General features: G+C 35.8%; 2 protein-coding genes across 2 annotated transcripts; one reads left to right on the top strand and one right to left on the bottom strand.

Annotated features, from left to right (window-relative positions):
* Window positions 1–25,499: 25,499 nt before the first annotated feature.
* On the bottom strand, window positions 25,500–26,788 carry LOC120587456 (WAS/WASL-interacting protein family member 1-like). The gene is made up of 2 exons (XM_039844225.1): window positions 26,232–26,788; window positions 25,500–26,080 (listed from the first exon to the last, which is right to left on the bottom strand). Exons 1-2 carry the CDS (start codon window positions 26,773–26,775, stop codon window positions 25,671–25,673), a joined length of 954 nt encoding a protein of 317 aa, XP_039700159.1. The 5' UTR covers window positions 26,776–26,788; the 3' UTR covers window positions 25,500–25,670.
* Window positions 26,706–46,509, top strand: SLC40A1 (solute carrier family 40 member 1). The gene is made up of 8 exons (XM_039844224.1): window positions 26,706–27,057; window positions 27,522–27,589; window positions 32,406–32,565; window positions 34,799–34,914; window positions 35,912–36,038; window positions 42,379–42,624; window positions 43,482–44,138; window positions 45,917–46,509. Exons 1-8 carry the CDS (start codon window positions 27,015–27,017, stop codon window positions 46,228–46,230), a joined length of 1,731 nt encoding a protein of 576 aa, XP_039700158.1. The 5' UTR covers window positions 26,706–27,014; the 3' UTR covers window positions 46,231–46,509.
* The last annotated feature ends 5,519 nt before the right edge of the window (window positions 46,510–52,028 follow it).

Raw genomic sequence — 52,028 nt, 5'->3', positions numbered from 1 at the left:
AAAAAAAGGTCAGGTTGTCTTTTCTTTTTGTTTAGGCATGTGGATAATATTTTCCCCAAAACTGATACCATATGAAGGTTTGAAGTTATAAAGAAGAACTTGAAATAAAACCTGCCATCTACATAAAATTCTTGGGAGTGGTACCTTATGGATGCAAACAAATTGTAGGTCTTCAACCTAGAAGGCAGAAATCGATTGGGAGTTTTAAAAAAGCAAGTTTGAGAGTTTTTAAAATAATCTTAACATCCAGACACCTTGGGCACATGATCACAGTGAATTACTTCAGTCTTAAATTAATCACATCCTCAGAGTGGGATCCCAACCCCAGCCCCAGCTTCAGCACTGTCGCCATAACAACAGTGCTCGATGCCCTTCTGAGGGAGCTGAGACATTTTAATTTGATGAGGATATGCTATCCTGATATTTTAGAGTATTATGAATATATTAGAGTATTATGAGTGTAATGAATGAACCGTGATTTGTAAGTGATGCTCTGGAAGAGTATCTATCTCACATCTGTCTCACATTTTCAGTTACCAGTATGTGAATACATAGGCAAAATGAACAGGAAGATGAAGGCTGTTATCTACTCACCTAATACTGATTAGAACATGCCTCTTTCCCACATCACTTCTTACTGCTGACACACATGTCTTTTCAACCTGGTCAGTTTATATTTACTCCCTCCTCCCATATGCATCCCCTTCTTTTTCTTTCTCTCTTGTCTTAATTACCCAGAAAACTGTTATATTTTAATTTTTCTTACTTTTTTTTTTTCAGGCTTCATATGTTCATGTTTTATTTACCCATTAGCATGAGAATGGCAGCTTCCAGTGAGAAGTGTGGTCTTCCCGTTTTCAGTATCAACCCTAACTGGATAGTCTGCACACATTTTTAAACCTAACAAACTAAGGACAAAGGCAGAGGCAGTCATTGGAATGAATCAGCAACTCCAATGGCACAGTCATGAAATATTTGGAGATTGTGAAATACATTAGTTGCCTTTTTGTTCATTAGTTTAGAACTATTTTCCAGGTTGTTTTTTTTTTAAAGCAAGTTTATTTTGTTTTTCCAATGCACTGTTTTTGAATTGCCAACCAGATTTTCGTCAGTCTTTCTGTCAGTTTCTCCTGTGTGTTTTTATAATGTCTATTATTTATGTCAAACCACAATGCTATCTTTAAGGAGAAAGCCACATTTGATAGTTTTATCTTTGAGGAACCTACCCTAGGTTGTTTTATAACTGTTCTAACCTCAAGTGAATTAAGCATAAGCAAATTGAAGGTTAATTTCTTTAGCAGAGCATCTCTTTTATTCACTTGGATACTGAGCAACCCATTAAAAAATCAGAAATTATCGATTTCCTATTAAGTAATTTTAATTAGCTTTCTATTATTACTTTAATTAGAATATCATGCAATGTTTTAATATGGACGACATGAGCTTAAATAGTACAACTTTAGGAAAAACAAAAATAACATGGCATGTGGAATCACTTTGAAGTGCTATGTATACAGGTGATATATTATTACAAGAAAATTAGAAGATTCCTGAAGCCTTCTAGAAAGCCATGTCTACATCATCCAAGAAGTTCTTTGGCCCCCAAATTGGTATATCTGTTCTCTGTCTTAACAAATTATTTCTGTGGATTAAATAAAAGAAAGTTTTCCTCTATACTGCCAGAACTCCAAACCAGGTAGCTATAGTGTAATATAAGGAGCTTTTAGACTATGATATGGATAACTGAAACAACTACTGTTCCTTTGGCTCAGTTGTGTATTGTTCAGGTGATAACATGATTAGGCTGAAAGACAAATGTCAGCACTATAATAGTCAGGACTGTTAATGGAAAGATAGTGTGACTATTTCAGAGTAATGAGATGAAATTTCTTTGCTGTTACTATTATCATTGTTGGTCATTTCTCTTCTTTTCTATAGATGTGATTAGTTGGGCAAACTTTTGCTCAATAACTCAATTCAGCAGTCCCTTTTTATAGAATTTTATAGATTGGCAGAACTCATAGATTTCAAAAAATTTTAGTATTGGAGAGGACTTTGGAAGTCATTTAGTTGAACTTTGTCCTTTTCCAGATGAGGAAAAAATGAGGCCCAGGGCAAATAAATGATGCTCTATATTGCTTTATTAGTAGAATCAGATCTGTAATTTAAGTCTCTTGTTTCCTGGATCAGTGTTTATTTTTTAACCGTATTATGCTCTCTCCCTTGCATATCAATTGCTTACTAAAGATGGAAATGACTGATTTTAGGAGTATTTAATAAAGAAGAAGTGTTTCCTCCTAATTTCTAGATCATTGTCTCTGTACATCTTGATCTAAAGCATATGAGTTTTTTTTCAGTCCATTACTCAAAATATCTGTGCTGCAAGCACTCACCAGATGTTTAGACTCAGAGCAGGGGCTCCTTCCAGAGAAACACTTGCTTATCAAGTTGATCAAATAAGGTAGTGGTCTCCAAAAAGATGGGCATGAATAGTGGCAATTATTAATAAAGCTATCATTGGTCCATGGCAAATTGCAAGATTTAAGGATGATATAGTAAAATTATCATATAGAAAGAAAAAGGAAGGAAGAAAGGAAGGAAGGAAAGAAGGAAGAGAAAGAAAGAAAGAAAGAAAGAAAGAAAAGAAAAAGAAAGAAAGAAAAAGAAAGAAAGAGAAAGGAGGAAAGAAAAAAAGAAAGGGAAAGAAGGATAGGAAAGGAAGAAGGAAGGAAGGAAAAAAGAAACTACATGAAAACAATGCAACGTCAAATGCCAGTGACCCTTGGTGCTCATGACTAAAAACAGAGCTTGAACGGCCCTGGGGTACAGATGTTTTTCATTAGCTGCATAGCTGCTGTCAAGCCTGGTGGATACATCTTACACTGCTTTCTATGTTCGTTGTGAGGAAAGAGAGACAGGAACTGGAGTTTTGTGTAATGCCGCTTTTGTCTAATTTGCTTTCTTTATGCAGTTCATGAAATATTGAAAGGATTTAGCAAACAACCTCATCATATCAGGAAACTTTAATACTTTCTTGGCAGTCATCCTCCTAATTCTTACATATTTTCCTGCCCTTTGTCTCATGTCATTTTCCTTGCTTAGCCTAGTATAAAGTTACTACAGTCATGTGCTGCTTAATAATGGGAATACATTCTGAGAAATGCGTCATTAGGCACTTTTGTCTTTGTGAAAACATTATAGAGAACACTTACACAAACCTCAGTGCTACTACACACCTAGGCTATACGGTACAGCCTATTGCTCCTAGGCTGCAAACCTGTACAACATGTTATTGTGTAAAACAACATGACACTAAATCAAGCTCAAGAGAAAATGATTCAATCAACAGATGCACTCAACACGAGATGTATGAGGCTGCTGTCAGCGTAACACAACACTTTCACAGCAAACTTTTTTTATAAATAGAAAGAGTACACTTTAAAATAAGGATAAAAAGTATGGTATGGTAAATATGTATACCAGTAACATAATTGTTTATTATAATTATCAAGTATTATGTACTGTACATAATTGTATGTGCTATACATTTATATAACTGGTGGTACAGTAGGTTTGTTTATACCAGCATCACCACAAACACGTAACACATGTGCTAAGACGTTATGGCAGCTGCGATGTGTCTAGAAAATAGGAATTTTTCAGCTCCATTATAGTATTATGGGACTGCTGTTGCATATGTGGTCTGTTGTTGACCAAAACGTTGTTATGCAGCACATGACTATATTTTCATTCTATTAATAGTAGGATGAAAAAACAGAATTCTTCTCTGTTGTGTATGAGCCAAGGCATAGTCTGCATCAGGGCCGATAGGGTGAAATACTCAGCAGATCAACATCCCTGTGCAGTGGACAACCAAATATTTTTCTATAGATCACAGTAATTTGGGAGTGACTCAAGATGAAGTGAGGTTTGTAAATAATTATGTTTTAATTTATAGAGCTGTAGGTTGGTCTCCTATTCAGCTACTTGATATAAGCAACTACTAGTAGTTACATTTTATGTGGAAATGTTTCAGCTGACCTAAGTACATATGAATTGTATTTATAGCATTTCTGAGAACAGTTCAAGTTTACTAAGCTTTCCCAATCCTTTTTGCTGGAAGATCGCTCCCCCTCCTGCCATCCTGCAAAAATACTTTCTTCACTTGCCAAGACCCTGAAATTAGAAAATTAAATATTTTATTCTTTGCTTATTTGTTGTTTAACTAAAATTCAAACAATTCAGGAATGATAATTTTGCTGTCAACTTAAAACTGCTCTAATAACTAAAGTCTATTAAAAAAAAAAAAAGAAAATAAAGAAAAGAAGCCTGAACTTAAATGTGGATTTTTCACAAAGGAGGCAGTGATGATGGAAATGCTCTCCACCCCCAAAGAAAAGATAGTGTATGAATGAAGCTTCATCAGCTGTTTGTACATGAAAGTGAGTCTGTCCCGTAGTTCCTGAAGTATGTTTTGCTGAGGGGCGGGAGGCTGGTGGGTTGTGGAGGAAGTTATATGAGGGTACCTGGAGGGCATATGTTGTGTTGGGGATATACCTAGAGAAGGTCAGTCTAAGGTAAATGAAGCTCTGAAGACCAACCCAACCCACTGGACGATCTGCCTGGCCAGGCAGCAGCCTGCCATAGTCTTAGCCTGGTTTCTCTCCTGATCCTTATGAGAGCTGGTTGATGTTGGAACAAGTTCAAAAACCTAAAAAGAATTATGATTGTCAAGAGTTATACCTTGTTACACATTGTTTAATAAAGTATTATTCTGTATAGTCCATGTATTCAAAGCATTTAATAGTACACTCTGTTTCCAGGTTACTTAATAATGTCCCGTGGTACCACCTTGTTGTCTTATGAGGGTATATTACTGGTGATATGCATATTTTGCTATATGTAGGAAATGCATAAATGCACCTTACATTTTCTGAATTTCCATATGCCTGGGAAAATTTAATTTTCAGTTTGGGCACTTTATACTGTATTTGATAACACCACCATTATCGAAAAGGTCAATTAGTGCAAACAAATGATTAATTTAGTAAAATATTTCAATTCATGTGTTTCTATTGCTTCTTAAAAACAAAAATAAACAAAATTAACCAATACAGAAAAAAAAAATTGCCAAATACTAAGCCTGCCAGTTAACTCTTGTCAAAAAAGTTGAGATATTAGAGAACAGATTATTGGCAACACAAATATGAACTTTTGTGAATCTACCAAGAGTTGAAGGAACTTGATTATGATTAGCTTGACTTTAAGAATTAGTTCTTAAAAAATATATATTTTAAAAATTTCCCTCTAATGGAGAATAACTTGTACAGTTATCAGAGTTAAATTGTCATTATACATTTGTCCAAACCCATAGAATGTGCGAAACCAAGAGTGAACCTAATATAAACTATAGACTTTAGGTGATAATGACGTGCTAATGTAGGTCCATCCATTGTAACAAATGTACAGTGCTGGCAGGAGATGTTGATAATGAGGGACATTATACAGATAGAAAAATATAGTATATGGAAAATCTCTGTACCTTCTGCTTGATTGTGCTGTGAACCTAAAACTGCTCTGAAAAGTAAAATCTATTTAAAAAAGAAAAAGAAAAGAAGAAAAGAAGCCCGGACTTAAAAGTGTGGACTTTTTACAAAGGAGGCAGTGATGATGGAAATGCCCCCAACTAACTAACTAACTAACTAACTAACTAACTAACTAACTAACTAAATATGCGAGTGTATAAAAGATTAGCATCTGATTGAGTTGAAATAAAACAGAAAAGTAATGGTTGCAATTGACTAGGAAAGACTAAGACTTAGATATATTTGGCTAAACTTTGTAGGTATCAAAGTGGAATTAATTAATTTAGTAGGTTCTCCTTCATTTATACTGAAATATGTTTCACTTTATGGACCAACTTACTAAAGCCAGGAGAGAGAGAGAGAGAGAGAGAGAGATTGAGAGAGAGAGAGAGAGAGCGCGCGCGAAGGAAGAATGCATTGGTTCTATTGGTCCTTCAGAGCTTTAGGAGCTGCTCTATTTATGGCTAAAACACGTTAGTCTTGGGATCTGCAGGGATTCATGACTCTCAATAGTATCCTAGGGTCAAAACTAATTTATTTTACTTTTAAAACATTTTATTTTTTGAAGATTATCTGTATTTGCCTGTGTCTGTTATATGCTCAATCTTATTTAGGAAACACTGCACAACCTGAGAGCAACAGTCTGTTCCACACAAACATACACATTATTCTCAAACCTCCCTGACTCCCAAACCTAACTACCATACACACGCTATTTTTAACAAAACAAGGAATCACAGCTTGTTTCTTTCAAAATTTCTCCTCAAACAAAACAAATGGTTCATGTTCTGAAGTGAAGCTGGCAAACCTCTCGACAGAACAGCCAGTGGCAAGGAGAGTCTTCTGCCATCGTGATAGGAGCAGAGGCTCTTCTGTCTATCACTGGCTGACAGGTATCGGGAGGCCAGGCAGAACCAGTCAAGAGTGGGGTCTCAAATATGTGTGTGTGTGTGTGCATGCATCTCTCTCCCTCCACCACATCTCTCTCTTTATCTTTCCCTCCCTCCCTCCCTCCTCCCTCCTCCTCCTTTCACCCACACGCTTGGGGTTAAGTATTTAAAATAAATACTAATTAAAATGATGAAATGCATTGCTATTTTCTTGTTTAATTTGTTTTAGATTCCTGTTATCACAGTGAAATTGGTCATCTTTCCAGCAAGTATCCATTTAGAAACATAATTTTATAATTTGAAAATAATTTCACATGTTATTTTGGAGCTGTACTCTGCACAAGGAATTTATGGTTACATGTTTAATCTGTTACCTCTGTTTTGAGTTATTCAGAATATTAAAACTACATAGCTATGTTAGAGGGCATTATGTATCAGCTTATTTTTCTTATGTAACTTATCTTAGTATTTAACCCACACGAAAATAATTTATTAAGACTATTTAATTTGCTTGGGAAAACTGAGACATATAACAGATTTTTTAGTCTTGATTCTCTGGCACAAAGTATCCACAGTTACTACTTTTGCATAGTTAAGCATAATTCTAGAACTCTGATATTGTACAAATTGGGGAAATTCAAAATTATCTATTGAGAAATTGTTTCAGAGAATAAAAATCAGTCTTCTCCTATAACATCAGTTAGCCAGTGTTCTTACACTAAATTGATCATCCTCACCCTTGAATTAAATTTTGAGAACTCTGAGTTTTACAAGAAAATCTGGCTTTCGTTAGCGTCTTTTAATGAATTTGCCCAGCTGAGCAAAGATATTTGAATCTAATAAACAGTTGGTCTAAATGCCTTCTCCTGCACTGGATAGGATTTTTGTTATTGTTATTTAGTTTTGTTTTTTTAATAGAGGCTTCGTCTTGGTCTGATTAGGATCAGAGTTCTGACCGATTGTTTTGACCTTAAGATTTATAATCCTATAATTATTATGCCCATACTTATGCAGAAGCAAGGAGTTCATTATTGTATTTATTTTTAGGATATATGTAATAATCAGGTTTGTGAAGGGCACAGTGAATCATTGGCTACTGATAGTTTTATTTTTTAATAAATAATAATTTATCATTATGAGGTAGGATTAGGATGTTTTTATTTTCATAGTTAAAAAACAAGAAAGAAAAACAACAAACATAAAATAAACTTTAATAAATATAAGTTACTCAAGCAGCATTTAAAATATAATTGTGTGTGGAGTTAAAAATTGCAAAATGCTTCATTATTTATCCTTTTGGGGGACGCTCCCTCCAAAAATGCAAAAAAAAAATCAGTTGTTTTTTATGACAATATGTATTATTAAGAATGTATGAATATTTGGTAGAATTAGACATAGAAATCAAATCATGACCTTAAATAGAACTGTAAAAAAGTGTGGTATCCATAGAGGATTTTGAGAAAGTACAGGATATTTTTTACATTTGATCTTGGTAAGTTTCATCCTTTATGTTTTCCTTCTTCGGAAAGCCAGGAAGAAACAAGCAGTCATTAAAAGGGATGAAGCATCTATCTCTTTTTTTTCCCTAAATGTGTAACGAAATAAAAATATTTGAATTCAACAAAGTGCATGTTAAGGAATGATGTGCAAGATAACAAAATATGTATTTTATTTGTAAATAAAAATTTACAAATGGTCTGTATTTTGGAATAATTTACACTTTGGGGAGATTTATTTTGATGTATAAGTAAAAGAGAAAGAAAAGAGAGTTTGATTTTTAATTTTGTCAATTATACAATTTTCTATTTTTTTTACAACTTATTAAAGATCTATATTTAGTTCTTTTAAAATTTCAACAAAAATCCTTTCTGATATTTCCTTTTCCAACTAAAATTCTCATGTTATATGCTTTAAATATGTTTCAATTTCCAAATGATCATTGTTTTATGTTAAATATAGACCTGGGAAAACAATACTAAGACATTTCCATGTAAAGGGCCTTGTTAGACATAAGCATTTCTTGAATCTATTATTGGCTCCTGGTTTCTCTGGTTTTCTCTTAGCCTATTTCTACTTTTCAGCAGTGAAGACAGGTCAGTTTGCACTGATTGTGAAACTGGTCCTGTGTGCCGTAGTAGCACATGGTCCTCAGAAGGATGTTTGGAAATGGCCAAAGTACCAGTAGCCAAGACTGGCCTGGGTTTAAGCAGCAAAGGTTGAAGGGATCCTTGAGTGTGGCCTCTGGGTGCCCCACCCTACCCTGGTTTGTCAGGTGCTAGAAGAACTGCGATTCGGAAGAGTCAAGTTTCTTTCCTTGAGTGAAGTTCCCTGGTGATTCCCCCGCCACCTAAATCCCAGAAATGACTTATGTCCTTAGGGCTAGTGGTGGTCCAGAGATTTCACGTCTCTGGAGAATGACAAAAAATTTATTCAGGTTTATCTGAGTCTGGCTACAATAAACAGAGTTAAAGCCCTATTGACCTTCAACTTAATAGTGAGTCTAATGGCCTACTACATTATTTTATTTTACCCAGTAGCCCTTTTAATGAAAATATTTCATTCATTTTGAAAAAGGTAAGAGACCAGAGAAAGACTTTAAATTTTTTTTATTTCAGCAAAACCATCTGGGATTAGGTAAAAATGAATATTACAAATGAAAGCTATAAATATATTTTTAGTCTTTAAAATATGTTAAGGTTTTAGAAAGTATGAGGAGTTTGCTATGATTGGAAGTGCTTTTAAATATTTAGATGAAAGGCACTTTGGTAAATATAAAGAATGAGTTATTTAGTTAAAAATAATAGTAATTTGGCACTTTAATATGAGGACTTCAGCGCACATTATGTACATTAAACATCCCAATAGGCAGCCTCTTTCTCAGATGACCAAATGGACAGGAACTGAATCATAAAAGTTCACAGAACAAGTTACCAACATAATTTGAATTTCAATCTGTGACTTATTCCCAATCCAGGTAGCTACCTATAGTTATACACCTATAAAGTGCACATTTATTAATTAATCAACATTTATCAAGCAGTGACTATGTACCAAGCATTGTAATAGGTGCTGGGTTTCCAGAGATGAATAATACCTTGTTCTGCCTACCGAAGCCCATACCATTTTATGTTCACCTAATCATCCTGCAGCTGCCCGCATGGGTTTTCCAGAAAGGTCAGTAGCCTCTTGGGTTTTACCCTGGTTCTAGCCTGAGGATTCGTCATGAAATATACTTAAGTATGTTTTAGAACTAGACCTGCTTAAGCTGTTTGTGTATCATGCACTAAAAATACTAGTGTGCGTGGATATTTGGGTGGGGCCATGACTTTTTTGATGTGCACGTGTAGAAGTGCCCTTTTGGAAGTTTTCAAAGGTTAAATTCTTAACAAACCAAATACATTATCACCTCTCTTTAATTTTTTTTTCTTATTTTCATTGAAATAATAAATATTCCTCTGCTCTCGAGCCAGTTGGTTCTAAGCCAGTTGATTCTTGCTACCTGGTATGCTCCCCAGGTTCACTTCCTCTCATAAATTTATTTTAGGTTTATTTCTGACTTTGAAGATCAAAGGTTCTTAGAAAACTCCTTTTTCCTTTTCTGTGTGATAGGTAATCCAGTGATTGCATGTTAAGTTCCTTGTCTTCCAGACACAGATTCCTAAATGTTGAAGAGACCTTAGAAATGGATACTTTTCAACTTTCATATTCCTTCAGATCCTAATTTATTCCTAGGGATAAATTATATCTCTTTAGTTTCCATCCACACTGGGCATAAACTTCTTGATAGAATGGGAGAAATAGCTACCAACAATGGTCCCAAGGTAGTAATTCTTATTGCTCATCAACTTTTCATATTATATATTGACACTATACTATATCCATAGCCCAATTAAAATGGTTTTAAAAAAGATATTTGAAACAGACTGTTGGATGCCAGAGGCATGAGGTGCAGGGTGGGTGAAATGGGTGAAAGGGGTCAAAAGGTACAAACATCTAATTATAAAGTAAGTCATGGGGATGACATATACAGCATGGTGTCTATAGTTAATAATACTGTATTGCATATTTGAAAGTTGCTAAAAGAGTAGATCTTAATAGTTCTCATGACAAGAACCAAAAATGCTGTAACTATGTATAATGATGGATGGTTACTAGACTTATTGCGGTAATCATTTCACAATATATATCAATATGAAATTATTCTGTTTTATACCTGAAACTAATATAATGTTGTATGTTAATTATATCTCAATAAAAATACATTAAATTCAAAGCAAAGTGGTGTCTAAAAAATCAAAGATATTTGGGTTATCTTTACCACTGTTTCCTATTAGCAGAGATAATTAAGAGATGATTGTATGGTTAACATGTCTCTGGAATGTGTTTTGGACTTATATTTGAATGTGGGTGTGTCATGTTGAAAATTTAGAATGATTGAAATAAAATAGTGAAAGCTGTACCAGGAAGCACAGCCTCATGATATACAAGCTGCCTCTCTTCCATCTCCTGGGCTTTTGCTTATCTCTTCCTTGCTCCCTACCTCATTTTGGGGATGAACAGCATCTTCACTTTGTCTAAAGAAACATCTATCTTAGCAGAGATGATTTCCTTCACTCCCATTCAGATGAATCACTATTGATTTCTCCTTCTATGTTTGTTAGGAAGGTTAATTAAAATTTTTACTCTATGTAATGGTAATGAAAATCTTTTCTCCTCAGTTTGTGCTAGGCTGTAAGTAGATGATTGAGGAAGCAATTAGGCAGGAAGATAATATTAAGAGGATGTGGAAAGAAAAAAATTTGTGCTACTACCAATGATAGGAATAGTTGACATTTATTTATATTCTATAACCAAAAATTTAAAGTATATTTGAGTACTTTTCATGTTTGACAGAAAATTATGCAACTACAATTTCTTTTTCTCAATATCAAATTTCTTCTAATGAAATTATCCGATTAACAAATTTTGTCTGTACTGTGCCTATCTATACATGGCTCACTTATTCTAGTTAGAAGTAAAATCCACTGGACAATTTCTTTTGTTTTCACTAAGCAAACTAAATTCCTCCTCTTTACCTTTGCTCCTCAGAGAGTGTGTCCTTTGAGCTCAGAAAGGAGAACAATCCCCATTGTTTATTTCTTCAGTTCTCAACATTATTCATTTTGAAGATAAGGGTCAGCCAGCTACCACTGGAGTCTATGCTGTGATAAGATAGATCGTTCTCCTCAGGTGAAGGAACTCTTGTGGCTTCATGTTTTTGTTTGTTTATAAAGAATCCGCATGGATGTAAGAAACTGGAGTGCTTGCCTGAAATAGCCCCTCATTCTACCTTAAATTCTCTAAGCGTTTTCTTTATTTAGGCAATATCCAGGTATTGCTTTTTTTTAAGAGGAAAAGACAAATGCCTTTTACAGTGTCACATAACTTTATGTCATACAATAAATATTAAATGATGAAGCTGATTTTTAACAGTTTTAAAAATTATTATTAGCTATACATTCATTTTAAAAATATTTATTGAAAATCTTCCATGTGCCCAGACTGTTGCAATTTGAAGATTCTAAGTATTTTTATAATTGTTATTTTTATAGATTACTGATTATGGTCCATATTGTAGTCTTACCTACTGAGTATCCAAAGCAGGGAGAAAATCAGGATATTTCAGTAGCTCTCAATGTCTTTCTTGTCTGTTACATCCAGTTAGGTGCAAGAGAGTCTCAGAGAAAGTCCACTCCTCTAAATCTTTTCTTCTCCAGTAATGTAAGGGATTAATACCCCAACCATGAGTGTGTCACAGTAAATGTAAGCCTCATGGAGTAGGGATCTTATCTGTTCTGTTCACCTCTGTATTTCTGCACCTTGGAGGGTGCCTGCCACCTAGAAGGAGCTGCATAAATGAGAGTTGGCGGGCAGCAAAGATGTACCTGACCATGACTCTGCTCAGAACCCCTGGAAGGTAACTTTCCACTTCCTCCTCACCTCGAGGTGAGCCCCACGTGCTCTTCTCTCTTCTCCCAACCTTTTAGTAGTCTTGGGGTTTATGGGATAAAAGCTACTCTTTATACAGAAATTGGTAAGTCATGCCTCATATTTTCCCTCAGTTTACCTCTTATTTCATTGCTCTCTATTTTGATTATGTTTGTTTCTTTAACATTGATAATATAACAGTACTTGAGGCCAAATTCCATAGTCTTAGCTCTTAAAAGATCTTATTTTGACCAGAGTAACAAAATTTAAATGAGTCTTGTTGGTCAAAGATAAAAATTGATTGTAGGAAATTATTCTGCACCTATATTTTGTTACTGTTTATTTTTAATTTATCTATTAAAGATCTGGAGAATTATAAAAGAAAAGCAGACACCTCAAATTTAACTTTTAGTCGTACATTTTGAGAAATTACAGTGGTTCCAAGGAATGCATCAAGTCTCTTATAGAGCTGTGGTGTAAGGTTTAATTACTTGCAACCCGAATATGCAGTACTTCCTTGCAAAAGAAATTCACCCTTACAAAACTGACATCCTGGTATACAGAACTACAATTGACCCTTGGAAAATGTAGAGGTTAGAGGTGTCAAACCCTGGCACAGTTGAAAATCCATGTATAACTTTTGACTTCCCAAAGACTTAACTACCAATAGCCTGTTATTGACCAGAAGCTTAACTGATAACATAGTCACTTAACATATATTTTGTACGTTATATGTATTATGTACCATATTCTTACAAGTAAAGTAGGCTAGAGAAAAGAAATGTTAAGAAAATCATAAGGAAGAGAAAATACATTTATAGTATTTATTGAAAAAAATCCACATATAAGTGGACCCACGCAGTTCAAACCTGCATTGTCCAAGGGTCAACTGTACTTCTAAACCAGTATTGTGATGGTGTAAGCACAAAATTACACATAATATGCACATGCTACATATCAAAGCTATTTCATACTATCTATCTTCTATGGATGCTAGGTAGATGAAAACTTAGAAAATCACTCACCCATAGTTGATCGGAGAGGATAGATTTTTTTTTTTTTTTTGCAATTCTTTACTGCTATCTTCATTCTCAAGAGAAAACTGAGCTGTTTATAGAGTCACTGAGGTAGTGCAGCTATTACCTTGTATGGTAATATGATTGGTGAGGCTATTTCAAGCCAGGTATAAGAAGGTAGAGTACATTAGGGAATCATTACTGGTCAAGGGTTTAGTTTTTCAGCTCTCAGGTCTAGAAACCCAGAGATCTAAACCTCAATTTCCTTGTCTATAAAATAAGTGTAATAATCATGCTTACTTCATGGGGTTTATGCGAGAATTAAATAAATTAGTCTATGTAAAGTACACAGGAGTGTCAGGCACATAACGCTCTGTAAGTGTTAGCTATTATTTTAAAAATTATTTTAACTAGATTGTATTTGCTAAACTCAAGGGGTATTGGTTTATACCACTGTTTCAATTTGCAGAGAGGCATATTGCTTTCTAGAGAAAAGAATATTCTGTAATACTCCTTCTATCCAACAGCATGTGATCTGTGATACTATATTAATAAATATCAGATTACTTGGTGAGAATTAAATGGAAAAAAAAAAGAATTGGATGGCTTTAAAGATTTTTCAAGTAAGTGTGGCAAAGCCAAATAATTCTTACATCTACTATTGTAGTTCTCTTTTCCTCAGATGGCGCTGACATCTACTCTGGCTCTGGCTCTTGCTCTCTTGCTCTCTGTCTTGCTATCTCTCATTCACTCTCCCTGATAGGGACTACTCCTTTCCAGGGAGGGTTAATTTCCCTAGAGAGCCTTCCATTTTCTTGAGATAGCCTCAGATATTACTTGACTTTGGCTCCAGATTTTAAAATATCACTACTTTGGGACCTCTAGTCCCTGCCAAATAACCACACGTTTGTTCTACATCATATCCAAATCTCTAACCCAGAGAGCAGAGAGATAACTGTGAAATTTGCCCTTATTGACTTTATAAAGAGAGAAAGAAAAATCCTTAGAATAATTACTCTTCAATCACTTCTATTTTAAAAAATTATTTAAGATAAATCATGCCTTCTTCATCTCAGATGTAAGGGATTCAATGTAGTTTTTGCATATGAAAAGTTTAGCTCTCCAGTTAAAATGCTAAATTTATTTCAATTATTGGAGTTTTTTCTTAATTTTTTTCTTAATTACTTTTGTATACTTTATTTCAATGTGACATAATGCTGTTTCTGCCATATGTGGCATTAGTATTAAGCATACGTAACTAATAACCAATATTTAATCAGTTTCCAAAGAATTTTTATTATAAAGTATTTCCTGTAAGGAGAGTGGTAGAAATGAGATGAGTGGTTTGCTTCGCAGTCACAATCACTTTGTTTGTTCCTGAAACATATCAATTCTTGGGAGAATTTGTATGGTATGTTTTTCTGATGAAAGAAACTTAATTTCCTATTAGTTTGCTAGGCTTACTGTAACAAAGTACCACAAACTGGGTGGCTTAGAACAACAGAAATTTATTGTCTCAATTCTGGAGGCTAGAAGTCCAAAATCGAAGCGGCAGCAGGGTTGGTTCCTTCTGAGGGCTATGAGGGAGAATCTGTTCCATGCATCTCTTCTAGCTTCCAGTGGTTTGTTAGCAATCTTTGGCATTCCGTGGCTTGTCGATTTCTGCCTTCATCTCCATGTGGTGTTCTTGTGTTTGTGTCTGCGTCCAAATTTACCTTTTTATATAAGAATATTAGTCATATCGAATTAGGGGCCCACCCTACTCCAGTATGACCTTATCTTAACTAATTATATCAGCAATGACCCTATTCCAACTCAGGTAACATTCTGAAGTACTGGAGTTTCAACATATGAATTTTGGGGGAACACGATTCAACCTATAACAATTACAATCCTTAAATTCTATTTTTAAATGCTTATGAGCAATGGGACTTGTCCCTTGGGTTTGTGTCTTACTTAAAAAATATATAAAGAAAAAATCAGCAACCAAAAATAAATAAATCAACCCACTGGCCAACTAAACGACCCATTTCCAGCCAGGGATTTTAATGCTCGGTTGACCAGTTGATAGAAATAAGCAGAGATTCTGAAATGATGTTTTCTTACATCCTTACAAGGATCTAACACTCAATAAACTGTAGTGTGGAAAATAAGTTCTAAAAAAAAAGAAAGAGTAAACAGATAAAAGGGGAAAAAATCAAATTTAAAAATCTTCAGATTTTGTATAACCTACTTAACTAGGAAACTGTAAGGGTGCCACCCATCCTGCATTCTATGGAATTGTTCCAACTTACCAGGAAAATCCTACATCCTGTAAACTTCACTTTTATAGCTGAATAAAGGCTTTAATATTTACTAGAGTGGTAAACAAGTTATTAATTGATGATGACTTATTATATTACCACCTCTTTTTGCCTGGCACATACTCTAAAAAGTATGGAAAACCTACTTATAAATAACTGACGGTATTTTTAGTGGTTGCCTTTTATAGTACATAACATCTCAAAGTAAATGACCTTTAATTTTAATGTTCTGTCTATTTTTTAAAAGGTAGAGATAAGATGAGTGTTTTGGTTTGATGGCTGAGTTTACTCTGATATATGTCTGTCTCTAATGAAATGTAAATATAGATACACCTGGAGGCTCAATTATAGTGGGGAATGAACAAATTATGATATTTTTTATCTTAATTATATTTAATATGCATTAAAAATTAATGGAAACAAGTGCTTTCTTTTTTGGAGGAGACATCTTAGCCTGAGACAATTTTTAGTATTTTTGATGTTTAATGTCTGTCATCTAAAACAGTATGTTGGAAAACTATGCAATATCACTTGTACTAATAATAACAGTATGGAGAATGTCACAAAGCAATAAAACTCCATTAAATCATAGCTACTGCATGGATTATTACTTCCTAAAACCATATACTTCTTGGTTTAAAGTGAAACCAGTATTTTGAGACCAACCTTGTGTTATTATAAACAAGTAGTTTAAGTAAATTAATTCCAAAAGGTTGGATTCCACTTTTAGGGCTTCTGTGATACCATATACTAGATATAGTATATATAGTTTCTATGACACTACAAAGATGTTTGAATTTTTCATTTTTTGATTCATGATTTTGTTCTTATAGACATTGATTAGTAGGAAAAACACAAACTTGAGATATTCTTATGCTTACAATAAAAGTGTTTCCAAAATCAGTCCATATCTTAATTTATTTCTGTTTGTTGCAATAGATTTTATTCCCTTTATGAACGCAAAAAACCAATCAAATACGCTTCTTCAGAACTGCTGACAAAATCACAGGTACTGATGCAAGAAATTCAGAAAGATTGTTAGTTCTCTTCCTTGAATTATACATCTCATTTTAATTTAACAACATTCCTTCGTTCTACATTTAACTCCAGCAGTGGTAACTAAAAGTACCAATTCTATGTCTAATCATAGCCAAGAAATATCAACAAAATACTGAGTTTGAACAAGCCCTCCAGGTGATTCTGTTGTCACAATAAGGTAACAGAGGGTAGCAAAAGCCATTTTCATCCTATTCTTTCTTCCTTACTAAGAGAATCCCTATTTAAATGTTAGTTGGAGATCCTATGATCTCAGGGCATGAGCTTCTAGTTTTTGACCTAGGAGCAAGAGTGACTCAGTTTTGCCTAATGAAGTGTAATAGGAAATTCCCTAGAAGTCTCCTGCGGAGTATTTTCCTCCCTAGCGAGAGAAGGTACAAGGAGAAGCCCTCTCCCCTGTACCACTAGCTACTTCTGTCTTTGAATATGGTTATGGAAGGACACAATGCTTGGGACTCCTGCAACAATCTTGCAACTCAGAAAAGTCCAAGAGACTCTCAGAGACTTTAAACCTGGCATCATAGGCCACTCAGCCAACACAGCTGCAGTGGCCATTTTCCAAACTGTTGAGGGAAATACACCTCATTTGTTTAAGCCACTATTGAGTAAGTATTCTGACTTTCAACTGAAAGCATTCCTAACTGATATAACTAGGCATCTGTAACATATTGTACGTTACCAAAGAGTACACATGGGTTGATTCTTAGTGGCACCCATTTGTTTGTTCATGTAGTCGTTCAACAAACATTTCTTAAGCAACTACTGTATGTTAAGCACTCTGGTAGGCACCAGAAACACAATGTTAAACAAGAGAGACTTATCTTTCCATAGTTTGGGTAGACTAGCCGGAGTTATTCAGATCAGTGGCTAATGTTTAACTGCTTCCTTTTTACATCTGCATTTAGGGTATGTGGTCTGTATGTATTTTCCACCTCACTTCCTGTTTGTGAAATTATCCAGAAGATTTAGCCAGTCAGTACTACCCACCTCCTTCAAATATCAGAAGGAAGACTGGCCCATAATTGTTCAAAGATTACTCACCCCTAAATTAGGACTTTAATTTATAAACATGAAGATTTAAAGGCGCGATGGTTGAAGATAATGAAATTACAATGGATGGAGATCAAGTGAGCATTAACTTAACAATTTCTGGGCGCTTTAAGTAGGGTTCTTTCCTGAAAGTTTGAAAAAAAGAATCTTTAAACCAAATAAAATACAGAATGTAAATAAATGCAATATCTTTTTCAGACAGAATGATAATGGATTTGTATTACGAAATCTAAACACAATTCAGGAAATAAGATCAGTGAAGAGATAGCTCTCTAATTGGTTTCTAAGGTGTCTGCCCTAAATTTTGATGTAATAACTAACATTAGAGATTCACCATGTACCAAGTACTATGTCTATGGCCCTACACTGACTATGTAGAGACATTACTATCTCCATTTTATCTAAAAGGAAGCTGAGATTCAGAGTTAAGTTACCTCATCACATAGTTAATAAGGAGAGTCTTGACTGAACTCAGGTTTGCCTAGTGTTGAGTAGCACATCCCTTATACCACTTCCTTAAAGACAAAGAGGCAAAACATTTCATCTTTTATAAATTATCCTTTTGTCCCCAAGTCAGAGTCTGAATCTTGGATTTATGGACTGTTGAGTTAATTCTACCTGGCATTTAGTTTTTAAAAATAGTGTATAACTTCTTAACAGCAAAGCCAGCAAATAAAATTTAAGTTCAAAGAATCCAGACTAAATATCTGAAGGATCGTCTTCCCCCTTTTAATTTCAAAACAAATGAATTCCAGTAGAGAGGCTTCCTTTCCTTGAGGGGGTGGTAGTTATTTAAAGATAATTTCAACAATATTTACACTCAGAGTCAACCTGGATGTATATAAAGGGAAATTTATCAGAGAGATATTTTGAGCAGTAATCCTTATAAACACCCCAGAAATGGTTACCCACTCCTCTGTTGATTGAGCTAACATTTTATGTATAGGGCTGGACTTTTAGATTTAGTTGGTAAGCTGAATTGTCTTTCTACAGACATATTTGGCAGATAACCGAAAGTATTTTAAACTGGAAGTACTGAAACAATTGGAAGTCATTTTGATCTTTTTCCATATGAAGACAGTTGCTAGTTAATTTGACCAAAAGTCAGGATTTGAGCACTTCTGGGACATTTATACCATGGGGCTTTTATACACTACTATGGTTTGCAAAGCAATCTGGAACAAATGGCATTGATGAGCCAGTCTCTGAACTATGTGAACAGAAGAAATCAGAAGAGTTGTCACATACTTTTACTCTAAAACATGTCAACAGTTTGGAAGAGGGACTATGACAGATTTTCCCTGGGGCCAGATAGCACAATCAAATAAAGATAAATACCAATTTAACATAATTCATGAGATTTAATAAGGAATTAGTTCCTAAATATTTAATCACCAGCTCAGTTTAAGCTCACAATAGGCAGATGAATACGCATAATTTGTTGAGATTACAGTCTATTTGAGCTGGTCAACTGCTTAAAAAGACTTTTTGTTTTTTTAGTAGACGAAAGAGACACCTATGACACAATAGTGAACTTTTCCTAAACCATTTTATCCTTAGTGTTTGACTTTAGCTTAGATGGTCCATTCTATAAAGAGCTGACACACAGTCATCATTCTACATAAGTCCACATTTACCTTAAAGGGCAATAGATTATACATGCAAAGGAAAAACAAATTAGGCATGTGCAAAGTAATTGGTACTAAGAAGAAACAACTAAACTCATTTAATGATACCCTTTTTCTTCATAAACTGATAATTGTAGTCTAGGTGTTTTTCATTTGCAGTTTTAAATTAGTCAAAACATTAATGTTTTCTAATGTGACTTCCTAGGGATGCATTATTGTTTTTTCAAAGAATGGGTCATCTTAATGCTGAGGAGAACACAAAGTAGATTATACAAAAAGTACACACCTCCTGACCACAAAAAATGGGGTGTTGAGCTTGCCACAGCACAGTAATTGACCATTACTGTCTATCAGTAGGAAAGAGTGGGGATGGGAAAGGGGACACCCACAAGCAGTGTTGATGGAGGGTCAGGTAAACCTAAGAAAACAATCCTTGAGATGAAGCCAGCCTAAGGTCGACTTCACATATCAAATGAAACCTAAAAGTTCAAGGACACACTCTTTTGTGATTGATAGCCTTGAAAATATTTTTGCCTGTCAGTTCTAGCAGCATATTTTATATATTTTTGGCATCTCTATAGGTATATATTGAAAATCAACCTTCAAATTTTCTTCAGAAGGCAAAACTTCAAATATCCGTTATTACATTTTAGATAATAGATGGACTAAACAATTCAAAAAGTAATTTAAATCCAGAAGCACCAAAACAGTTGTAAAACCAAGGTCTCTTACTTGATATTATTTTCCAGTTTATGAATATTTAGATCCAGTAGATAAATAAAGCAGTCTGAAAATAAACAAGGATATGTTACTTTAATGAATACCTCAAAATTCTCCAGAGGTATAATAATGGAATCAATTCAAGTGCAAAAGCAAAGATAGAAAATGATTACCCATTTTTCTCTTAAATAAAATAATACTCATACACATGGTAGAAAGGTTTATTGATATTTCTTTCAAAACTACTATTGCAACTCAGATTTTTAAAAATGTAATCACTTTAATTAGTATTTTATGGATCAGTTCAAAGGTTGAAGTGGAATGAACTGATAGAAGAAAGCCTTGTGGTTGAAGGAATTAAAACTACAGAAAGTTTAATTTTTTTTTGTTTGTTTCTGGATATGTAATACATGCTCATTATAAAAGTATGTTAGTAATTCATGCTTATCATGTAGAAAATTATTGATTGGAAAATAAAAACCATTAAAGCTTATTACTGTTATTGAATCACAGATAATTTTGATAAATTTGATCTCGGAGATCAACTCAAGCCTTCATTTACAAATGAGGAAATAGACCTTAGCTAGAGGTAAAGGAAGTTGCCTAAGGACACAAAGCTGCCTATTAGCAAAGATGAAACTGTGTCTTCTGATTTCTAATCCGAGCTTGTTTCCAGTATAGCATGCTGCTCACTCTCTACCTGATCTTTCATTCACCTCTGTCTTTAGCTCCATAAGTTCTCCTTAACCAAGTCCCCTTTCCAAGCCCATAATATTCTTCATCACCAAACTCTATTACTCAAAAGTGAGAATAAGCAGTGGACCTCTGGGATTTATTTAATGTATGATGTTCATGATCAAAAACCTTGCATAATTATTAGAGCGGTAAATAAGAAAACATCAAAGCACATTTTAGACTAAAGAGACCTATGCAAATATTAATTATTACTTTACTAGATAGAACATTTTCTAAATATGAAAAGTTATTTTCAAAAATACATTTCTTCTGGCACCATATCCCCAGTCTTCTATACCTAATAACAAATCTGTATCAATATTACTTTATAAATAGCTTAAAATAAACTTAATCACATAAAATCTACACTGATTGTGCCTCATTTTAAAATGATCTTATTTCCCTTTACAGTGCCAAGAAATTCTTTTAGAATATTTTTAAGATAACAAAAAGTTTTATAAAGCCCCAACTTTTAATACTAATTATAAAATTCAGTAGTCTAAAATAAAAAACGGAAAAACCTCAAATATTTTATTTTGACCTAGTCTCCTCTTTTCATACCCAAACATTTTAAATTGAGCTCTTACCAACCTATTTGATGTTATTTTATCCATATTGTAGCCATACAGTGCTCTGACAGTGTGCTGTACTATCAGTTGGATTTGGGCCAATAACATACACAACATGTAAGTTGCTCCAACTGTTCCCGGTGTTAGATGGTTCCCACCCCTCCCACCCCCAAAGTGATAATAGTTGCTCCCATTTCACACCCACCTCCCCAGCTTTACATTGGCCTCCACCATCAACACTTAGTTCTAAGCCCCACACTGGTACCCAAGTCATCTCTAAGGGAGCCAACAGGGAAAAAAAAAACTTATTTATGCTTATTTGTAGCACCTGCGTTGCCCCAAGCTTATTAGGTGGTGAGAGGCAGATAACAAAGCAGAAAGAGCAAGGGCTTTGCAGTCAGACAAGTCTAGGCTTGAATTCTAGCTCTACTGCTCTCCAGCTGAGTGAGATTGGGTGAGTTATTTAACCTCTCCAGGTCTCAGTTTCTTTTTGTGTACAATGGGAATAATAACAGCATTACTTCATAGAGGTGTTGCGAAGATGAAATAATACCTAATAAGTACCTTACTTAAAATCTGCCACTTGTCCAGAGCTCCAAATATATGGTGCCTTTGTTATATATGTGGCTCAATACAGATAACAATACAGTAAGGCATTTCTGACAGACATCCTTGGGAGGGGCCACCTTATTATTTTTTTAACTTTTCTTAAATGTTGAAATAATCACTCTAGTTAATATTTTCTAATTGCATTAGAGAGAGGGCTGTGTCCAGGTTACATGTTAAGAGTCTTCTTTATTGTATTAAAGTCTTCCTTATTGCACTTCTGGTCTGTGTGACCAAAAATTTAAGGATCGAAGATGAAGGATGTCATTTAATCATAATTTTGTGGCTGTGTGACACCATTATCTTTTACTATGCCGCACTCCTAATTGACATGCTATTATAATTAGGTATTTTATGAGATTTGAAAGGAACACATCAGCAGTATGGAAGTAGTATTTACTGAAAGAAAAAAATGAACAAACGAAATAGAAGAGTAGGTAAAATGATCACACCACTAAGAGCCTGGGGTCGGGAGGGAGCTGGAAAACAGGAACTCTTGCATGGACTATGTCCCAAAGAGAATATTAAGGGACTCTGAAATATTTGCCAAGAGCCCAGAATGCAAATTTCATTCATAAATGTATGGCCAGCCTAATGGGCATCAGCTTCAAGGTGCTATTTAGAAACAGGTGTGTAGTGTGGAATGGCTGAGGCAGAAGACCGAGGATATAAGAGCATATAACTCAGGATCCCTTTGTTTAGGTGGGTGGGGCCCTCTGTGCTGTCTTCTGTGAGGGGTTGCAAGCAAACTGTGCAGTTGAAAAGGGTTCCAAGAAGACCAATTAAAATGACTGAATGCCTGAGAAATCTATCCCTGTTTACATAACCTGGGCAAGGCCAAGCAAGGTCTTGAGAATGTGAAGGGAATGTTGTGGTGATGCTATGCATCTGTCTTGTGTGTTACTGAAGACAATATATAAGAGAATGGACTTTATGTGGTAACATGAGAGAGATTAAGGCAGCGAAAGAAACTATGGCAAAAGCTGAGATGCTGAAACATTTATTAAATGGAACTTATATGTATTTCTGGATATGCATGGAGAAAACTAAACAGTTAACTTAGGTTCATGCCTTTTTAGTTTCCAGTGAGTTGGGCAAGATGTCTTTCCTTCTTTCTAAATCCTTTCTTTTTGATTAAGAGCTCTAAAACCACATTTGGCCTACATTTATCCCAGTGAACACTATTACCAAAAATGGCAAACTTTCCAGGTAGGAATATATTTTAAAGTTGAGGTAAACGTCACATAATATTAAATTTACTACTTTAACCATATTAAAGTGTACATTTAATTTACTTTTAGTATAGTCACAGTGTTGCACAACTACTGACACTATCTAGTTCCAGAATATTTTCATCATCCCCAAAAGGAGACCCCGTACCCCCTATACCCAGTAAGCAGTCACTACTCATTCTTCCATTCTTCCCTCCACTCCCTAAAAACTACTAGCATGCTTTCTGTCTCTATGGGTTTGCCTTAGGAATATATTTCTTTCGAAATCTTCTGGATTCTGCATTTAATTTTCCAACTAGAAACTGTAGACTACTGAGTGTATCTCTGAGTTTGTGTATGTGTGTGTATGAGAGAAAGAGACAGAGACAGAGATAGAGACAGACAGAAATCAGAGTCAGCATTCAGGAGAAATCTACTTGATCTGCATAGTCAAATCTATTTGAAATATTCAAACAAAATAAAAACTGGGGAGGATACTTATTTTTCAATTAGATGTCTGTAATTTAAATTAGGTATCTGAACTTAAATTTCTCAAGAGTTCTATCATAGGTTATAGAAGTGTCAAACAGTTCTTGAAATATGTCTGTAACATCGAGAAAGGCTTTTGAATGGCAACATGGCTTTATAGCTCCTATGTTAGGCCAAAAAGTTTCACACCCAACAGAAGCTCTGTCCTGGATCGGACCTCTTCCTGTAACAGTTAATGATAACCTCATTACTTTTATTTAGAGCAGTGTAGTGGTGAGCATTTTTTATTCTGTTTGTCCTGGTGAGCACATCAGCTAAAGCAGAGGAATCTTAGGATGCCTGACCGGTAAGTGAAAAAGAAACTTAAAAATAAAATAATAAAACCTCTTTAATTTGCCAAGCATAAATACTCATCAATTTTAAATTAGAATATACATTTTATTCTGGCCGGGACTTAAAAAAAATTTAGATAACTTATTCATAAACTTTAAAAATTTGAAGATGAACTGGAAAATGGTTTTTAGGGCATCTACATTTAAAACTTGCATGGCTTTCTTAAATATGATTACATTGACAGGGAAGTTGTATTTTTTACTTGTGGAAAAAATACATAAGACTGTGAAAGAAATCTTAATTTTCAGTCAAAATTATTCCTGGAAGGAGGAATAGCCAGTTGGGTCTTGTAATTTAAGTGGTGCATTGTAGTTGTGAATGTCAAGGCCGGGAGATTAATATCATTTTGCATTTTCACGTATTTTGATTTTTATTCCATTTTCATTTTCAATTCCTTTCTATTTCATGAGTCCCAACGAATAAATCTTGACTGTTCCCATTAATAAGGATTTAGGAATCCCCTGCTAAAGCTCAAACACCTCACTGATTTTGATGTTACAGATCTTGTTTTCTTTCCAAAGTATTTTTTCTACATGCTTCACTGTAGTCTACTATCTGTTCATTTCACCATTCTCTCAGTATGGGCTTCTGGGGACTCCTTGATGATAGTGGAAAACAGCCTCTCTGCAATACATTTTCAGGTATACATTGACTTAGCTACTATTCCCACAAACACTTCTCAGGCAGTGTGAACCAGAAGTAAAAATTTTTTAAACCACTGAACCTCCTTTAAGGCACCTGGAAGTTGGGGACAGCACAACAGTCCTCTTGCGGCATATAAAACTTAATGTAAAGCACTTGGAGGTCCTTGTTTCTGAGAGACACTGTGGCAAAAGTGCAAATATCATTATGCTTTGTGCTCTGCTTGAGGACCATCTCCAGTAAGAGAGCCCCACAACGTGGAGGGGTTTAATTCCTCAGTTCCCTCCTTGTGCGGCTCCCTCATATAAATGTGCCTTGGTTTACTTCTCAAGGACACGTGAATACATGACTCTATTCTCCAACTTCATATGACAAACCAAAACCTCTCTAGGAATGCAGAGAAAAGACTTCAAGTGTTGTGGAAAGGAAAAAAGACTTGAAAAGGAAAAAAAAAAAAAAACCCAGTTAACAGCAGTAGCTAAACTGTAAATTCCCTATCTCTGCCCTCCAGACCACATCCCAACCGAATCCAGCTGCACCCCGCCCGTTGACCTGTGGGGCTCCTGATTGAGAGTTCAGATACAGGGCGTATATTTCATGCCTGTCTCCCTTCACTGCTATGTATCAGTCTGGCCTGTGCTCAGGGTGTGGAATCTGGTTGGAGTTTCAATGTGTAGGATCCACTCCCGGGGTTTTTGTGAGATTGAGAAGGGTAAGGCAATAGGGGCTAGCCCCGGGGGTTTGGCACACTGCAGGGGATGGGGAGTGGGTGGAAAAGTCAAGAAGGCTTAAGTCTAGTGTTGTTTAAAGTCATTCACCTGCCCCTTCAGGAGGCCCCTGAATGACTTTATCTGGACAGGGACAGATCCAGGGACTCAACTGGGATAACCGGTATTCCTGGTAACTGCCTTCAGATACTGGGGCAGTTGGAGGAGAGGTGGGGAAAGGACGCTCAGGTGGGGGCGGAGGCGGGGGCGAGAGGGTGCTGAAGGAGAAGGAAGGACGGTGAAGGGAAATGCTTGGGCTGCCTCTTTCTTGGTGCATCTCCAGGAAGAGTTTGGAGACCCGAATTCTGGGCTGGGGTGGGTTTCCTAACTCGGTGCTGGGCTTGACCTTTCCAAGCCAACGCGTTACTTCTCTGAAGAGGGCTGGACTCTGATCTTTGCGCCCCTTCCTGCCCTTTGATTCTGGTTCTTTAAGGGAAGCCCCACCATGCAGACCTGGGAAGAAAAGATATTCTCTGCCGCAGGCGGGCCGGAATGGGAAGGCCAGGAATGCAGCCTCTGTGGCATGGGTTTTATTTATTTATTTAGATATTTATATTAAAAATTTTTTGTTAAAAAAAGAAAAAAGAAAAAAAGGATCCCTCACCCCCAAACCCGGGCTGGAGCTTTGCACGGTGACCGTCGGGAGGCCACCTTCTCCGGAGAACCGGCAGGTGGGCAGTGAGAAGCGCTTTCCTCCAGCGAGTGCCGCGGGGCTTGGCGCGGCTCTCCCCGCGGTTCCCTCCGGGTGCAGGCTCCGCCTCCCCTTCCCAGCCCCCCGGGCCTTCCCGAGCCCCGTCTCGCGGCCTCCTGGGAAAACTCGGCGAGTGGACTTGGCCGGGCAGAGGTCCCCGCAGGCCGCGCAGGTTGTTCGCGGCCAGCGAGATGTTTGAAGCCCCGGCGGGCGACCCCCTCCTGGGAGAGGCGCGGAGGCGGCAGAGCGCTGGGGTCGGCGGGCGCCTGACCTCGCGCCGCGGGGACGCGGGGGTGGCCCTGAGAAGGAGGGGCGGCCCCGAGCCGGCGGAGGAGGAGGCTCCGCCCCGCGCCACTATAAATGCGCGGCTTGGCCCACGGCAGCCGCGGCGCCGGCGGAGGCTCAAGGGCACCGACACGGCTCGGAACGCCTGTGGAGCCCCCCCACCTGCTTCCATAAGGCTTTGCCTTTCCAACTTCAGCTACAGTGTTAGCTAAGTTTGGAAAGAAGATCAGAAGAAGACCCCTGGTCCGTTTTTCTTTTGTTATATGTCATAGTCGTCATTGGGGTCTTTTTGCACAAGGCTGTTGTGTTTTTAGCGGTGCTCTCTCCAGTTCCTTGCACTCCTGTTAACAAGCACCTCAGCAAGAGCAGCAGCAGTAGCAGCAGAAGAGCAAGTGGGGGGCGCCTGGTGTCATGACCAGGAAAAGAGAGCAAAACCGCCAGAGAGGATGCTGTGGTGAGTTGACCAAATCCAAGTGGTGGAAACAGGTTGGGCGGTGGAGACCAACGGCTTCACGCAGGTTTTGGAGGAATGAGGTTCATCTGCTAACCAGAGTGCTTTGTAGCTCGTTCGAATCATATTTTGGTGGGGGTTGAGGAAGAAATGAATTTCAAGGTGTGGGAAAAGGGGCTTGCGTGCAGGCAAGGATGGAGTAGACTCGGCAGTTTGGATTGCTTTGTTAAAAAAATGGAGTTAAATGTCGAAATGAACTTTCTTCATTGTATGTGAAGTTATGCAGTTATTGGCCAATAAACAGGCCATGCTAAATTTAAGTGTTGACTTGATAAAATGTACATGGTTTGTCCCACAAAGTTTTGAATAGTCATGTTTAACAAGAGCAAACGTCTATACATTCCATCCTCAGCTCACTCAAGTGACTCGAAATATGCTTTTTATCTTCCGCCTCTGTGTCTTTGCAGGATCCTTAGCAAACTACCTGACCTCTGCAAAATTCCTTCTCTACCTTGGTCATTCTTTATCTACTTGGGTAAGTGAGAGTGTAAAGTAATTCTTACAACACACTTGCACAATTTCTCGTTTCCTTTCCTTCGGGCCAGTTGTTTTAAGTCACCCTCCATTTTTCTTTTTTTCCACGCAGCTAACAAAATAAATTATCCAAATACACATGCTTTAACGAAAAAAATTATTTTTGCCAAAGCTGGTTTCTTATAGGTCTTAGGAAGTGCCATTTAATCATCCATAAGAGTATAACACTTTATGTAGATTGACAACTATCCGAAGACAGGATTAACTGGAATGGGAATGCTTGTGTTTATAAATTGTATTTTTCATTCGTAGGCTTAGTAAATGGTGATATCTGCTACTAAGAATGGATGGATGTCTCATATACCTTCTATTCTTTCACATTTTAAGATAGTCCTCTAATTCTTTTTTTTTCGTTAAATTTATAAGTTCCAGCATACCGAACTATGAAAATACAGTGGAATAGTGGAGTCTCTGACTTAGGCTAAAAATAGCATTCTAAGATTAACTTAAATATAATTGATCCCAAGAACAAATATCTGAGTGATGAAAATTCTGTTCTTTAAAAATGTTTTCTGTAGATAAATATGTGTGGGGCATCTCAGGCTATCTCAGAACTGTCATCCAGTGAAAATCAACTGATTTGTAATTCTTCGTTTGATTTGCTATGTGGTCTTAGAAGAGTTCCACTATTTTTGTAGGCCTGGGTTCTTTCATCAACCACCACCCCCAAAAGAATAATCCCAAAAGGATATTGGATGTGCATTTAGTTAATAATGATTAGAATCTTTAAAATTAAACAGTTGTTCTTGTTGTTTAAAAGCAATAAGTCTGAATATATTCTATTCAGGCTTCATATATGATATTTAATTAAAAAGAACCATGTGGTAAGGAGAAGAAATTTGGAGGGTAAATTTTGTGAATGTTGTTTTCTTTTTAAAATGGAAACATTTATTGGATCATCCTTCATACATGAATGTATAGTATTGTATGAGGAAATCCATACCCTGTCCCCTTGGGAAATTATTAAGCTAAGTTATTGGCTCTTTAAGAAATGGCAGTTTGGAAATGGCCTTTTCCCCAGAGGCTTAGATAGGGATGAGCAAATACACAAAAACAGAGTGGAACTGTTGTGGGTTTCATTTCCAATAGCCGAAGATTCTAACTAGAAACCTAGTGAAACTGTCCTTAATAATTTAAACCAATAGTTGGTTCTTCCAGTTTAATTCAGTAAATATTAAGTATAGGAAAAAATGATAACAAGTGATGGAGATAGGATATGAAATTCTTATCTTGTGGTCTGACCTATATATTAGGGGAACAATGTGTCTCACTTCCAAATACTGATAACTGTAGGGTTTATGTAACCTTCCTTTAATAGGTAGGGAGGTCAGATTTGCTAAAAGAGTGGAACTGTCTTGTTCCAGAAGGATTTTTTTGTCATGCTAATAAAAATCTCACAAGAAAAGTGACAGACGCTTACCAGAATCTTACAGTAAATTGAACAAAGGGAGTTCTTGTGGAAAAGTTGGATTAAAAAAAATAGCAACTTCAACCATTTAAGGTTTAGAGGATTTTTCTTCTTTTCAATGCAAAGGAATGTAAAAGAGTAATGCTCTCTAAATAATTCTACTTTTGAGTTTTGTTTCCTACTTGACATTTTGCCCTATTTTATTACAACAAAATATGTGTGCTTATGTATACATCTATTTCTTCTATTCCCCTGCCAACTCTTCCAAACCATGGTTTCCTATATATTGAATGTAGAAGTATGAGAGTAGAAAGCTATATGAGATTAGGTTTGTGTAGGGTTGAATGTTTATTTCCAACGTCATTTCTATCTACCAGTGGATCAGTACATTTTACAGTACTGGAAGAAGTGGATTCTGTTATCAAGGAGCTTATAATATAGTTTAGTATGGGATTTAAAATATATAATAACAAAAAGATAACTAATAGTGTAGGGCAGTGAAAAAAGGTGGCCAGTTGCTTATATCTTAGTCATTATCCTTTGGACTGTCTCCATTTATACCCCAGATGTCTGCATTGCTGCAGCCCTTATTTCCTCCAGTTCCATGCTCACAAAGGTCTCTGTTACTACTTCATGCAAAATGCCAACTTCCAGCCCCACCCTATTTTAATTTTACACCATTTGACCTATTCCAGATTTGTTTTTGGTCTATGCTCACTGGGATGCAAGCTGCATGAAAGCGTGGACCTTGATTTTTATGCACTACCAAATTTCTAGTGTCTGCATAGTAGCCTCTCAATAAATATTACGTGAATTAATGACTGATTATTCATTCACAGATGTTCAGTTGATCTTCAGCTCTCACACTGGGTGTAGATGGACATGTAAGCAAATGATCAAAGTATTCTGAGAGCTTGTGGGGGGGCAGGGAATGGACAAAAAGAAGGAACAGGTGGGCTTGAGATTGCACCTGGTCAACACTTACTTAGAGTTTACCCAATTCTTGAGCTTTATGAGCTTAGACTCTGTTGCTTCTTAAAACCTAAAGCCTTTGAAAATTGGGGTAACTAGAGCAGTTTTATTCCTATTCATCAAAGAGGTAGCATGCTCTACAGGGATAACCAAGAGAGAAAACTTTCATTTAATAACATTTGTTTTGATGGCCTGCTCTAGAGGAATCTAAGACAAATTCTTTGGAAAAAAGATAGGAAAAAAAAAAAAAGAAAGAAGCAATATTAGTAGAAATAATATTTCTTACTCTTTAAGTTAAGGAGAAAATGCACTCATAGAGGCAAACTATCATTTGGAACATTTATGTGTCTTTATCTTTTCCTTGGGAGCTATTCAGAATAATGGAGATTAGGATAAAGTACCTCCTTTTCCCCCATCCCATTTTGTTCTAATCCAATCTAAATTTGCTTTTCATGTTAAAAATTAAGAAAACAGTTTAATTTGCTATTCTTATTGACATCCTTATCTTAATATATAGACTGGTCTTTTTATTGGTTTCAAACAAATTGCATATTTATCATATATTTTTAATCATTTAGTACAATTGTATTTGAAACACTAACAATTCCCACTCAAGTGGAAAAATTTTTTATTATCAAAGCAAACTTAAAAAATTTCTCTCTCAGAAATATTTATCATGGTAATGATTCTCAAATTTCTTGAACAGTCAGAACAAACCTAATGTACTAAAACAATATAGTTGGTAAATCAGTAGGTTATTGCCACTTTGTTTATGTTTATTCATTCACACCTGGGCTCCACTATATATCCACTCCTTTGTTGATTTCACAGTTTCTTGTTGTGCATCTACTCCAGGCCATGCACTGTGCTGAAGGTGGAGAGTGCAGAAGGCTCTAGAGCTCACATTTCAGACCATCAAATGAGTTTTTTTCAAACATGGTACTTCTGCTGGCTTCCAGTGTTTGTTTTAACATTTATTTGACTGTCTTCACTCCATTCTCCAAGGTCCTAATTTTATGTTAATTTTGAATTGTGGTTCTAAATTATGTTCATAATTTTCTACACCAAGATTTACTACACACTACACTGTTGACATCTTGGGCTGGATAATTCTTTGTTGTGGGGGACATTGCAGATGCCAGTTGTTCCTTCTCCCCCCAAGTTGTGACAACCCAGAACAGCTCCAGACATTGCCAAGTGATCCCTGGAGGGTAAAACCACTCCCACCCCTGCTTGCTAAATACTGGCATACGTGAAATTTATTGTAAAGGATTGCTACTGTGCATGTGCATCAATTTAAGTTTTGAATGCATATGATTGTTGTCTTGGCTTTATTAAATTTTTAAAATCATTTCATATACCAGGATAATACTTTGCTCCTGATACAGTAAATTTATCAGGAAAGAACAAGGAGTGTGTAAGTACTTCCGCGTAGTATCAAATCCATAAAGAATCTAACCTGGTAATTTAGTTTCCTATAGTAATTTCTAGGGAGAGGTTATGGTAGGACATTGTTGTCCTGTTTTATGTTAACCTCAGAAGTCAGAAAAGGAGTCTAAGATCTCATAATAAGGTCTATTATAGATTTTTTTGTACATTAATTTACTTGACTCATTTGAAAGTTTATCATTCCAAATTTTCAGTATTGAATTCCTAGATAACTTAGGTGGTCTGGAATGAAGAAATATGTAGTTTTTTCCCCCTTTTTCAGAACTCATCTGTGTTAAAATAATTACTTGCTTATGCATTGATTTCTGATATCTTCCTTCATGTAGTACCAGAATTTCCCCATGTTAATTTCATCTTTCTGATTGCCCTGCTGTTTTATGACCTTGAAATTTATTTGCGAAATAGAGCATAGATTTTAGAATATCAGAGGTAAAAGAAGCTTTAGAAATCATATAGTTCATTCTTATCATTTCACAAATTGGGAAACTGGCTTTTTTTTTTTTTTTTGACATTCGAGGCACACTAATGTTTGTAAATTGTACTGTAATTTCATTCTCATTCAGTAAGAAACTACTTTATGTTTCTCAAATCAGGATAGGTGAATTCCAGGCCCAGGTAGAAACCTCACACAAGGGAACAAGTTTTGTCTTAAAATACCTTCTTCGGTCTGGAAACTGCATTTCTTTCTAGAACAAAAAAGGACTATGTGTAGTTTCACTAATATGCTTTTACAGGTTTACTTAGTAACTGGGCAAGAATATTTTCCATTGTGCCAAGATGAACACTTTCAATACATAGAGGAATTATTGACAGAAAACTTCATGATGTTGCCAGAAAGTGCCCTTTTGATAAGGAAGCAACTTCCTGAATATAACTGGCTAGAAACTAAAACTATTTTAGGAAAACATTTTATCTTTTCTTATTCAAGGGAGATCGAATGTGGCACTTTGCAGTGTCTGTGTTTCTGGTCGAGCTCTATGGAAACAGCCTCCTCTTGACTGCAGTTTACGGGCTGGTGGTGGCTGGGTCTGTTCTGGTCCTAGGAGCCATCATTGGTGATTGGGTGGATAAGAATGCCAGACTCAAAGGTGAGTGTTGTTATAGCTATGCCTTTGTATTCATGAGACCAGTGTCTGAGCTCGAGAGAAACCACTATGACTAACCCAGTGTGAGCCTGCATGCCACACTTGAGTGATGGGGGGCTTGGTGGCAGCACCTCCGTGTGGAGGGTTCTGGGTCTCCCGCACAAGGTTATGATGGCAGGATATTGAACTTGTAGATTTTTTGAGTATCTTCGGCTATTCATAAATTCCAGATGTTAATGATTAACATGTAGGACTTCTCTGGGAACCATGTTAAACGTTGAAAGTTTGCTTAACTCTGGCATCCTTTCTAACCATGACTACACTGGAATCTTTTTAGTGTTAGGTTTCTGGGACAGCTTTAACACCTGATTTCTGGGTTACTGTGTTTCACAGGAGGTGTGTATAGAGGGATTTAAAACTATAGATTCAAGAGAGAATATCTGAGTCTGTTTCACAGAGAGCTTTCTGAGGGAAAAGAAGAAATGATAATATATTAATATTTATTCTAGAACATGAATACTGAAATCTTTCAGTTTTATATAGGGAAGAGAGAAAGTGCCTGAGCAATTCAGTTATTCAGACTAATAGGGCAATGTGGACAATTATTCAGGGCAAAATTTTCCTGAATTGCTCAGTTGATAATTCTAAGACCTGGTCATGTTTGTCTTAGATGTTGGGGAAAGATTGAGATAGCCTTACTTTCTTTCAGTGTAGGATGACTGCTCCTGGATAAGAGCACTTGGATTGTCAAATTCTAGGACTTGACGCTCTCCTTAAAATGGTCAAAATGAACATATTTTGTTTTAAGAATGAATAGACCAAAATGTGTATAGAAAAAAAATTTTGTACCCTAGAAAAAAATTCCTAGTTATTTACATCATTATAGGTAGGAACATAGAAATATTATACCTAGAGACCTTTAACCTTATGATTGTTGAGCACTGAAATTGTAGGTTAGGAAAGAATGTCGAGTTGGATGAAGGAAAGTGTGGTGGACTAGCAGTCTCCCACTTACCTCATGTAATCAACTCATGTGTTACCCACCATGAAAATCTTCTCTGATGTCTCTGGGTTGAGTTAACTATTTCTTCTCTCATCAGGCTTTGTTATACCTCTGCTATTGTACTAATACTCTTATAATTATCAGTTCACATGTCTATCCTTCCTCTGGTCTGTGGGGTCCTGAAAGCTGAGAACCTCATTCAGTTGATATTTAATCCTTGCGTAATGAATGAATGTATCAATGAATGAGTTGTATGTTGGGATTTTATTTCAAAGTAATTTCAGAAAGCAGTTTGTTTTGTCTTGAGGCTTTGATATGACCTTCCAAGCCAGAACAAGTTTTACTGTCCTTCAAGACAAGAGTTGTAATTATACCTTACATATACAACTCAGTGTTTTTCAAAGTGCCTTAATATTAATAAGTATTTTATTTGAGCATCATAATGACTCTGTAAAGTAAGGAAGGCAGGTATGTGCTGGCATCCTCACCTTATAGACACAGGTGTAAGAGACATTAGGTATCTTGCCCTAGATTGTCTACCCTAGTAAGAGGCAGAGAAAAGACTACAAGGTGTCTTTACCCGTATACTTACTTACCTGTTCTTATTCTAGTACTTTATCTATATGAGTGCCTCACTCTAAGAAAATCGGCATTTCCTATGAAAAAAGGTGTAGCTTAGAATTTCATAACAATAGCAAATAGTATTAGTATGCCAAAATAAACATACTGCTGCTTTATTCTTGACAAATTTTTATATGTTTTTTCTATTTATCCATACAATCTTATCAGATTCAGCCTGCCACGTGGGAGGTTATGGATTCTGTGACTTCTTCTTTACCCTCTTCCATCGCCTGCTACATGTTCTTATTTTAGCTTAAGCAACAAAGAGCTGAGAGATGGATCTTGTCTATGTAATATAGTTCTGTTTATGATAGTAAACTTTCATGAGGATAAACTAAATGAAAATGTGGTCATTATGAATGGCTTCATCTAACAGAGGAAAAAATGATGGGTACTTCATCATTCTGTCTGCAAGTTTTACTGGTCGGGTGTGATATGCTAGGTTGTCCTGGGAATAGTTGAGGCAGGATTTACTTCAGGATTTTTTTTTATTTCTTGTAGTAATTTGCATATGCATTAATGTTGTAGAACAATGATGTATGAATAAAAAGAGCCCCCTTGAGACATTTTGGTGTGGTGTGTAGTGAACACTTTGTTTTTCCTTCTGTACAGTGGCCCAGACTTCGCTGGTGATACAGAATGTTTCAGTCATCCTATGTGGAATCATCCTGATGATGGTTTTCTTACATAAAAACGAGCTTCTGACCATGTACCATGGATGGATGCTTGTAAGTTCTCGGCGAGATTCTTGATTGCAGAGAATTGAACATCGGTAGTAGTAAAAGATGAAACCTCTTTGAGGCTAGGGATTATCTTTTGCAAATGGAACTTTTTAATACTGATCTCTGTGTCTACTGTTTCCTAAGTTTTTTGTTTTGTTTTGTTTTTGTTTTCTCTCATAACAGGCACTCATTAAGTATTGTTTGAATTTAAATTTTGTCCAAGAGTTTATTATAAAAATTCAAGTTGTTAGTTTTCAGCTTATTAGTATTAATTTGTAATTTGTTCACACTACATATGAAATGTTATCCATGTATATATTAATCAATCACGATTGTATTCTTCCAATGATAATTGGTGTTTCTTTTCATGGACATGGACTGATAGCTTCTCATACTTTGATTTCATGATAGGTTAATGGAAAAGAGAGAGATGGGGGTATGGTAGAAAACAATGGATTTGATGTTACTATTGAATCTTCTTATGTATATTTGGATTGGTATTGTAGAGTTTTGAAGCCAGGTAGGATGGTAGAAATCTTCTAGTCTATTCCTTTATTTTGTTGATGAAAAAAACTAAGACAAGTGAGGTTAGCTGATTGCCCATCATCATGCAACTAGAAAGTATCAGAACTCTCACTTAAATACAGGTCTTCTCACTTCCCTGTAATGTTTTTCCAAAAGAAATATTTGTGGGAAGAATATTAAAAACCACCCTTATGTTAATAGTTTGTGATACCTGTCACATAAATTTGCACTTGACTTACAGTTTTTATATTATATGTTCTACAGATGATATGGATTAGGAAGATATGCCCTTTAACTTGACCACTGACATTTATTGTTTCATATGTACAAAGTAAAATGATTGCTTATAAATGAAATTAAAGTCAAAGTTTGGTTATTATGCCACCAAAGACCACATGAAAGTACTTTGCAAAGGGAGGTGTACGCATAGTATGGAAAAACTGACATTTTAACTCAGTTTTCCCCTGTAATTCCTTAGACTTTCTGCTATATCTTGATCATCACGATTGCAAATATTGCAAATTTGGCCAGTACTGCTACTGCAATCACCATCCAAAGGGACTGGATTGTTGTTGTTGCCGGAGAAGACAGAAGCAAATTAGCAGGTAATTTGTGTTCGACTAAATGAGTTATATTAGGATTCACTTTAAATCAGTGGTAATAAATGAAACTATAAACCGTTTTTTCCTGGGTATTTTTTAAGAACAATAAATCGAAATCACAGTCTTTTTTTTTTTTTAAACTACGTGATCAGTCTTAGTGCAAAGATATATCTCAGAGCTATGAAGTTAATTTATAGGATAGTGAACTTCTCTATTATTCTGTGCAAACCTGCCAAATGAAAGAACATTTCTTTTGATCTTTCTTTCTTTAAAAAAATTCTGTTAACTGTTTCTAAGTGTTTGCTTTATATTTAGAACAGTGAAAATTTGACATCGGATATTATTACCTGTACTTACCAGTCTTACTGTGGATATTATTTTTCTCCAAACCAAATGGAAACAATGTAATTTTTGGAGAGATTTTATAAGCTAATTTTTTCTACTTTAAAGTTATAATCTATAACTTCTATTACATTATGTACGAGGTAATATAATTGCTGTTATAAATACTAAAGAAATAGAGGATAAAATACAGTTTTTAAGAAACTTATAATCTTAGTTATTCATTGGAAACATATATAAGAGGCTGAAGAATGCTTACAAAGCATCACATCCTATTACATCAATATTACTTGGGCTCAGAATAACTTACCTCACTCAATATCATTTACCTACCCATCATACAACACACAGACACAAATCGGATTGATAATTACACAGAGTAAAGGAGGAAGGGTACAACTATCTACTGATCAGATAAGCTGAATCAACTCTGCTGGTCATTGAGGTAATGGGTATCACAGACACATTGCCCAGCCATCCTGACAGATAAGAAAAGCATTCCTGATAACTTAAATCGCTTATTCCAAGACACAAAAGGCAAGATTAGGTGCTGGGGTTAGCAAGCAACTTTGGACCATGCGATTTAAAAAAAGACAGAAAGGAAGTGGTGAGAGAAGGAGCAAAATCTGTGGAAGGTCCAGAAGACGAAAAAGAAGAATTTGCTTAAATCATCACTTTGTGGTAGCAGCATTGTACTTAGGTAGTAATGCCACAGTAATTTTAGAGGATGGTGCGTGTATAGGATGAATTTAGCACATATATATCTATACTGCAGGAAACTCTCTCTGGAGCTAAAGTGATGATATTCATTGATTTTTCTTTTACTGATAGGAAATCCATATTTCTTTTTGTCACATTGAACTGTAAGATAAGATTTTGTCCTTTTTTGTGTTTTTTTGTGTTTGTTTATGTTCTCTTTTTAATGTATGCTTTTAGGTAGGTAATACATATTTTAAAATTCAAAGAGTCTAAAAGGCTATGTTTTGAACATAGATTATATATATATTTGTTGGACTATATTTGGGGGGAAAGTGACTTTTAAAATAATCTTCTTTCCCTTTGCTGTATTTCTTAACTCATTTTGACTCTGTGAAGTCTGAATAGTCTGTAAAAAAATCCTGAGTACAAAGTTACTCAGAATTTTTCATTTTTCTTAAATTAATAAATAAAACAAAGACTCCACATAACCTTGTGAGATCTTTTCTGACTATGAAGTAATGTCCCAGAACAAAAACAAATATATACTGGCCATTTCTCAGCTATCTTTCTTTATATTAGAAATCATTGCAGAGTGAAAGAATCTAGGCCAACTCGTCTATTTTCTAACCTTCTGGAGTTTCTCAAGTTTAAGAAAGGAAGTACGCTGCCTGTCGAACTCCTGTCCTCTGTGAGTTAGCTTTTAGTATGTGGTGCTTTTTCATATCCAGCCTGCAGTGCGGGTTAGTAGCCAGTAAAGGAAAAATCCCCATCTTATGTTTACTCAAGTTTTTACCCCAGTAATTGTGTAATTAGAAACCATGTTTCCAAATAGGATACAAAAACTTCTTTAGTTTTGAGGGTCAGCAAGGGTCTAACCATGGATTTTGGGTACCATTTCTGCTATAAAGCAGAGTTAAAGAACAAAGAAAAAGGAACAGAGGAGAGAAGGGGAGACATACACATAGAGAGGATTCCAGGTTCCTCTGAGGTTGTGTCTCTAGACACAGTGGCACCTACTGCAGGAAGAAATAATTTATGTTAATCAGGCTGATTTTTGAGGTTGTCGGCAAAGACTTAGGAACCCAAGCAGGGGTCTGGGCAGGGACAACTAAACCCGTGTGCATTGTGGGTGCTTTGTGTGCTGCGTGCATGTGTAAAGGAGTCGAAGGGGAAGGGATGTACACATAAAGAGCAAAGGCGAACTGGATGCAAATTGCTCCCATTTTCTTATCCCAGTGTTTCTTAATTTCACAGTAGATTTTAAAGTTGGAAGTTTTCACTGAGGGTAAAGAACAGGAGAAAATTTCTCTGTTAGTTTAAAAAGTTTTAGAATTTCAGGGGTATCAGGCTAAAATATATGTGTTCCCATCTACTTTAGACAGCTCCAGAAAAGGTTTTGTTTTTCATATAAATACTGTTAATTAATCTGTTAACTAATTTGTCTAGGCACTTGATTTAGAGTTTTATTGAAACATTCTCTGGTGCCATGTCCCTTTGCCTGTCAACCCTGTTTGAACTCACTTCCTATTCCCAGACTTTTTACTCCATCTGTTGTTTTATTTCCTTTCCTATTTCCTTTGTTAAACACTCTTTATTAATGGCCTCTGAGATTTTTCTTGTCCACCATTCTAAAAAAACATCTGGTTAGCTTGACCAAGTATGGCTGATAAATTTTTTGTTTGAACTCTATTGACTAAAAATTGATTTCATATTTGAGGTACACAAAACTGCTGGCTGCTATTTACTCAGCAAATCTGCTTTTAAAAATTGTTATTCTATGAGATGTAATACCCTTTATAATAGCAGTTAGTTATTTAATATCATGTTCTTTGCCACAGCTATAGATGAAAACAGTTAAAATGGGTTTTAAATGAGCATACATTTGTCTGCTTGCATAAGAATAAATATAAATTTGTAGAAAGGATATGTTTGCATATTCAGAGGACTGATTCTTATCAAGCCTTTTACCAGTAAAATGATTAGGTCTTTTTCAAAAACTATTATTTAATTCATTCTGCTTCAGAAAAATAAAAGCTGTCTTCTGACAGTATATTACATCTAAACATTATTTAGTTCTTAAGTATGATATAAAAAATAGAAATTGGTGGCATTAGGAAGATTCATGAGCACTCGAAAATTGAGGTAGTGAAAGAGTAACAAAATCATTGTAAATAAATTAATTTAGTAGTTGTTCTGGAGTTTCCAGATCCAAATGTGTATTTTCATTAGTACTTGATTTTTGGATTCAAATTATTGAGTTTTTTGGATCAAGTCCATATTTCTGTGTTAGCATATGAATTGGAAATTTATCAGTGTGTGTATGTGTTGGGGGGGACACATGGAGTTTAGTGAAGCCTCTGCAAAAATGTTCATGTATAAGATCAATGAAAACTGCCTTTGCCTCTCAAGTGAAAGGTGAAATGTGTCAAAGTTCTCCCGTTATCACATAAGGATTATACATTCGGAGGACTAATTGGCAGGTAGTTTAGGACTAGGAAGAACTAGAGAAGGAAGAAAGGCAACTTTCTGTTAATGTACTTTTAGTCACGTATTGCTTTTTCCTTAAGGAGCCCTGCATGATTGGCAAGGATTTGTCTCATTAATTTCACTCTGTGAGATAGAGAATGAGACAGCAGCTAATTTCCTTGACTTCTTTTTCTTTATTTATCTTGTCTTCTACTCTGACTCAGCTATATATGCCCATGGTCATACCCTAGACCTTGTCATCATCACTCAGTCCTCCCCTTCCATAATCTCAATCTGAGGGATTCGTGTCTTGAACTACCATCTCCTGTCTTTTCAGCTCATTCCTTCTGATACCCCACTTCCTAGCAGTCCTCCAACCTGGTTATTCCTATGAGTCATTAATTCCACTACCTTTTCACTGTTCATGACCCCTCTTGTCTCTTTCTTACCCTGTTTAAGTTCCAAGGTCAATCATTCTGACCATGTGATTGATTGCCTCATAGCATATATCCTCAGCTCACTCGGTCCCCTCTCCTTTTGTCACTTTCCTTTTATAAAACCCTGGTTAAATCCTACATGGCTAGAGAAAAACACACAAACTTGTTTACTGTTCTCACTTAAAGTTCATGACCACCGTGTTCAAATTGGCCCTTTCATGCTGCCAGATGATCATACTGTTTCTCTGGTCATTTCTTTTTCTCACGTTCCTAAATGACTACTTCATACCTTCTCCTTTCTCTGTACATATTCAGTACCTCCACTCCCATCCTCAGTTTCACTGATGAACTTGCTGTGTTTTTTACTGAGTAAAAGAAAGAAAGAAGAAGAGAACTTCCTATGTGCTGCTACCATCACATTGCTCTTTCTTGAAGCCGTATACTTAAAGCTGTGTATATGGCCTACCTTCTTGTTGCTGTCGAATAATTGTGCTCCTATGTAAGAATAACTCTTCCTCTTATGTAGTAGCTTTAGATTCCACCCCTTCTCATCTACTGTATCATTCTCATTCCCAAACATGTTATAATTTTGTTCTTCTTAAATATCCCTGTCTTTACCCCTTTACCACCCCATTTCTTTTTTCTCTTTTTCAGTGAAACTTAACAAAGAGAGATGTCTATGCTCACTCTTTTCAATTACTTTCCTTGGCACCAGTCTCTTAAAGCAACTTGATTCAGGCATTTGCCCTTTTTGTTCTACCAAAACTACTCTTTTTGAGATCCCCAATACCTTCCATCTGACCACCTTAGAGCTTCTCAGTGCTCATCTTTCTTGACTTATCAGCAGCACTTGCCAGTTATTACTTCCTCCTCTTTAACATACTATGTTGCTTCTAGGACACACACCCTCTGTTTTTTTGCCTCTTTGGTTATTTTCTTCTCATCTTCCTGACCTGTAAACACTGGCATACCCAGGACTCAATTCTCAGACCTTGTCTCTGCTCAGTCTGCACTAACTCCTTTGGTGACCTCATCCAGTCTCATTGCTTTAAAAATCAACCAGCTGATGGCTCCCAAATCCAATGCATAGTTCTTCCCTAAACTACAGACTTATCCGAATGCTTGACACAGCCTCTTGAATGTCAGTAGGCCTGTCAAGGTCAAAATCCCTAGATCCAAATGCTTGTTCTTTTGCCCCAAACCCAATTCTTCTGAAGTCTTCTTTTTTCAGTAAGTGGCAACTCTATCCTTCCAATAGCTGCTCAGGAAAAAAGCTTTAGTGTCATCCCTAATCCTCCCTTTCTCTCATATACTGTATCTAATCTGTTTGTAAGTCTTCCAGATTTTATCTTTAAAGTGTGTTCAGTATCTTTTTTCTCCATTTCCATTGGTTATGGTCATGCTACTATCATCTCCCACTTGTCTCCTTGCCTCTACTCTTGTCTGTGACATCCCTCACCCTCACTCTACAGTCTATTCTCAATACAGTAGCTAAAACGAACCTTTAATAATATAAGTCAGACTGTGCCATCTTTCAATTCATAAGCTTCTAAAGATTTCCTGACTCATTCACTGTAAAGTTAAGTCCATATAATGTTCACAAGACCTTAAATGACTGGCCCAGTCTGCCATCCCTTTCTGACTTCATCTCTTCCTGTCTCTTCCTTTACTTGCTCTGCTCCAGTCCTATTGGCCTCCTTTCTCTTCTTCTAGCACTCTAGGCATGCTTCTCTTGCCCAGGACTTTTGCACTTCTCTTGGTCTGGAATTCTCATTTCACTTATACCACGGGACTCACTCTTTTGCCTCCTACCACTTCATGTCTTTTCTGTGGCGCTATCTTTACTTCACTGAGTTCTTTCCTTACCTCAGCATATTTAAAAATAGAAATTTCTCTTTTCCCCTGAGCACTCTCTATGCCCTTTTTCTGCTTTATTTTCATCATAATATTTAATAAACATTTGACATGCTGTATATTTATATGCTTGTCGATTTACTATCTTTATTTTCCCATGGGAATGTTAACTCCATGAAGACAGGAAAGGATATTCTTCATTTTCTTTATATTGACAGAATGGTGCCTAGCTCATAATAGGCATTTAACAACTTTTTGTTGAAACAAATAAATGTATTTTCACGATTATATTCATTTTATGAGCTGATATTAGGCTAATTTATAAAGTCCCAAGGGAATCAAATTTTTTAGGCAAATTTAATATGATTTGACCCAAACAACAAATAATTTTCTAAGAAAATGGTTATGGCTTGCTCATAGAGTACTTTTTAGAAATTTACATTTTAGGAGTCTACACACTTGGTCTGTTAGTTTGTATTATATTAATGGGCAGTCTTTCTTTGATAGGTTTGCATACTTACCGCATCTTTCACTTACCTCTGTAGATATGAATGCTACAATACGAAGGATTGACCAATTAACCAACATCTTGGCCCCCATGGCTGTCGGCCAGATTATGACATTTGGCTCTGCAGTCATTGGCTGTGGTTTCATTTCGGGATGGAATTTGGTGTCCATGTGTATAGAGTACTTTCTGCTCTGGAAGGTTTACCAGAAAACCCCTGCTCTAGCTGTGAAGGCTGCTCTTAAAGTAGAGGAAGCTGAGTTGAAACAGCTGAATCTATACAAAGGTAAACTTAATGCAATGATCAGTCATTTTATTCTGATATTCAGACCTTAAATGTTGGTGAAGACCAAAACTATTTTGAATTTATATAAGATTTTATTACCACTGAAGTCATATATGAGGTTAAATAAGTCACTCCGGCAGGTGAGTCAAAACCCAGGCTATCGAGGGTCTGAGGAAGGATGCCTGGTTGAATCTCATGGAGTTGGAATGGAACCCATGGCCCTTTCCTTGACATGAGCAGTGGACCTAGAGTGGCAATTAATTAAGGGATGGTTGGGCAAGGTTGAGCCATAGGAATCGGAAGAAAAATGAGAACAAGCGAATTCCTAGGGGTCTGTGAAGAGGGAAGTTACGTGCCATCAGAGGTGATTTGTAGGATAGTGGAAGGGAGTGAGGACGTGGAAGTGGGCATTTCCCAGGAAGAGGAAGATGGACTTCTAGGCAAATGGAATCTTAATGGGGCCCCAGAAAATAAGATGTTTTGTTTTCCCATGCAATTATTATATATTTATCTGATGAGTTTTACTTTGGTAGGAGTGTAATTGGGGGAGGGGGGCGGGTAGCGAAAAGGGTGGAGTGGGGGAGGGAGAGAGGGCACATGAGCAATTGAGATCAATGATATTTTGTTTATTTAACCTAATTGCTATCTGGAGATTGTTCTTTGGCTGGAATTATTAGATTAGTAAAAGGAATAATATTGTATTGGAGGAATTATATTGTATTAGTAAAAGGTATTATATTGTAGTAGCTAAGTGTACCCACAGGGGATGGAAAGAGGAAAAGAAAAAATTCTGAGTAAAATATTTGGCTTTTTTCCCCATATCCCCTCCCCCAAATAATAATGTTTTCTGTTAACAGAAAATGAGCCAAAATCCCCAGAGGCAACTCATCTAATGGGTGAGAAAGACGCTAACATCCACGAGCTTGAACAGGCGCAAGAGCCAGGCTGTGGCTCCCAAATGGCTGAGCCCTTCCGCACCTTCCGAGATGGATGGGTCTCCTATTACAACCAGCCTGTGTTCCTGGCAGGCATGGGTCTCGCTTTCCTCTATATGACTGTCCTGGGCTTTGATTGCATCACCACAGGGTACGCCTACACTCAGGGTCTGAGTGGGTCCATCCTCAGTATTTTGATGGGAGCATCAGCTGTAACTGGAATAATGGGAACTGTGGCTTTTACTTGGCTACGTCGAAAATGTGGCCTGGTTCGGGCTGGTCTGATCTCAGGATTTGCACAGCTGTCCTGTTTGATCTTGTGCGTGATCTCCGTGTTCATGCCTGGAAGCCCCTTGGACTTGTCTGTTTCTCCTTTTAAAGATATCCATTCCAGGTTCATTCAAGCCGAGCCACTGCCCACAAATACATCTACAAAAATATCTGAAATCATCTTTCCAAATGAAATGCACATGTCAAACGGGTCTGATTCTACTAATATTGCCCTAGAGATGGATGCTAACTCTGAGTCCATAATCTCTGTCAGTCTGCTGTTTGCAGGCGTCATTGCTGCTAGAATTGGTAAGACATCTCCTTTTGTGTACTAATGAATTAAAAGTGTCTTTTTGCAATGTGGGTTCAGAGAATTCAACAATAAAGTATCTGGAATATTCTTCGAATGTTAATTTAAGCAAAATCCACTATTGATCCTTATGTATAATCCAGTTCTTTATTATGAAATTTTTATTTTGTAGTTTAAAAAACTATAAGTATGTGTATATGTACATATACTTTCATAAAACATGATTAGGACTTGATAAGTTTTTCTAAATGCATATTTTAAGAATTACTCTTTTAATGTTAATTAATTTTAAAGATATTAGCTATAATAATTATAATGCCATTTAGTAACTTAGTCTTTGTATTGCTATAACTACTAAAAAGACTATAATTTAGAGAATATTTCTATGGGGCAAGGTGAAAAAGATAGTGTTTTTGGTTTAAATTTTTTTTAAAAAGACATGGTAGCTAGAAAAAATATCTTTCAAAGGTCTTCTCTAGCTGATGTGTATTTATTATATACTTTGCCAAACAAGTGGATTTTATAGCCCTGGAAGGAAACAAAACGTAAAGACTTCTTACAAAGCAAATTTTAAGTAATCATTAATAGAGTACTGATGAATTATCTCCTCCTGAATCACTCTTGAAATGAAACCATATTTGTCTTGTGATACAAAGCAGTTTATTAATTTATCAAAGACATTATTATTCAAGTAAGACAGTTTTATTGTAAAGGCTTTAGAACCCAAGCAGTAAATGTAATAATGGTTTAAAGTTTCCTTACACTTTAACCATAACAATATATTAAGTCCATTCATTTTAAACTTTAAAAATACTAGTACAGTCATGCGCTGGCTTAACAATGGGGATACATTCTGAGAAAATATGTCATTAGGTGGTTTTGTTGGACGAACATTGTTGAGTGCACTTACACAAATGTAGATGGTATGGCCTATTACACACCTGCCCTCTGTGGTACGGCCTGTGGCTCCTGGGCTACAAGCCTGTAGAGCGTGTTACTATACAAAACAACACGAGGTTAAATCAAGCACAAGAGAAGATTCAATTGCAGTGGTAAACAGGAGATGTATGAGGCCACTGCTGGCATAACACAGCATACTGCTTTACAGCAAACTTTTTATTGTAGAAGTAGAGGACACTCTAAAATAACCATAAAAATATGTTATAATAAGTACATAAACCAGTAATATAGTCATTTATCATTATCAAGTATAATGTGTACCGTACATAATTGTGTGCTATATTTTATATATCTGGCAGTGCAGTAGGTTTTTGCACACCAGCATCACCACAAATACATAACACATTGTGCTACCATGGTTATAATGTCACTAGGTGATAGGAATTTTTCAACTCCATTATAATCTTACGGGACTGCCATTGTATGTGTGGTTCGTCAGTGACCAAAACATTGTTATGTGGCACTTGACTGTACTTATAATAGGATTATTGTCTCTAATTTCAGTTTTGCTTTAAATGTATGAATTATCACAGAAAAACAGCATTAAGAAGTTTGTAGATTAGACTTATTTTTGTCTGGTAGCTGTAAAAATCATTTCTTAGAGCCACTACTAACCCAGTATTTATTAATGAAAAATAATTCTCTAAGGCAAGGCTATGTTAAATATACATATGATGACTTTAAAGTAATAGGGCTAAACTGTGTATTTTGCACATGTCAACAGATTTTTAACTGATAAATCTGAAACATATGGCTATAAATTTTAGAGTTTGGGTAGCTCTAAAAAACACCTTTTTTTAAAATTTTTTTTTTATAGGTCTTTGGTCCTTTGATTTAACTGTGACACAGTTGCTGCAAGAAAATGTAATTGAATCTGAAAGAGGCATTATAAATGGTGTACAGAACTCCATGAACTATCTTCTTGACCTACTACATTTCATCATGGTCATCCTGGCTCCAAATCCTGAAGCTTTTGGCTTGCTCGTATTGATTTCAGTCTCCTTTGTGGCAATGGGTCACATTATGTATTTTCGATTTGCCCAGAAAAGTTTGGGCAACAAACTTTTTGTCTGTGGTCCTGATGAAGAAGATGTTACGAATGAAAATCAAACTAATACATCTGTTGTATAAGACAGTTAACTGTTTGCTATCCCTGTTACTAAATTATATAGCGCACATGTGCTTATTTTATACTTCAGAATTCCAATAAATGGCTGGTGTTTCCCTCTGGTTTTACCACAAATATACCTTGAAGTCCTAAAGCTATTTAGGAAACCTAAGTCAGCAGAAATGAGTTGGTAATTTCCCTTACATTTGATGGAAAAAAAAAATAGGAAAAGAAAAAAAATTTAAATATGGAGACTAAAATGGCAACACTGATTTTCTCCATTTCTCATGAGTAGATAAAATTTTATATAAGAGTGGTTAGCCATGTGAATTAAGTTATTCTTTGGCAGATATTATCTGTACTCGAATTCAGATATATCAGTTTTCCCTAAAACTCAGTCTTGTCCAAGTCTAGTTAATTTACTTTTTCTTTGGTATTTTATTCTGTTATATTATAAGAACAAATTCTACTCCACATACAAAGATTAAAGTTTAATAACAAGTTTTATCCTTATTGATCCTATTGATCTTAAAGGATTTACGTATATGTGGAAAAAAATTCACTAGTATTCTCTAATAAGGTCTATGGTTTAACTTTAGAGAGCACCTTCATATTTTTATTATCAGATAGGGCAAAATATTCTATTAAGCAAATGTAGCACTTTGTAAAATGGCTGTCAGGTAAGCTGCAGGTAGAAGCAAAGCTGTAAAGTAGATTTATAACAGTGAATGCATAAGAACTTCAAATACGCCAGTAGTTTGGCCATAGAAAGTAGAAACTGAAAGTCCCACAGAAGAGCAAGATCTGAATTTAACTCCCATCACTCTCATTAATGATCTCTATCTTGGAATATGAGGGAGTCAGCTTTCTGCCTGGCAGGTTAAAAGTAGAAAGCAAGCCCACACTTGGAAAGGTTCTGTTTCGTCAATCACTTGATTTACTTTGAACATGCTAGGGTAAAGCATTTTTACTTTACTGTTTTGTACCCTGGAGTTATTTTTACCTGGTCATATAGCAAGACTGTTCATAACTGTATCCCTTTTAAATGTTTTTGAGAAGAATGGAGGAAAGGAAAACTTTTGTATATATTTTAAATAACTGTTTTACAAGTCATTTTGCCTTAACCGTTTATGCACTTTCATGGAGACTGCAATACGTTGCTATGAGCACTTTCTTTATTCTTGAGGTTAATCTTTTTCTTCTTTCTATGACATGACGTGATGATTTGCTTTGTTGTAAAATCTTTGTAAAATATTTCTATATAAAAATATTTTTAAAATCTTGATTTCTTTTTCCTGAATTGCATTTTCCAGTTTTTTAAAATCGCTTTTGTTACAAATCATCTGTTTTAGATAATGGATTTTTTCTCTATAAAGGGTTAGAGTTTATTCTTAAATTTAGTGTTACCTCCTTGTTCATATATCTAGTTTATGGTGGTTTGGGTACAACTATAGTAAACATAAGGCCTACTACTCTTTATTTGACTTTGAAGAAGTCAAATTAAGCTCCCCAAGTTCTATTTTCTCTTCTGTAAATTAGAGATGATGGTATAAAACCACTCTACCTACCTCACAGCTTTCCTGATTGACTCAAATAATTCATGTGGAAGCACTTTGTGGACTGGATGGCGAGATACTATTATATCACTAGAAATTGAACCTAACTAATGACAGTTAAAGATAGATTCCTGCTGATAGTCCAGAGAGAGTAGAGCCACATTCTATATTCAGCAAACATTTACTGATCTTTGTCCCAAATTGAATGACCCTGGGATGCAGATATGACTCAGACATGGTTGACCAGAGAAGCCTTTTCTTTCCCCTGAAATCGGAAGCTGGAAGACTTTGGCATCACCCTGAAGCTGCTGGTCTGCTCATGACTTTTGAACGGACAGAAATGCCTCTGTTAGGTTCAGCTACTGTCATGAACAGGTTATTCACTCTCCCACAGAGGTCGAGCCGGGATTGGAGATCTGCCCTGAGTGTTTGCAGCTGTAACCGAGGGCCCATGACCTTGTAAAATGAATAGAACCATATTAGCAAAGGAAAGTCTCAGCTCTTCATATGGGCATTTTGCCAGACTGAAGGCTTAGAGAGAGGCCTTGTGTAGGAGGAAGGAACATGAAGTTGGAGAGTCAAAAGGAACTTTTACAGCTGCCTCCCTTATCTTTGCAAAGTACTGTTCAGAGCAGGAAGAGGAGGAAAGTGGAGGAGAATCTACTGGCCCGGAGAGCCTTTGCTGTTTATTGCCGGGGGCAAAGAAGTAGGGCAGGGGTCGGTCGAAAGTGATCTGGGTATCTGGGTGTTTCTAAATGGGGAGACAAACTCAAATACTTACGGGGTCAATTACGTAATACAAACGAGTGAAATAGGTTAGCTATAGGAAAACAGTCTTTAATATGTAATTACATTCTACAAAAGTATCACATTTAAGTATGTTTCCACTTAAAAACAGATTCATTACAATTTTTTCATGCTTTTCTCTATTCCATGTAGGCTTCTTGTGATTATTAAGCTCTTTCAATATAGATATCCTTTGTTTGCATATTAAACACAGGGAAGCTATATTCATTTCCGTAAACAAATATGTCTATGCCCATTTTTTTCCTTGAGACATCTGGCTTGCTTGATATTCCCTTTATTAAACACTCCCTCCCCTTAAAAACATAAAAATAAAAGAAATTACTTTCCTATTTACCATAAGACAAAAAGCAATGCCAGAGGTGTACTAAATGGAGCATGGCACTGGAAGTGCTTTTGGGAGGTGACAGAATGTGGTCAGGGATATGGTAAACTGAAGAGCAGGCACCATGCTAAAAGGGCAGCTGTCAGCAAGTCCAGCTGCCACTCAGGAATGTGGGTCCTGTGTTGTCATAAACTTTGATCTTTTAAAAGAAGCTGGGAATCTGGAGTTTTATGTTAAATATCCAAATTCTTAAATGCTGGCAACTAATTTGAAAATTCCTTTCTAGCAAAATAAAAATACATCTGTGGGCTATCAGTGAGTCACCCATGGGCTGCCGGTTTTTGAGCTTTTCTCTAAGAGGATGGATTATGAACAAGAGAATGGTATTTGAATAAAGTGTAGGAGGAAAGGAAGTATATATATGAAACTTGTGGAATACCGAGAACAAGAAAGAACTGAGCAAACATATTTGTGGTGAAAAATGTTAAGCTATTATGTGTCTTTTATCTTGGAGACCATTTAAGATCAAATACTCTATGCATTTATTACTTGCCATATTGATGCCTCTGAGAATTCTGCCCCATCATTCCTTATTGGTGTTGTTTGCACCAATGGGTTAAAAGATATGATTATTTAGTTAAAAAAAAAAAAACTTTGAAGATTGTTTGAATTATAAACATAGTGTGCTCCTGTTTAAAAAAAAAAAAAGACAGAATTTTAAATTATCCAAATCCCTTCTTCCTGTCCCTTCTTCCTGAATCCTCAGAAATACCCACTATGAACAATTTAGTGTATCTTTTACAGATAATTTCTTTTAAATTAAGTTTTTTAGTTAAATTTATTGGGGGCGGCATTGGTTAATAAAATTATATAGGATAAAAGTATACTAAATGAGGTTTTAAAAAATAACTTCACACCCTCATTTGTTTTGTTCACCAAGATTATATTAACATCTATACCTGTTGACTGATCAACCAATTCACATCTTTTCCGAACATTCTGAGGGTTACAAGTCATCTTTGCATTAAGACTCTTGATACAGTAATTAAAAAATTTAAAGACATAGAACAGAGTAATTAAAAACGTTAAAAACATAGAAGTAGGTATATAAATTACCTAATCTAATGTATTTATTATGATTGCGAAATATACCTAGTCTGAGATTGCTTTCTGCCAAAACAAAAGACAATTGAGTTTTACCTTTTTCCTCCCAAATGACACTTACTTGAAACTTTATTACTTTAGTTAAACACTGCTTCTTCTTTTATAATGTCTCTTTTCTTCTCTTGATCCACTTTTCAGAAAAATCTTTGCTGTCAGAATGTTTTTGTTTTATAAGATAGCAATTTAAGAATAGCGTGGAAATATTAGAAGAACTTGTGACAACATATGTGCGTTTATCACAAACAAGTCTGAACTGGCTGCATTTAGTCACACTTTAAAAGTTAAATGACTTTTTCCTTATATGGATACTTGTTTACATTTTCCAAGTCCAAAAGGGAGCAAATATTTTATCTAAAGAATGAACAAAGAAGAGCTCAAAGTACAAGTAAGTACTTTTTTTCCTTGTCCGTCACCCTGGCCTCTATTTGAGTTAGTATATGTTTTTGTGTTTGAACATTTTTCTTATTGCATTTTATTGGGAGAAAAGTGCACTGCAAAATTTCTGAAATAGTTATGTTCAAAATTGTCTTGGAGAGTAGTTTCCTTAACTCAGGTATAATAATACAAAAGTTAATCTAATTAAATAGATTGAAGATGTAAGAGGACAAATATGTCTTATAGTAACTAAAACACCTCGGTGGAAATAGATGTTTAAAAGAACTCATTTTCAAAGAACTTACAAAAAATAATCTCTAACAAGCAGGACATAGTCACATAGTAAATCGTACCTAAAGTAATATTTTAGTTTAATGTACTTTATATATATATTCTAGAAAGAATGGTGGTCTAACGATAGATTTAATTTTTATTTAGTACAACATATTGACTAAATAAATACATATCTTCTTACCTATTGATTGTAAGGTATTTACGTAAAAGACACTACAGCGGAAAGGCACTAACATTTTAAATATCTGTTATTTCTCAGCCCTTTATTCATTTAATTTTCACCATAACTCAGTGAAAAAGAAATTATCTGTGTTTTATAGATGAGAATACTGAGTTTTAGAATAAGTACCATATGCTTACACAGCTAGTAAGTGGCAGACAGAATCTAAAACCGTTTCTGTCTCCAAAGGCTATCCTCTTTCCTCCATACCACACAACCCCAGCATGAGCTTTTTCTAATGGGCAATTTCAGAGAATCCTTAGTGTCCTTAAAGATCTATCTGTTTATAGCAAACACTTTAATTTACACACAGAAATGAGTATATCTTTATTAACTGATTCATTGAATATGGTATTTCCAAGGAGCTAAAGTTTTTTCAATATTGATAGATGTCACAAGTTTTAAATGTCTTGCTTGGTCCTTGAGCACTACTTACAATGCTCTGGGGCTTCCCTAATACCTATATCAGGTGAAATAGGGAATGGTTAGGAGCGGCAGAAATACCTGGGTTCAAGTGTTAGTCTTGGCAATTACCAGCCTCTATGAGCTCTCAGGCAAATTGTTTAATTTCTGTGAACTTCTGTTCTTCATTTGCACAGTGGGAATATTACCTATCTCATAGAGGATTAACACTCTTATTAGTCTCCAATAAAGTGTTTCTTAAATCCATATAAGGAAGAATTGAGAATATTCTTTGTTTCAACATAATTCACTGTTAACTTTAATTATTCTTATGTAAATGTGTCATGTTAGATAAACTAGTCAGTTAAATTTATCGATTAATTTTACCTTTTTTTTTTTCAAATAGACGTATTGACTTAGACAGTGGAAGTCAACAAAGAGACTTGTCTAGAAAAAATAAACACTGAATTAAGTTTAGTTTCAGTTCTTTGGAAAACATATAGCTGAGATTTCTATTGTGGGCATTATAAAGAACTTCTCTGAAAAGAAAAAGGGAAATTCTCATCACCGTTTTTAATTCTAATATCATTTCCTAGACTTCTAGGTCCTTATCTGTAAAAGAAGAGAGGAATAGAGGGAAAGAGGGAGGGAGAGAGGAAGAGAAAGAGAGGAAGGAAGGAA

Source organism: Pteropus medius, unplaced genomic scaffold (assembly GCF_902729225.1).
Source record: "Pteropus medius unplaced genomic scaffold, Ma_sr-lr_union100, whole genome shotgun sequence".
Taxonomy (NCBI): domain Eukaryota; kingdom Metazoa; phylum Chordata; class Mammalia; order Chiroptera; family Pteropodidae; genus Pteropus; species Pteropus medius.
The sequence above is the reverse complement of the archived record's forward strand: the minus strand, read 5'-3'. Positions and strand labels throughout refer to the sequence as shown.

Coding starts and splice junctions, on each gene's coding strand:
- LOC120587456 (XM_039844225.1), bottom strand. CDS start 26,775: ATGGAAGCAGGTGGGGGGGCTCCACAGGCGTTCCGAGCCGTGTCGGTG. Junction 26,081..26,231: donor GCTCCAGCCCGGGTTTGGGG/GTGAGGGATCCT, acceptor TTTTCTTCCCAG/GTCTGCATGGTGGGGCTTCC.
- SLC40A1 (XM_039844224.1), top strand. CDS start 27,015: ATGACCAGGAAAAGAGAGCAAAACCGCCAGAGAGGATGCTGTG. Junction 34,915..35,911: donor TGTACCATGGATGGATGCTT/GTAAGTTCTCGG, acceptor GTAATTCCTTAG/ACTTTCTGCTATATCTTGAT. Junction 36,039..42,378: donor AGACAGAAGCAAATTAGCAG/GTAATTTGTGTT, acceptor TTACCTCTGTAG/ATATGAATGCTACAATACGA.